At 48.6% G+C, this 69,661-nt stretch overlaps 4 protein-coding genes across 8 annotated transcripts in view; 3 read left to right on the top strand and 1 right to left on the bottom strand.

Annotated features, from left to right (window-relative positions):
• The window catches only part of sec14l8 (SEC14-like lipid binding 8), an 18,859-nt gene extending 3,598 nt beyond the window's left edge, over positions 1-15,261 (top strand). For 2 of the 4 annotated variants that reach the window (XM_064353440.1, XM_064353439.1), the window contains exons 4-13: positions 1,934-1,977; positions 3,394-3,456; positions 3,629-3,817; positions 4,184-4,279; positions 4,641-4,701; positions 4,956-5,039; positions 5,141-5,247; positions 9,800-9,939; positions 10,111-10,280; positions 10,552-15,261. In XM_064353440.1, coding sequence (XP_064209510.1) covers positions 1,934-1,977; positions 3,394-3,456; positions 3,629-3,817; positions 4,184-4,279; positions 4,641-4,701; positions 4,956-5,039; positions 5,141-5,247; positions 9,800-9,939; positions 10,111-10,280; positions 10,552-10,700 — 1,103 coding nt within the window. In that variant the 3' untranslated portion in view covers positions 10,701-15,261. Of the gene's footprint in view, positions 1-1,213; positions 1,483-1,520; positions 1,754-1,933; positions 1,978-3,393; positions 3,457-3,628; positions 3,818-4,183; positions 4,280-4,640; positions 4,702-4,955; positions 5,040-5,140; positions 5,248-9,799; positions 9,940-10,110; positions 10,281-10,551 lie in introns of those variants that run through there. The other 2 variants (XM_064353442.1, XM_064353441.1) reach the window with 2 other exon arrangements.
• Positions 15,262-19,458: 4,197 nt separating this feature from the next.
• Positions 19,459-51,893, top strand: LOC135264666 (metal transporter CNNM4). 2 transcript variants are annotated; one of them, XM_064353435.1, is made up of 8 exons: positions 19,459-20,883; positions 32,529-32,672; positions 33,149-33,283; positions 34,552-34,721; positions 42,401-42,497; positions 44,670-44,732; positions 46,854-47,029; positions 47,944-51,893. In XM_064353435.1, exons 1-8 carry the CDS (start codon positions 19,500-19,502, stop codon positions 48,163-48,165), a joined length of 2,391 nt encoding a protein of 796 aa, XP_064209505.1. In that variant the 5' UTR covers positions 19,459-19,499; the 3' UTR covers positions 48,166-51,893. The 2 variants fall into 2 exon arrangements, with proteins under 2 accessions (XP_064209505.1, XP_064209504.1); XM_064353434.1 differs by lacking the exon at positions 44,670-44,732 and having other exon boundaries at positions 19,461-20,883.
• A 7,056-nt stretch (positions 51,894-58,949) lies between these two features.
• Positions 58,950-62,546, top strand: LOC135264665 (interleukin-1 beta-like). The gene is made up of 6 exons (XM_064353433.1): positions 58,950-59,254; positions 59,417-59,471; positions 59,899-60,076; positions 60,295-60,471; positions 60,776-60,912; positions 61,844-62,546. Exons 2-6 carry the CDS (start codon positions 59,436-59,438, stop codon positions 62,063-62,065), a joined length of 750 nt encoding a protein of 249 aa, XP_064209503.1. The 5' UTR covers positions 58,950-59,254; positions 59,417-59,435; the 3' UTR covers positions 62,066-62,546.
• A 2,417-nt stretch (positions 62,547-64,963) lies between these two features.
• The window catches only part of LOC135233705 (WD repeat-containing protein on Y chromosome-like), a 12,915-nt gene continuing 8,217 nt past the window's right edge, over positions 64,964-69,661 (bottom strand). Inside the window, exons 16-23 of the mRNA XM_064297505.1 lie at positions 67,986-68,190; positions 67,529-67,588; positions 67,047-67,130; positions 66,696-66,809; positions 66,376-66,591; positions 65,986-66,150; positions 65,416-65,587; positions 64,964-65,097 (exon numbers count right to left, since the gene is read on the bottom strand). Coding sequence (XP_064153575.1) covers positions 64,964-65,097; positions 65,416-65,587; positions 65,986-66,150; positions 66,376-66,591; positions 66,696-66,809; positions 67,047-67,130; positions 67,529-67,588; positions 67,986-68,190 — 1,150 coding nt within the window. The remainder of the gene's footprint in view (positions 65,098-65,415; positions 65,588-65,985; positions 66,151-66,375; positions 66,592-66,695; positions 66,810-67,046; positions 67,131-67,528; positions 67,589-67,985; positions 68,191-69,661) is intronic.

Raw genomic sequence — 69,661 nt, 5'->3', positions numbered from 1 at the left:
GCAGAGAGAGAGAGAGAGAGAGAGAGAGGTGCAGCTGCTTTGCATCCTCGTCCGTACTTTGCCATGCTAATGTTTTCCTGCCAACGGAACATTTCTTCTGTAGGCCTCGTTTGCATCGAGACATCGAGGCATTTCTGTTGTTTGTCCTTGGGGGGGGGGGGGGGGGAGGCAGAAAGCAAATTAGCGCTTTGTTTCCTTCGAAACGGAAGGCAGATTTTTCAGTTTCATAACTCCTTACCCAACTGATCGTTTGATGGTCACAGCTAATGGATTACACACCCTGCTTTCACAAGAGCCAGCGTAAGCATGCACTCACTGCCGCACAATGAATGATTGTGTTTCAGGTTCCATGTTGTGCATATCCCCAAGCCCCCCATGTCATTTACATGTGTGTGCCAACCCATAGGATTATTGTTATTTATATTAGTTCTGAGGAAACAATACTCTCAGTCTTTAAAAGGGATTTTGCATCCTGGGAAAACGACTAAATGAGATGCATGAAAATACACTGAGCTATGTGAGATCTGAAATAAGTGTAACGTGGTAACAGAGTCACAGAGGCAACTTTCAAATGCGGTTGTGTTTCATTGAGTCAATGGCCGGCAGTCACCTTTCCTCTGATGGAGAGTCTGATCAAGACCTTGGAGTTCTGACTAAGATCCTAAACTCCATGACTGAGCACATCGTCGGGTTCTTTCATGAGTACTGTAGCATGTTGGGATATAGACTTTACCCCATATTAACGATGGGCTGGGACTGTGTAGAAGCTCATGCCCCAGGCCTTTTTCTGATAAGATTATCAAAGGGGGGAACATAAATGGGCGGGGCGGGGGTCAGTGGGTACAGGCGAAAAGGCAGGTGTTTGAGCGATATGTACTGTACTTCCCCCTGACCCAGAGACAGTCACATCAGCTGTGCACCTGCCAGTGGCTTGAAACGCTGTACTGAGCGAAGGCCAAGTTCTTGGGAGATCAGTGCCACCTAAATGATCTACTCTCACGCAGCCCATAGCCTGTCTACCTCCTGTTCTTTAAAGAAAATGTCCCCTTTTTTTGTTGTTGACATTTTCAAGGGTGCTGTCGCTGTGTGTATGTACTGTGGTGCTGAATGTTTGATTAGCATTCGATCTGTTAATCTGCCCTGTTTGTTTATTTAAAAACAAATCAGACCCAATGCTGAACGTGATTAATTTGCGGAGGACGCATGTACGCATGTAGAGATTTGGGGAACTGGAGTTAGTGAAGTGGACTTTCGCTTCACTTTGAGACACCTCCAGGGAAGCCGGGTCATGGGCCTGATCCCCTGTGCACCGGCGATTAGGCGGATTTGGCGGATTATATAACGCCACCGCAGTAGCCGCCGCGCAAAAGGAGAACCTGCCTTTCCTCTGCACTCGGATTCGGGGAGCTCTGCTCTGCTTGCATCACACTTGCTTGCATTGCGACAGTGCAACAGTACAATGACCGTTAAAACCACAGCTGGGTACTAATCACCTTCACTGCTCGTTAAACGCTCCACATGAGCCTGTGTCAGAATTCTGTGTGGAGGGAGGCGGTTCATATTTATGGTTCATGTTATCTGAGTGTGCACCAGTTAAATATTCCCCTGATTTCATTTGGATGTATATTTGAGCAGCAATCCGTGTTATAGTGGTGCCATGATACCCTGTTGAAGTGGCACTAATGCTTGCCTTTTCTGATTGAATGGAGAAACAGACCAGCACAGCCTGCACTGTATTGGTGAAAAGCACACTGTAATTTAGTTTTATTGATTTAATACTTGGTAAATGTGTGTATTTTCAACTTGGACTGCTTGAATTTGTATTCCGGTCTGTTTCAAATTTAAAACATAACAAACGTTCCAGCATTGAGTCCTTTTTTTTCATCTTTTATTTATTTTGCTTATTTTGTGTTTCATGCTTTTCTCTTTCCAGCCAGGAACTTCAATTTGGCGAAAGCTGAAGCAATGCTTCGCAAGGTACGGCGTCCTCTCCGTTTTATTGGCGTTGCGTCACCTGGGCGCCCTCCTTAATGACCACCGTACCTGGCAGCCCGATCCCTCTGTATATCTGTCATATCTCATATCCATATCAGCATATCAGCAACAAATCGTGCCTGAGGATACTGTAAATAATTTGTCATGTCAGCCTTTTTGGAGAAATTGTCTGTGTATATTGATCCCGATTTGTTGCACAAACACATACCCGGATGATGTTGCAGTAGAACCCACGCAGTGAAATGTCCGGTGTTCGTTCAACCTCCCAACAGGTCACATTTGGTCCCACAATTCCCACAGTGTTGAATTAATGCTCCCTGCGATAGACGCGGCCTGTCCAGGGTGTATTCCTGCCTCTCGCCCAATGCACCCTGGGATAGGCTCCAGCACCCCCCCCCCCCCCCAATCGTGCTCAGGATAAGCGGGTATAGATAATGGATGGATGGATGGATGGATGAATTAACACTGTCAAGAGGTTGAACTAACAACTGTTTAGAGTTGAATTAACACCGGACACTTTACTGTGCAGATGTTTCTGTACGTTTCCCGCTCAGCCTGTATAGACTGTTTGAGAAGCCTGTGCGGTCGCATTTTACAGGGGTTGACTTAACAGGAATGGAATGCTGGTGGCGCATCAGCGGCGTCGTCTTGGGGCCGTTCCCCGCTTCTCCCCCCGCCGGTCCCGCGCCCGTTCCTGTGCCTTTACCCGGGAGTGCGTTGGCATAGAGCGGTGGCAGAGCCAGCCCCTCCCCTCCCCTCCCTCCCCACTGCGTTCGTTTGCAGATCCACTATCCCCCCATTGCTGATTGGGCAGGTATTAATTCTCAGGCAGACTAAGCCTCCTGATCTCCTTTGACCCCTCTCCTGCTTCCTCCCCCTCCACCCCCCCTTCCGCTACCCCCCTCACCGACACACGTTCCTCATGCCCTGTGGGAGCGACTCTGAGTTTCATAATCACAAGACGGGACTTGTGTCAGTGACTCATACTGTCTGTGCCTGTAGAGACGAGCCCGTATGTCTACGTCATAAGCATTTTTAGCTATTGTAAAAAAAAGCGGGGAAAAAAGCTTTACTGTAATAAAAAAAAAGATCATCCTTTGTGTTTTTGTGTTTCTCACACAGATATGCTGAAACTTGCCAATAAATTGGCGGCAAAAATAATGAGACAAATTATAGCATTAGCACGGGCCTGTTTTTTTTTAAATCTCTCGCTGGTTACCATGGAAACGTCTGAATAATTGAGTGACACTGTTAGTTTCCAGAACCAGAGACTTGATTAAGTGAAGACTGCTTCACATATTGAGAGCGAGGTTTTATCGCGTGTGGTGACGCAGGCCATAATTTGATTCAGCTTTTCTGAAAGTAGTGTTTTAATATTTCCCACGACTTCGTTCTCAGCATCTGGAGTTCCGAAAACATGTGAAAGCCGACACGATAACCACCGACTGGAAGCTGCCGGAGGTACGCTAGCTTAGCCGCTGTATTTATGCTATTTAGCGTAAGCAGTAGAATTTTAGCATAAGAAAAAAAAATAGCGTGCTTTTAGGACTTGTTGGTATTTGATTCCACTTCCTGGTGGTGATGTCATACTTCAAGCCCATTGGCTCCTCCCTCCCTGTGTCTTCTGTGTCAGGTGATCGAGAAGCACCTCTCCGGGGGCATGTGCGGTTACGACCGAGAGGGCAGCCCCATTTGGTACGACGTGATTGGCCCGGTCGACCCCAAGGGGCTCATGCTGTCCGCCTCCAAGCAGGACTTCGTCAAGTCCAAGGTTCGAGACTGCGAGATGCTGCAGAAGGAGTGCGACCGTCAGTCTGAGAAGGTACGCCCAGCCCGTGCCACGCCCGCGCCATGCCTGTGCCACGCCCGTGCCACGTCCGGCGCCACACCCGTGCCACGCCCGGCGCCACGGGGAACGTCCGCTAATCTCCTGTAATCAGAACCCCAGGGGTTCCGTTTCCTGTCTGTACCTGCTGCCACGCAGGTGGAGTTTGAATCCACCCTTAGTGCTAGCGCTGTGTCACTGCTCACCTGTGCCTTTTGTGTTTTCCCTTCTTTCTCGCTCTCTCCTCTCCGTCTCTATTTATCTATCTTTCCCTCTCTATCGCTCTTTCTCTCTCTCTCTCTCCCTCTCTATTTATCTATCTCTCCCTCTCTATCGCTCTTTCTCTCTCTGTCTCTCTGTCAGTTGGGGAAGAATGTAGAGTCCATCACCATGATCTATGACTTGGAGGGACTTGGGATGAAGCACTTGTATAAGCCTGCCATCGAGACTTACGGAGAGGTATGAGCAGTATGGGGTGTGCCTCTCACTGTGGACACACCCTGCCCCACATTGGCAGATAATAGCTCGCCTGAGAGCGGGGGAATTTATCCTTTTCATCTCCGCAGTCACGCACAGAATGGATTTCAGCCTCGTTTGAAGTTCATATTCGGGCATTTTACGTCTGAGGAAATCTTTTAATTAAAGAGCGTCAAACTCCCAGAAGCAGCATGAACGTGGTCTTCGGGGATATGACTGATCTGAAGTGGTAGTCTTAGTCTGTTTACAGTAGATTTGTGTGGTGGGATTTTAGGCTTTGTGATGGTTCCGGATGTGAGCTGTGTCCCTTTTCTATCCTGTCCTCTCCAACGTGTCCCTGCAGGTACTTACCATGTTTGAGGAAAACTATCCAGAGGGACTGAAGAGACTGTTTGTCATTAAAGGCAAGTGCACTTTCTGCCTGACTAGGAGTGAATGTGCCATGTCTATCCTTGTGTGAAGAGTTCAATATGGGTTTGCTTTCATACAAGGAACCAGTTTAGTTGCCCGTCTTTGAACCTAATCAAGTCAATTGATTAGAATTGTGTCTGAGAATCCATAATGCTGTGTGAACTGAGGTTTCCAGGCAGCGTAGCTGGAATCGGGCTTGGGTTTGGGCGGACGCTTCCCCTCACACGTCACTATCTCTCCCTTCCAGCTCCCAAACTCTTCCCCGTGGCCTACAATCTTGTCAAGCACTTCCTGAGCGAGGTCACCCGCCACAAGATCAACGTCCTGGGAGGTAAGAGGCGGAGCTTCTGACCTCAAGCGCTGCGCAAGCAAACCAGCGCACAGAGATGCGCAGCGCGGCTGTGCTCATTGCTGCCCTCTGTCTGCCAATAGCCAACTGGCAGGAGGTGCTGCAGAAGTACATCGAGCCGGAGCAGTTGCCGGCGATCTATGGCGGTACCCTCACGGACCCGGACGGCGACCCTCGCTGCAAGACCAGGGTGAGTCCAGGAAATGGTCCGATGGGGCGAGGCCACGGCTGCAGGAAGTGCTGCGCTTTAAAAAAAAAAAAAAAAATTAATTTAAAAAATGCGCCGTTTGTGTAGCGGAAGTCGTAAAAAAAAGGCTGTTACAAAAAAAACTGCGCATACCAAAGCTAGCTACTCGCCTTAGTGCTGGTTAGAGCGTTTAGGTGCGGACCGTAGTGCGCTTGAAGCTTCTGGAAAATTCCATGTGCCCCAGCCCACCCCCCCCCCCCCACCCCCATGTCACAGTAGCACCGCTACAGACCGCCACGCTTCGTCGCATCACAGACAGACGCCCGCGAGCCACGTCTGTGATCAGTGGCGTCTGAAACGGGTGGGGTGTGGGGGGGGGGTCAGTGGACTGCTGGCTGACCGTAGTGTGAGCGTTACTTATCCGTACACAGGTGACTCTCTTCACCTCACCTAGGACAGGGTGCAGTGCAAGGGATTCTCTGTCAGCTTTTCACAGAACCGTTCTGTGGTTTCTTAAACTTGACAGAATCTGGGTTGATACAGTAATACAGTAAAAAAAAAAACATACTGTATTATTCAGTTAATGTCCAATTCTGAGAGTTGGAACAGATGATGTCTTACCAATTATGGCACAGAATCATTCAAACGCTTGTAAGCAAATGAGACTAGAAGCACTGGTTCTTCTCTGTGTCCTATTAGTCTAAGTGCAGTTTAGGCTCTAAAGAACGTCTGGTCTGACTGGTATTAGGAATGTCAGAATCTCCTTTGTGTTTACCTTAGCCAGAGACAGCCACTGTTGTTCCCATAATGCAGTGCGGGTGCTGACGTCAGTGTCCTTGTGTGTTGAGCGATCCTTACCGCCCTTAAAGACGCGGGCAGCGTTGCAGGTGCAGAATTTAAATTCCAGACCCACCCAGTTCTCCTCATTCATTCCTACCTGTGTGCTTACCTGCAAAAACGCCACTGCTTTAGAGAGCAAGTCAGGGCTGCCCAACCCTGTTCCCGGAGATCTGCCATTCCTGTTGGGTTTCACTCCAACCCTAACAAAGCACCCCTCATTCGACAGCTAGAGATCTTCCTTGAGCTGCTAAATAGTGGAATCGGGTGTGCAAAATGAGGGTTTTAATGAAAACCTACGGGATGGTAGATCTCCTGGAACAGGTTTGGGCAGCGCCCTGGTGTAGTTATATTCTACCTCCAAGCACTGAACCCGGATCAGCACAGTTTTTTTTTGTAATAATAGGGTTCAGGATACAGTTTGGGGAATATGACTGTGGTTCAGTGGCTGGGGGGGAGCAACTTTGCAAAATAGTCCTGAATTTTAGAAAGAAATTTTCCTGAATTTTGACTGGAGGGGGTGCATGTTCTCAAAATGCCTGCTACACTACAGCACCAACACGCTCCTTGGTCTTATTTATTGCAATGCAAGGAATGTCTCAACGGGTATAGCTACATTAGCCTACACCTGTAGTCCACCATCTCCAAGGAGATTCCAACGCATTAAATGCTCCTAGAAGGAGCTAGAAGCGGGGGGCAAGATGGCTCCCGAAGGATGCTTGAGCAAGGAAACACGAACGCATCCTTTGCGGAAACGCGTGACATATCCTGTGGATCCACCTCTCCACATCCGCCATGTCTGTAATTTATGTGACTTCAAACTGAGGCTCGACTGAACAAGGAGACGTTCCATTTGCCTAATGCACATTTTTCCTCGATTCCTCCATCCTCGTGTCCTTTCCTTGCTTCCTTTCCTTGCGTCCTCCGACGGGTTTGAGCTAGGAGCTAGCGAAGTATGCAAGGGAAGGAAACATGAAGGGAAAAAAAACTATTTGAATACATCCCTGGTGCTGTGGAGTGGAAGGCCCCCGCCCACCCCTACCCCACCCCCAGTGCCCCGTGCCCCCCCCCCCAACCCCAGTGCCCCTCCAACACCACCCCCAGTGCCCCATGCCCCCCCACCCCCACCACCTGTGGCCCGTGCCCCGTGCCCCCTGTGCCCCAGCCCAAGATGTTGTGAAGTGACCCCATGCCTGGTGTTTCTGCCCGTAGATACATAGGTAGAGGAGTCCCACCCGGAAGCGGAGGACTAGGGTTTGTCGTCCTTCGAGGCGAAGGAAAAAGCCGGCAGACATTTTCCCGACAGGAAGTGCGTCCTCCGGTGGAACCAAACGGGCGGGACCGTTACGTCTGACTTTAATCCCGTCGCTGAGCCGCACAAGCTCGACTCGCCCCGGCCGTGGCGTCCATCACACTTTTAGAAGTAGAATTAGATCGAGATTAATAAGCTTTGCCCTGACACGGAGAAAGAGACATTTAAGTTTTTTTTTTACTGCCCCCTAAAGGACTCATTTGTCTCGGGTCATGTGACTTGGGCCTTCATTCTCTCTCATCATGTCCTAAATCTGTACTTTTACTGCTGAAGGGCAGGGATTGGCTCCGCCACTGCTTCCTGCGCAACATGTTTTATCTCTTCCCACGTAGAAACGACTGCTTTTCGTGCAATATCAGATAAAGAAGTGTGAAAAACGATAAGAACTGGGGTACTTTTTTTTACATGTGTACGCTCTGTGAATTCAGTAGAGAACGTGTCTGTGAACACGGTGTTCGTCTGTGTGATTTACGGGGCCAAACGGACTACACTGGTTCAGTTTGGCCCCGTGGTTCAGTTTGGCCCTGTGGTGCAGTTTGGCCCTGTGGTTCTCATTACTGTGCTAAGAGAGTTTGGCCCTGTGGTTCTCGTTACTGTGCTAAGAGAGTTTGGCCCTGTGGTTCTCGTTACTGTGCTAAGAGAGTTTGGCCCTGTGGTTCTCGTTACTGTGCTAAGAGGGTTATTTTCCTCTTTTAGCACAGTGATTTGGCTCTCTGTGTGTCACACTAACAAGCAGAAAAACCTATAAACAGTAGCCAAGTGAGGGTCCATAATTATATGGTCTGTTGAGGTGTTTTATAATGATCTGAGGTGCTCTCCTGGGGTCAGGCTGTTGCAGCCACGCTGTGCGTTTCCAAAAATAAAGGACTGATGCTCAGGAGGGGTAATGGCACTGACAAACAGGAGAGCTTCTCAGTGTGTGTGTGCGTGTGTGTGTGTGTGTGTGTGTTGTGTGTGTGGCCAATGCCAGCCCTATGAGTCTTTTTCCTGGATGATCATAACATTAGTGTGTTTTGTCAGCCCCAGCTGGCTTTCATGCAAATAAAATGCAGAACAGACTTATAAACAGCCTGGGGCTATAAAAATGCAAATAGCAACAATGTTCTTTTTTTCCTGGGTAAAACTCTGAGTGTTTTGTTAGGACCAGCTGTAGAGTTACTCCGAGGATAGTCTCTTTTTTTTTTATCAATGAAAGGTGCAGCATTTGGGATACTGGTCTGAGAAACATGGTTTTAATCCAGCATCAATGGCCACAATATTATTTGAGTGCTTGGGAGCTTGCAGAATACTTTGGTATTTGTGGTATAGAACAAAAGAAAATTGCATATATGTGCTTAATACACCAAAATATTTTTCCAGCCAAAGTTTATGAAACTGAAACTTCTGTTAAAACAACCTTAAGTAGGGAAGTGGGACAGAGGCAGTACTAGACGGAGTTTGGAACCTGGAAGCTAGTTCCACTGAAGGCTGATAATTGAACCACCCAATCCTGTGAGAGGGCTGGCCCATGTCCAGCCACCGTGCTTCTACTGTCTAAATTCTGAAGGGTGGAAGGAGTGTGCCTGTGTTTCAGTGAGGGGGGCCCCTTCCGCCCCCCCCCCCCACCCCCCATTCATGAAGCCTTGTGGCCTTGTGCTCGCTTGTGGGCTGGTGTGTTTTTAAACTGTGCTCATCTCAGCAATGTGCTGTTTTGCTGGAAATTCTGAGTGACAAAGATAGTATCAAATCGTGACAAAGATAAGTGACAAAAAAAAATGTTTTACACTTGTGTGGGTCCACATTACATGAAATCGAATACACACTTGAAAGGTTTAAATTAATTTCCAACAGTGAGGATTCTGTTTAGCTCTTGGCAAGCCTCTGGTTCCCACCCTGTCGGGATCCATGAGTTGTGAATGGAACAGGAGGGTGTGAAAGGATCTAGTGCAGTCTCTGTTAAGCTCGTGAATTTGGACCCATGAAGGAAAATGCCTTGTTGCCAAAACCGCCAGTGCCTTAAGAAAAATAACATTAAATGTGAACTAGAGAAGTGCCTTAGCTCACCATCATGTGACCTGTCACATTACAGCCTGCAGTCAGACGTGAGTCCTGCTTTCCTTTTCTTCTTCCCCTTCAGCAGAACTGGGTCAAATGTTTTGGATTCAGATGCTTTTCTACGCTCTACTGATCTTGTCTGGTGTATTGGAACCAATTAAATACTCTCAAAAATTGCAAACCTGGTCATATTGACAGGCTCAATTGCACCAGGCAAGATCAACAGAGCACAGAAAAGTATTTGAATCCAAAAGAAATACGTGTTTGGCCCCGAAGGTCTGCCCCTTCCCTGTTCTCATTATTGTTTTGCGTGTGTGCGTGTGATGCGCCTTGCCCCGCCCCCAGGTGTGATTGGTTCATTTTCTGTGGCAGATACAGTACGGAGGCGTGGTTCCCAGGTCCTACTACGTGCGGGACACCATCACGGCGCAGTACGACCAGTGCATCTCCGTCAAGCCAGGCTCCTCCCACCAGCTGGAGTACGAGATCCTCTTCCCCGGCTGCGTGCTGCGGTGAGTGGCATTGTGGGTAATCTTTTCCATACCATTTTTGGATAGAAAACAGAGGAGGCTCTCGGGGGGGGGGGGGGGAACTAGCACTTCACCGTGACATCCCGCCGTGCAGCCCTGGACGGGTGAGTTGGCCCGGCTCCTGTTCCGTTCCCATGATCCTCCTCTTCCCAGGTGGCAGTTCGAGAGCAGCGGGGCCGACATAGGCTTCGGCGTCTTCATGAAGAAGAAGATGGGGGAGAGGAAGAGGGCGGGGGAGATGAGGGGGGTGCTGCTGAGCGAGCGGTACAATTCCCACCTGGTGCCAGAAGAGAACTCCATCACCTGCGTGGACCCGGGCGTCTGTGAGTGACCGATAGCCAATAAGCTGCACCCTGGTATCCAAAGGGTTAACGTATTTCAGATGAACAGTTGATGTGGGTCAGGTTTTTTTTCTCGATGTGGGATTTTACAGTGTAAAATGCTCAAGTGTTAAATCAACTGTGATTGAGTGCGGTCGGATGGAGTGCATGTGTTCCTTTTTGGACTCTGTTAGAGTTGAATTAACACTCAACACCTTAACTGTTGAGACTCATTAAATATCATTCAATAAGCTGCTCCCTTTCCTGCCTCCAGACGTGCTGCGATTCGACAACACCTACAGCGTGTTCCAGTCTAAAAGGATCAGCCTATCGGTGGAGGTGCTCCTGCCCGACAGCCTATTGCAGTCGCCCAGCAGGGGAGGGGACTTCCCTAAGCCCGCCCTTGGAGCGGTGGGCCAATAGCAATAGGTGGGAGAGGATCACATGCTGCTCCCACGAGCGTTGTGATTGGGCGGCGCCATCTCCCAGCTGTGTGAAGGTGGGTCTCGCCCCGAAGCCCCCTCATTCCGGATGCCGGCTCCCCAAAAGCCTACGGCACAGAGGTACTAAGAACCTTTTTAAATGCTGCTCACGAACAATGGAGGAACGACCAGACAGGAAGGCCAATTGTACGCAGAGCATAGACTCTTTTTATTAATTGTGGCCTCCTGTATCAACCACTTAGTAGTTTACTTGAAGGTTTGTAGAGTGCAGAAAAACTACTTGGAATTGATTGTTCACATCAGATTGCGCTTTTTCCAAATGAGTATTTATTTTAGTAAGTCCACAGATGCTCACTCTGATTATGAATCTATTTATTCTTGTACATGGCATCTGCCTGCAGTATTAAGTGGTGAAAGATGTCTTGTCACGTTAGAGTGACTTTTACATCAGGAAGTGTTCTGTTCAACACTGTATTATTAGTGAACACATCACGTTCTGTTTTATTCCATCACTCCATGCAGTGCCAGTGCCCACCCCCCCTCACACACACGCACACTCACACACACAGACTCACACACACACACACTCACACTCACACACACACACACACACGCACACTCACACACACACACACACAGACACACACACAGACACTCACACTCACACTCACACACACACACATACACACACGCACACTCACACACACACACGCACACTCACACACACACACACACACACTCACACACACACACACACACAGACACTCACACACACATACTCACACACACACACTCACACTCACACACACACACACACACACTCACACACACACACACACACACACACACAGACACTCACACACACATACTCACACACACACACTCACACACACACACACACACACACACACACACTCACACACACACACTCACACACACACACACACACACAGACACTCACACACACACACACACACACACACACACACTCACACTCACACACACACACAGACACTCACACACTCACACACACAGACAACAACAGAATTTTAAACTTGAAAGCATACGGACACAACTTCCTGTTTTTTTTCCTTGTGGGTTATATCAAAGAATGTATTATATTCCATTTGTATTATATCTGTACCATCCTTGCCTCCCTGTCAGTACTGCACTTTTTCTCACTGAGGTTTACAGAAGTGATTCACGGTGAACTATTCCAAAGTGTGTTATTTGTTAGATTTGTTTTTTTTTTTTCAATATTACACACTCAGTAAAAGGGTTCTTTTTGAGTTTTCATTGTAATGGTTGGCTGTCCGTGCCAGTATTCCAGACAGCCCTTTAGACCAGTTGTGTAATATTTACAATGGAAGCTCTTTACTCCAGAATGTCTTCCTGTGCTGAGTGGACATATTGCTTTTTTTTTTCCAAAAACAAGAGCACTGCATCCCTGTGCTTTCAAAACCTTTGCACTTCCACGGGAATCAGTGTCCAACAGTAACATTCCATCACCCTGTGTAATTGTGCTTGGTGTACTAAATGCGTTGTTGTAGCAACACATCTCAAGACTTATAACTACATTAATGTCTGAATGTTCTGGTGTATGTGCCTTGGTGATTTCTCTGTCTGAAACACATGAATCGTTTTTGAATGTACATTTAACTTTCCGGTTAACCTTTTGAATCGGTGTATATATAAACATTTTTAAATATAGTATACTGCAGAACTTCTGAGATATGAGTGCAGTGGGAATGAAGGTTATTCAGAAAACCATAAATGTTCTTAACTTGAAATTGAACCAGTTTTAGGAATTCCTATTACTTTCTTGGTTGAAAGTATATACTTGTTTTACTGTAGCCTACCATAACATTATTGTCTTTGTGTTGAATCTTGGTGATACACTTGGATCAGTTTGCACTCCAAAAACAACTCAAGGCAACACATTAATCGTGAATGCTTCATACTGCAGCTTTTGCTGACAGGCTCATTCAGTGTGGGCAGAATCCTTTAGTGCAGCGATACTCAAATCTGCCCCTAGAGGTCAGTAGTGCTGCTGGTTTTAAATTCCTCTAATCAGGGACTGATTTAAACCTGGGACACACCAGGTGAGTTCAACCTCTGGCCAATCAGTGGCGTTAATCAATCAATCAATCAATTAACTATCAGGTAAGAAAGAAAACCTGCGGGTGCGTCCCATTTTCACTCCTTCCCTCCTTTCAAGTGACAAATGGAGGAAAAGAGAGAACGAGGAAGCGTGAAGAAAATTAAGACGGCTGGAACTGCAACAGTTGAAATCTAATTTGTCGGTAATAAATAGGCTACGTCCTTTGGAAACGGTCGGTTGAATAAATTCCTTCATGTATATTTATGTTCTGAAATGCTGGTAGCTGCCATGCTTGTTTATGTGTAGAGTCATGTTTGTTTAAGCAGCGTTCGTGTACAGGCAAATAAATAATCCTGCTTCCGCGTCTTAGATTGCCAGATTTGTCTGTTGGATATGAGCCACAAAAAACGAACTGAAATTTTGTTATTTGTTGTAGGCGATCTAGCTTTCGGGTAGGATGCTGTGTGTGATAACCTACTGAACCATAAACATTTGGCGAAATATCTAGCGTAGTTGGGGAAATTCACATTCTCTGCCATCTCCGCTTTTCTAAAGATTAAATGTCAGATTCCGATTGGATGGTCTTTCAATCCCTGTGGGCGTGAGCATGATGATGTCACCAAAAAACGTGAAACGACTTCCACGGCAGCGTGCATCGATGTATCCTTCACCGGGAGGAGGGGGGGAGCCGAGTCTGAAGCCGCTTCGCACGTCTCCTCCAATACTGGGACCCCAGAGGGAGGGAGGACACAAAGATTTGTTTTCGGGGCGTGGGACGCACCCCAGCAGCACTACTGGTCCCGAGGGCCAGATTTGAGTAGCCCTGCTTTATTGCCTGGTGTTCTGGAGTACAGAAACCCTCATTATGTCTGTTTTTTTTGTTTTTTTTGCTTTAAAATGCATATTTTTTTGTGTGTGAAGTTATGAAAAGGACTTTAATTTGATGTTGTACATTTTGAATCACTCATTTGTGTATGTATGTAGGACGGAGTGTAGCACAGTGGGTAAGGAACTGGGCCTGTAACCGAAAGGTCGCAGGTTCGATTCCCGGGTAGGACACTGCCGTTGTACCCTTGAGCAAGGTACTTAACCTGCATTGCTTCAGTATATATCCAGCTGTATAAATGGATACAATGTAAAATGCTATGTAGAAGTTGTGTAAGTCGCTCTGGATAAGAGCGTCTGCTAAATGCCTGTAATGTAATGTAATGTATTGTCTGGGGCACCCAGTCTTGCAGGGCTGTGCTGTCTGTAGTGTCTGTCAGTGCGCTACAGAAGCAGTTACTCATCTCGAGCTTGGTTCACGCTTGGCGACCGTTCCGGTCGTTGAGGTCTGAGGCAGAATTACCGTCCGATCTTGACGATCGGTCTTGCCTTCACCGTCGTTGTGGTGCACACACAAGGTGGCTGGGACCTTGAGGATTTGGCACAAGAGGATTTACTGGCTCGATTCTTAATGTCTGGTCTCTGACTTTGCAGGAACTCATGAGATCATCACAGGCGAGTGGTGGTTGTTATTGAAGCGAGTTCTCTTTCTGCCGGTCCTCTTCGTCATCCTCTTGAGCTTAAATCCCATTGGCTGTTTGCCAGGGCTGGTCTCGGATTTCGGTCTGTGACCCAGTTCACACTGCGTGACTCAGTCTTTGAGTCAAGCGACAGAATCAAACTTGTTTGAAAACTCTGGCCTAACCCAACTGATCTCGAGTCGGCAAAATCTGAATCCTTAATCCCTTTTACATTAGAGGGTAATTAGGCCCAACCCTCAGCTCCACTGCAGTCAAGCTGAAAGTTGAGGTGCTGTTATCGCCAAGTGTGAACCAAGCTTAAGCTGTTGATTGGCTGAGGAGTCCACACTCCGTGTTCTCATTGGCTGTTGATGGAAAGGAAACAACAAAAGCCCAAATAACACGGCAGCCATCAAGGACTTTACTTTGACACCTCTGGTCTAGCTGACAGACGTCAGTGGGGCATTCTGGGCACCAGGAAGATGCCAGTTTAAGAACACGCAATGTGTGGGTAGTTGACAGTTGATCCTGTCATCTGCAAAATTAAATTTAAGATTGAACATGAGACTCTGGCATGTTTTCTGGTGCTTTGAATCCCACGGTTGCTTTTATCATTCGCAGGTAGAGCCGGTGTAAAAATACTGGCACTATGTGGTAACAGAAAGAAGTCAAATCCAAGTGTTAAGTGCATCATTGAACGTTTAGTCATTGTTTCTCTTGCGATTTTTGTAATTGCCTGATTGGTTATTATTTGAAGGCACAAGTCTATTAACGTAACCGCATGTCGTTAAACTGATACTTGAACGTTCGAGCGGGTGGGGCAGACAGAAGACTGTTCTTGAATTACGGGTCATAATGAGGACCAGGAAAAAAAACAAAATGAAAGCTTTGTGTCTGGAGCTTCTTCCAGTCACTGAATAAACATGAAAACACTGCCTGTGGTGTTCCTGTGTGTTTCCGTTACCATGTACTCCTGCCTTCGTGTCTCCACTGCATCCCATGGAATGGGTACGGCAGCAGTGTAGCGTAATGGGTAAAGGAGCTGGTCTCGTAACCTAAAAAGTCTCAGGTTCGATTCCTCGGCAGGACGCTGCTGTCGTAGCACCACGAGCGAGGTGCTTAACCTGCATCGCTTCAGTATATATCCAGCCGTATAAATGGATGCAATGTGCATGTAAAAAGTTGGGTAAGTCGCTCTGGATAAGAGCGTCTGCTAAATGCCTGTAATGTGATGGAAGTAATTCCCCTGGAAGTGTGAGGCTCCGAAGCTACCTTCCCTGCCCTGAAATCCACGCCCCGCGTGTCTGGAGGTCGAGGGAGGGAACAAAGTCACAGGGTGAGGTTACTCCGCCTCTGCAGCACACGCAGATGCGTAGCTCAGCGGCGACGCGAAGTTAGCGAAGCCGCGGGGAACCAGCTTGCTAACGGGCGGATTGAGCCTTTTGAGCAGTCAGGCCTGAGAGTTTTAGGAGCGTGTTTATACAAGCGAGCTGGCCTGCAGTGGCGGCCATTTTCAATCTGCCAGGGCTCCCTGCTGATGCGGGACGTTCGCTGTTCACGGGAGCGCAGCCAATGGGATTTAGGGACGTGCTCAGCTTAGGGACACAGAGCACTGTTCGTATTTTAAAGTCAAGCGCATTAGTAATAAGCAAACTTTCTTGACTTTGTATTGGAATGTGTGTTTGGTCAAAAGGGTTTTCCTTTGACCTAAATATGCTTTCACTCAGACTGGGTAAAATAAAAAGGTAATTTTCGAAGCAAGACACTTGAATTTAAATTTGAATATGCCATTAGAAAAAACATTTAGCTTCTTTTTTAATGGTATTTTAGCACCATGATTATTGCTACCAAAAAAGAAATTGGGATCACTGGAACTTAGCAACTTGTGCCTCTGGTGTACATGGATCTGTGACCTCTTGTAACCCTTGACCTTTGGATTTTAGCAATTAAGTGACATCATTCTTCTTCTCAGACCAGTTAATTTACAGCCAGTTCTGACCTGTACTACTTAAAACCAGCCTATACTGGTTTTAAGTAGTACATTCACCTGCACATGTGAGACAGGTTGCATAATATTTTAATGGCTGTTCAGTGCAGATGCCAAGCAGGTGTTTGCAGTACTCTGTGTTAGCTTCACCTGCAAAGGAAAGCCTGGTGTTTTGGTAAAGACCAGGAGAACCTTTTCATACGTACATCCACTGAAATCCAGTCAGTCCAGACTAAACTCCTGTTATGAATAACTGAAAGACATGTATTTTACAATCCAAGGTGAAAAGCCCACAGCAAAAAAACGAAACATTGGCCTCACTTCCTAATTAGCAGGCCTCACCTGACAGACCTGAATGGAAATTGGTCTCTCCCACTCTCATGTAATTTCCCCAAACTGACACCAGGTGGTGCAGGAGGCTAAAACTTGGCTGGACCATAATCATCTACCACCAGGGCCAGAATAATAAAGCCAAAAATAGGCCAATAAATGAAGACATGGGATCGCTCCAACACCTGGTTTGTTCAAGAACATGGTATCAGCCTTTGAAGAATTTCTCCTCTGCACCACCAACTTGTCTTTTATTGTCTCTACTGATGTCGCAAAGATAAAGAAACCAGGTGAGATGGTACAGGTACAGTAAATAAAGAGGTCAGATGACGTAGAAAGCCTAAGATCAGGTTAATAGTGGGAGGCACCAATGAGAGACACAACAGGGCAACAACCCTGGATTTTGAGAATACACAGAAGTTGGAAAAGCGCGAATTTACAAACCAAATTAACTGGCTGGTGTGACGTATAAATGATCTGAAATAAAGCAGGTAAGTCCTGATGTAGACACACGAGGGCGCTGCATGAGCGCTGAGCTGCATGGTGGGTGAAAAGAAGCAGCAAGCCAAAAATGACGACCGAAAACAAATCCTCCCTCCAGCCGATCGTGCTCAAGCCTGAACGGATCCAAGGTTGTTAGCACTCTGCAGTCTCAGTCAGAATAAATTTTATGCTATTCAAACAAACATCTTGAAATGCAAATACTATTACATGGGCAGACGTGTACGTTGATTTATTTAGCCTACGTTGTAGCTACACATTATCAATTCATACGGCTGCATTTTTATGAAACAATTCTGATGGTACTGCGCGTTGCTAAAGAGTAAAAATGCTCTGGGATTTGAACTGACAATTTAGGAGAATAATTTCAATACCACTTTTACGTGGGGGAGGGGGGGACACTTTGTCCCGTGTCACATCCCGAGGGGGGCCCAGACTACGGGGTGTAACTATTTTTAATTTGTTACAAAATATATTGGTGGGGGGCCTCCGTACATATTTCGTCCCGTATCCGAGAATTTGTTGCTGCGGCCCTGCCTGCTGAAGTACACGCCACAATGATTACGTGAATACGTCTAAATAATTTACAAATTTGGAAGAATAAGAATCTTAATAAGTACACGTTTAGGGGGGAACGATAGACAATCCGACCAAAGTGCTTAATCGTGACAATTTGAACAAATTTTTGTACTTATTTTGCCTCACGTGATTCCCATCTTATCGTTAATAATTATTTAACATTTTCTTAATTGGTGGTGTACTGTGAGGCTATACCATAAGTCGTTCTGTGTGCCATTCTGTGTATCACGCAATGCCATGCAGTTGCGTGTTCTATCTGTCAATTTATCTTAGTCTTCATCTGAGAACTAAACTCGACGAACCGGCCCTGGAACCAACGTCAAAAGATCCCACCCGTTGAGGTTGCATTACCGTGGTTTATGTGGCTGCATGCTTGGCATTGTGGTTTTATCTTCATCGGCGGCTCTGTTCCAGGAAGTCCCTTTTCAGCCTCCGCGGTGTCCTCGCGGGTCTCGGACGTAAGCGTTGGGGCGAAGGTGTCGCGCTTCATTTGGAATATCTGTACCACATACACGTGCAGTCAACTTGCAGTGTACAGTAGAAGCTATCAGTCTACAGTACAGTGAACTGAACTGCAAGAGGCAGTGCATGTGGGCCAAGTGTTGCACGTGGCGATTCAAGGTCGCCTCTGTCTGAAATAGGCCTACTCAATGTAAGTGATGCGAGGTCTGTCAGGCAGGAAGCGCCGGTGGTTAAATAATAATTCACTGCTAATACTTTCTGGCCAATGTTTGTATGTATTTGTAAAGCTTTTTGTATGAACCTGGGAAAAATGGTTCAATTGCACTAATGGATTTCTAAATAAACAAATTTGACAGATTTATGTGGGGATGGTAAAAAATAGTAACGGTTCACTTGAATCGACTGAATGAAGTTACTTTAACTTTAAGGAAAACCCATTAACAAGTTTAATGAAAGGCTGGGTTGCTTGAAATATTTTTGTGAAGCTCACGTCAACCCTTTCAGGCGGTAGCTGTCGCCCACCGGGTTCATTCCTTGGATCTACATCGCAGAACTACAATTATCTCATCGCCAACCAATCAGCGGGAGCTCGGCGTCTGATGATGTAATGTTTACCAACAAGGTCCGCAGGCCTGCAAAATGTTGTGCCAAAATTCGGAGCTGCATGGCGCAGACTCTGTACCGGCATGCCATCTGCTAAGATCGTGACAATGATGAGAGCCAAACCCATATATTTTGTCTAGGACCTAGTAGTAGGTCCAAGCTTGTTTTAAAAGTAAAATTAGACATATCAGAGATTGCCATAGCGTTGGCCCCGAGGGCCATTGAGTATGCTAGTTTTTCTTTTCACCTTTAACCAGTTGAGGGTAAGTGAACTGCGCACGCAACTGATTTTGAGCATCAACGGAGTGCGAAGTAAAACAACGAAAATCAGCATACCCAGTGACTCTAAACAAAGTTGGTTAACTCTGGCATGTATTCCTGTACACAAATACTGCTCTAAATACTTATAACCTCCATCTAAATAGCGTCTGTTTAATGACATCGTCTGCATAGCTATGATAACGTACTATCCACAGCAAATTTTTGGGATGCACTTCAATAAATGTATAACGTTGTAAATATTGTTGTATCTCCAAATCCACCTTAAGGCGAGTCACAGTCCTCCTTAAATTACAAGAAGCACCAAAGCGCTTCCTCATTAGTTGACGTTTCTGGTGGGCGTCCCAGAGGGAGGTATTATGTTAATGAGGGGGTGGCTATGTGCAATGAGTAGGTGACGTCAGCTCCCGTCTCGCTGAGAGTGAAACAAACATGGCGACAGACTGGAGTGGACAGGGGTATATTCTAACTTTAATCATTTTTATCTGGAGCGCAGTTGCTGGGCGAGCGGAGGCGGCGGGAGTGGAGGTCGGCAACAGCCGGATCATCGGCATGAGACTGGAAAAAAGCGACAAGGAAGCGACGACGACTGATGACGGGGTCATCCAGGTAACTGAGGAGAGCAAGATCCTGCTCAGGTTTTACGGGCTGCAGCTCAACTCAAACACCTCTTCACAGATCAGGTTCACGGAGCACGGTGACGAGGATAAGAATAATGACAATTTTAACAGGACTTGCGCCGACTTCACGAAAGACTTCGCAATCGGCCGTTACATGAACGTCAGCAACCAGGGCACTACGGGATTGCTGAGTGTAAACATTAAACCGCTCCGCAAGAGCGAGCCGCATAAGGAGTATGGCTTGTGCGTCAGGCAAAGCCCGGAAGACAAGTGGTACCTGCTGGGTGAGAGCGACGGCAAGCTGAGGGTGGTGGAGGAGAAGACGTCCCTGTTGCCGATGTGGCTGCAGATCATCCTCATCGCGTTTCTCTTGGTGCTGTCAGGCATGTTCAGCGGTCTCAATCTGGGTCTGATGGCCCTTGACCCGATGGAGCTCCGCATCGTTCAGAATTGTGGCACCGAGAAGGAGAAGAAGTACGCCCGCAAAATTGAGCCCATTCGCAGGAAAGGAAACTACCTGCTGTGTTCCCTTTTGCTCGGCAACGTGCTGGTGAATACCACGCTCACGATCCTGTTGGACGACCTCATCGGTTCCGGCCTCGGCGCAGTGGTCGCCTCCACTATTGGCATCGTTATCTTTGGGGAGATCGTACCCCAGGCACTGTGTTCCCGCCACGGTTTGGCGGTGGGGGCCAACACCATCCTTGTGACCAAGTTTTTCATGCTGGTCACCTTTCCACTATCGTACCCAATCAGCAGGCTCCTGGACTGTGTGTTAGGCCAGGAGATCGGCACCGTGTACAACCGGGAGAAGCTCGTGGAGATGCTGAAAGTGACAGAACCGTACAACGACTTGGTTAAAGAAGAACTCAACATGATCCAGGGGGCTCTGGAGCTCCGTACCAAGACCGTGGAGGACGTCATGACAACTCTGAACGACTGCTTCATGATCCACAGCGATGCGGTGCTCGACTTCAACACCATGTCCGAGATTATGGAGAGCGGCTACACGCGCATCCCCGTCTTCGAGGACGAACGTTCCAACATCGTGGATGTTCTCTTTGTGAAGGACCTGGCGTTCGTGGACCCGGACGACTGCACGACCCTAAAAACGATCACCAAGTTCTACAACCACCCGGTGCATTTTGTATTTCACGACACCAAGTTGGATTCCATGTTGGAAGAGTTTAAAAAAGGTTGGTACTTCGGTAGGAGAGTGACATGGGAATAAGTTGCACCACAGACACAAAAAGTTAGGCCGTTTGTGAACAGTGTCAGTTTTTCAACATTTTATTTCTAATCGAGACTAGAAGTAAATAATTGTAACGGTCCCGACTTTACAATCACGTATATGTCACTGATATTAATTTGATTTATTCGCAGACGTATACCCAAATGATCAACCATGAGAATCTCATCCAGGCTAACTTCATCTATCACACTTTTCTTTTGAATTGTCACAGTAAACACTGGGATGTGATCACAATGATTACATTTACTTTAAACGGCTGGTCGACTACTGATACAGTACAGGAAACAACAGGAAAGACTGGAAAACGGTCTCAGCGACGGTGATGCTTTGAGAAGGCATTGAATGTAGAAAAGCGGTGACTGCAATCAGAGGCTAATTACGGTAGTTGTGTCACAGAACAAACACGAAAGTTCACAGAGTCGCGGTGGAAAAACACTGTAACAGCAAACACAAAAAAAACCGAACGAAGAGTAAACTTCAGGCAATTGAACCAAAAATAGGGTACTGCTAACAGGGCGACAGGAAATGATGTAGTCAACAGTATCATCTCAGTTCGTAGATGGAACGATGAGTAAGTGGGGACAGATAGGCACCGTTGACATTGTTTTTGGGGGAAAGTGGTTCAATGAATAGGTTTCAGTCTGTGGGACAGAATAGAATAGTGGGATTCTGCCTATTAGAGTTGGGTGGCTGTTTATTGATCAGATGAGTTAATCAAGCAGAATCTTTAATTTAAGAAAAAGCTTTAATATGTAGTGGCATGGGGAGGGCTCTTTAAAACAGGCTGTGGGACAAACGGCGTGCAATCAATGGAGCTGAAACGCCGTGGGTTTTCAGACAGTTGGGTGTTGATGGTGGTTGAATACCTAGCATGTGTGCCGAGCATTGTGAACCAATGAATCGATAGACCAGTCCAACTGCACCGGAATATAAAAAATTGGCACCTTGCCAACGCCTAGTTGTTTATTACCATAGTGATGATTAATATGGAATGGTGGTTTATAGCCCCTGTATCACGAGAGGATGATAGTGATCCATGCGTTGTTCTCCATATAAACAGTAGTATGTCTGTAGCTACTGCCTGTAGGGCTTGTTTTGAAACGGGGCTATAGCGTTAGAAACGTCAGTGACGTTTGTGCTTCCACGTACGCCGTGCATCGAGCCAGTGCTTGAAACTGGATAGACCTGGCGGTGATGCTTGAAACTGGATAGACCTGGCGGTTCATCTTTCATTATGCGGTTTGTTGAATGTCTGTTTAATGGTTTATATGGTTGTCATGGGTGTGCTGGATGGATCCTTCTTATCTGTTTGCACGTGTTTGGACGCAGTAGCGGAAAGCTCGTTCTGTAATCATCTGCTATAGCGCCGTAAAGATACGCCTCCATGTTCCCTACACATTTATTGTCGCGCGCATACAAACACACGCACGCATCAACAGCCTCGGCAATGCATCCTTACGCGAGAGACCGAGAAGGAGCTGTCTTGTCCTTGCCACGGTACGAGGTGGAGTTGGTCCCATCTTCAGCCCTTTCTCTCCGGAAATACAGTGGTCTTTATTGCTGGTCCTGGAAGCCCACGGATCGCGCTAGTTGTTGTCCCTCAGAACTTCATCAATAGAATCAGTTTATTACGCAATTTGTCTGCCTCATCTGGTGTCTTGGTCTGAGCTGCTTGTGGGATTTCTGGTGCTAACCAAACTGCAGAGCCTGCTTCTCTTCAGGGCCAGGATGGAAGACCAGTGCTCTAGCAACTACTCATATGGGGGGTCGGGGGGGGGGGGCAAGGGGGGGCTGTTCTCTACTGCCCGTACAGCACTTTTCTGAATACCACTTCCTCCTTGTAATAATTTGAAGTCATCAGCTCTGTGTCGCGGAGCAGTGTGCTGAGGCTGGTGTTGTGGCTGGCGTGGGGGGTTGGGGGTGGAGGATGTGGGTGCGGCTCGTGACCTTGACTGTGTGAAAGGTGAATCCCCGGGAGGTCGTTTCACACCTGTCTGCCCGCTGTAGCTCCCAGTGGCCACACTCGTCCAGTCCACCTGCACATTTGAATACAGGGCGTGGCCCGGGAAAGGTGTTCTCTCTCTCTCTCTCTCTGGGGGTGCTGGACTGTAGAGTTGGGGAGCCCACCTCAGCCCTGTTCACGAGAGTTCAGGTTGATTTTCTGCAGCGTTTGCTGTCAACAGTCTTCCCGCTAAGTGGACCCATTCCTGGATTGGGTGCAGTTGAAAAATTGCTTAAATTGTTTAAAATCACAGACCCCTGTGGTTGACCAGTATCCCCTGGTGGTGGGGGTGGGGGGGGTTGTCATTTTCAGCTGACTCCCAGGGCACATATGGTCATGTGTTACCTGTATTGATCTGTATCAACAGTTTATATAGGTTCCCATTCACATTTTTTACATTGGTGTGAAAACATGCTGCCTTGTGATCATTTGAATCCCATATCTTTCACACACAGCAAAGAGTAGAGTCACTGAAAACAAAATTTTGAACGCAGAATTAGAGGCGACGATGACCCAAATCTGTACTACACACAAGTGAAGATACAGGCAATCTTAACAGCCCTGACCCTCTCCTTCGGGCTGAGAAGTCTGTGCACTGTGTTGCTGTAGGTCATTTCAAAGGGAGTAGCATTTGAATGAAGGCAAATCCAGTTTGGATGAGCCCTGCAGCCCTTTTATCTGAACCAGTATTTCACACGAACACGATAAAAGTTGGCTTGCTTTGAATTTTTATTATTTTTTTGGTCACAACATTCATGAAGTCTCATGATGCAGGTCCCACACACACACACACAGTCACACAGATGCACAGACACAGTCACACAGACAGACAGACACAGTCACAGTCACACTGTGCTGCAGGTCCCACACACACACAGCTGCTCTGTGTCAGTACCAGTGCAGTCGCAGATGGAGATGGCTCCATGGTGCGTATTGACTTCCTGATGCCTGGGTCGGCCATGTCCCCGAGCGCTAACACACATGACCCCCCCGCCCCCCGAACACTCTCCCCCGCCCCTCACCACTCCCTGCACCCTGCCTGGGTTGTCACGTGGCCATGTGGCGCTGGCTGCCCGTGATGTCACACGCATTCTGTCACTCTTCGTTAAGATTCCCTTTTTCGACCTTGTCCCAAGGGGGTGGGGGGGGTGGGGAGGGGGGGGGAGAAGTCTATTTAATAAATGAGACATTAGTAAGCTGCAGCAGTCTGCCAGCGAAGTTCATTTGGCTCCTGGTGCTGTTCTCTCTCTCTCTCTCTCTCTCTCTCCGCCCCGCACCCCCCCCCCCGGGCGGCTCCTGTGCCAGATCTCTCATAGCAGGGGTGATGAAAGAACACGGTGTCCGGCGCGGCTGCCAGGCGCTCAGGTGGGTGCTGGGGTTGTGGGCGTGGTGCTGATCGGTCGCGCCGATAGGCGCTGGGCTCGTGAGCGTCAGGATTGCTGAAGTGTGATTGGCCGGACTGTCGGCTGCGCCGGCGCGGCGCGGTGCGGTGTTTGCGAGCGGCTCACGCACCGGCTGCCCTCTCTATGCGGAGAGTGAGGGAGCTCCGGGGTTCCGTGGCCTGTTCCGATTGGCCGTGGCACGCCAGCTGTCAGTGACTTGCGTAAGGGGCGGCTTCCCATCTTTCATGTGGGGGGTGTGCGTGCGTGTGTGTGTGTCTGTCTGTCTGTGTGTGTGTGTGTGTCTGTCTGTCTGTCTGTGTGTGTGCGTGTGTGTGTGTGTCTGTCTGTCTGTCTGTGTGTGTGCGTGTGTGTGTGTGTGTCTGTCTGTCTGTCTGTGTGTGTGTGTGTGTGTGTGTGTGTGTGTGTGTCTGTCTGTCTGTCTGTGTGTGTGTGTGTGTGTGTGCGTGTGTCTGTCTCTGTCTGTGTGTGTGTGTGTGTGTGTGTGCGCGTGTGTCTGTCTCTCTGTCTGTGTGTGTGTGTGTGTGTGTGTCGTGTCTGTTGTTGTGTGTGTGTGTGTGTGGTGTGTGTTGTCGTGTCCTGTCTGTGCGTGTCTGTGTGTTTGCGTGCTGTGTGTGTGGTTGTGCGTGTCTGTCTGTGTGTGGTTGCGGTGTCGCTGTGTGCTGTGTTGTGCGTGTGCTGTTGTGTGCTGCTGTCTGGTTCGTGTGCTTGTGTGTTGCGTGCGTTGTGTGTTGCTGTCGTGTGTGTTGCAGTGTGTGTGTCTGTTCTTCTGTTTGCTGTGTGTGCTGTTGTGTGTGTGCTGTTGTGTGCTGTCTGTTACTGTCCCTGTGTGTGTGCGTGTGTTGTGTGTTGTCTGGTCTGTGTCTGTGTGTGTGCTGTGTGGTGTCGTGTGTCTGTTTTGCGTGTCGCTGTGTGTGGTGCAGTGTGTGTGTGTGGTTTGGTCTGTCTGTTTCGGCTGTGTGCGTTTTGTGCGTGCTCGCGTGTGTGTTGCGTGTGTGTGTGCTGTTTCTGTCTGTCGTGTGTGTGTTTTGGCGTGCTGTGTGTGCTGGTTTGGCTGTCTGTGCTGTTTTGTGTGTGTGTGTGTGTTTTGGTGTCGTGTGCTGTTTGACTGTCTGCTGTGTGTGTGTTCGTGTGTGTGTCTGTTGGCTGTCGCTGTGTGTGTTGGTGCTGTGTGTGCTGTTGAGTGTCTGCTGTGCTGGTTGCTGTCGCTGTGTGCTGGTGTTGTCTGTGCTGTGTGTGGTTGCGTGTGCTGTGTGTGGTTGTTGCGTGTCTGTGTGCTGTTTTGTGCAGTGTGCTGTGTGCGTTTGACGTGTGCTGTGTGTGGTTTTGTGGTGCTGCTCTGTTGCATGTCCTGTGTGGGTTTTGCGTGTCGTGGTGTCGTGTTGAGCGTCTGTCTGTCTGTGTGTTTGAGCGTGTGTGTGTGCGTTTTGGCGTGGCAGGTGTGGTTTGAGATGATCCGCTGTTGAGGAGCGACTGTGCTTTGACATGTCTGTCGTGTGTGCCTTGGAGTTTTTGAGCAGTGCTCCGCCTGTGTGCTGGTTTTTGAGCAGTGCTCCGCCTGTGTGCTGGTTTTTGAGCAGTGCTCCGCCTGTGTGCTGGTTTGTGAGCAGTGCTCCCCTGTGTGCTGGTTTTTGAGCAGTGCTCCCCTGTGTGCTGGTTTTTGAGCAGTGCTCCGCCTGTGTGCTGGTTTTTGAGCAGTGCTCCGCCTGTGTGCTGGTTTTTGAGCAGTGCTCCGCCTGTGTGCTGGTTTTTGAGCAGTGCTCCGCCTGTGTGCTGGTTTTTGAGCAGTGCTCCGCCTGTGTGCTGGTTTTTGAGCAGTGCTCCCCTGTGTGCTGGTTTTTGAGCAGTGCTCCGCCTGTGTGCTGGTTTTTGAGCAGTGCTCCGCCTGTGTGCTGGTTTTTCCAGCGTTCTCTCATTGCTCAGTCTTTGACCTTTGGTGAGCCCTTGACACCCACCTTGACACCCAGCCTTCGTTTGAGCTGCTGCAGTGGACTGGGCACCCTCTGAGTGCGTGGCAGTCCGCCTGTGGGTAGCACCCCCTCTTTTCAGCGCTCACGTCATCTACCACACCCACACACACCCACCACCAACACACGACCACTCACTACAGCACCAACACACTCAACACCATTACACACACACACACACACACACACACCCGGCTTGCCAGGGAAACAGACTCTCTCCTCTGTCGTGTTTTTCAGTCCATCTTCTCTTCCTCTTTCTCTCTTCCTGCCTTCCGCTCCCATGTGTGGGGGCCTGCTGACTGCGCAGCTACACTCTGTTCCTCTCTTCCTCTCCGTTCCTCTCTTCCTCAGCAGCGACGGTGCGGGACGGGGCCTTACTGTGCCGTCCGGCCGGTATCTTTCGCTCTCAGTGACGGTCTCTATCGGTGTGATCCGGACCTGGAAACTGACTTTTTCATCCACTGGCCTCCGTGCCTCCCAAAACTCACCAGCTATGCCTGACAGCCCGATGTTTAGAATAGAACAGGACCTCCAAGAGACGGCCCGGGTGGTTACCTCCCGAGTGGCTGGTTGAATAGTCGCACTCACCAGCCACAGATTAAATTTCCCCGCGTTTGGCCAGCAGCCGGTGGCCGGTGTTAGTTTTCCCACCCAGGTAATTAATCGCCACACGGTGCATCCGATCGCCGGGTCTAGATTTTCATGAATGGCGTCGGTTGCTCTGTTGGAGCTGCTGGAGGGCTGGTGTTTATTAGTCTGGGAGTTCTCGGCAGAAGCCCGTTTCTCTTGAGCTGCTGCGTGTGGGACGGAGAGCAGCCGCCGGTCAGCAGGCCTGTGGCCAAACTCCGCTGCGACTGCCAGGCGTTTTTTTTTCTGTGTGTTTTTTTTTTTCGTTTTTCGTTGTTGTTGTTGTCTCCACATTTTCCAAAACAGCGCATTTCGGAATGTTGAGTGCGTGTGGGACGCTCTGTGCGTTTCGTTCACAAGGACCGGGACTGTGGCTTCAGTTCACAAGGACTGGGACTGTGCGTTTAGTTCACAAGGACTGTGCATTTAGTTCACAAGGACTGGGACTTGTCTGTGTGTAACGTGCAGTCATGAACAGGGGCGGACTGAAAATAATCTGCATTTAGGGTGAACACTTAGGGTAAGTTGCTAATGTGAACATGAGATTGCGGCTTTGTGGTCGAAAGACCGTGATTGGTTGTTGACACCGAGCACCGATTGGTGGTGAGCCGTGTGATGTGACGGTGGAGTGTTTAGGCAAAGGCGATCTTGGGGATAGTGTGGGTGGGGGGTTGTTGGTGGGGGGGGGGGGGGGCGGGGTCTTGTCCTTCAATCAATCCCTTGACCGAAATGTGACGTGCTTGGTGAGGAATGTTGTGTAGGGGTGAGAACACTGTGACGGACGCTGGAATGCCATTAGTCAGCGCTCGCGTTCCCATTTCCTGTTCCCCCCGGCCCGAGTCAATGCATCTCCTTTTTGGGCTCTTCTGCCCGGGTCCGCTGCCTGCATGACATCACTGAGAAATTAGCAGATTTTTTCAGGGGATGTGAGGCTCTGGCCGCATAACTTAAATCTGAGTAAAGGGCTATTTAGACCGCTGCAGAGGGCAGGGAAACAGCACCGCGTTTAGGAAACGAGCAGATGACTAAGCAGAGCCATTCTGCTCAGATACTGAGCTTCTGTGTACGTAGTTTTCCTGTGTGTGTGTGTGTGTGTGTGTGTGTGTGTGGGTGGTTGTGTCTCTGTGTGCAGCGTGTACGTGTCTGTGTACACGTGTGTGTGTGTGTGTGTGTGTGTGTGTGAGGTTGTGTCTCTGTGTGCAGTGCGTACGTGTCTGTGTACACGTGTGTGTGTGTGTGTGTGTGTGTGTAAAATCAAATCATCACATGACTGTGACATCACCTTACGGCTGCCGACTCCTTTAAAACAGCAGCTTTAGCACTTTTGCAGTCTTCAGTGAACCTGCAGGAAGACTGAAATTCTGAATCTTTTCATTCTGTTTTAAATATATTAGCAGCTTGTGTTCTTGTATTTGTGACTGACTGACTGACCGACTGACCGACTGACCGACTGACTGACTGAGTTCGCACATTGGGCCTCATTCAGAGAACGATCCATAAATTATTCTTACTTTTGTTCTTAAAAATGTTCCTGTGAAAAAACAGTATGAGGTTCATGATGCATGTGCAGACCTTTTGTTTTTGTGCATATCCCAGGTGTATGAGATGATGAATGCTGTCTGTCTGCAAATTGTACGTGATTTGCGTAAGGAAACGGCCACGAACAAATACAAGGAAGGAAAAAAACGAGGAATGCCGATGACGTGCTCTTGGAAACGTTCTCACGCGCAGTTTACGCACAGATGCGATCGTACGCAGTACGTAACAGGACGGAGTGTAGCACAGTGGGTAAGGAACTGGGCTTGTAACCGAAAGGTCACAGGTTCGATTCCCGGGTAAGGACACTGCCGTTGTACCCTTGAGCAAAGGTACTTGACCTGCACTGCTTCAGTATATATCCAGCTGTATAAATGGATACAATGTAAAATGCTATGTAAAAGTTGTGTAAGTCGCTCTGGATAAGAGCGTCTGCTAAATGCCTGTAATGTAATGTAACGTACGCGTGTTCTGCGAATGAGGCCCGTTGTGCGTATTTGTACGGCCGCTCGGCCTGTCTTCTGTGTGTTTTCGGTCAAACCCGTCACCTGTTTACCCACAACAGCGGAGGTCCGTGGGGAAGAGACGCTCGGCTCTTTTAATAATTTCCTCCGCCTCAGCCAGCGCGGCTTCGGTTATTGCTTCCTGTTATTGATTGTTGGTTTTTCCCTTGGTCGGCGGTGGAGTAAAGATGGTAAGATAATAAACAGGATCGCACGCTCCCTGCCCTGGTGTGCGTAGCGCTCACTCCTCCTTCCTATAGGGCTAGGAAATGTCTGCCAGGTCTGCTGCATTGGCTGATGTGGAATTTTTTTAACGTAAAATTTGTGAAATAATGCAAGTGCATATTAGCATTTGCACAGGCTTTGGACATGAATTAAGATCGGCTGACGGCAGCAGCGGTGGCTCCTTCTGTTAGCCTGTTGCTGCGTGTGTGTGTGTGTGTGCGTGTGTGCGCATGTGTATGCGTGTGTGTGTGTGCGCTAGCACAGGGAAGTGAAATCCAGGGTATGCCTGATGACAATGGAGGCAACCTCTGATCTTATGACTGGGCTGAGATGACCTTGTGACTGTAGGTCATCTATGCCTGAGGGGGACCAGGAGTGTTAATGCAGCAGCTTGGCCTGGTTTGGAATGGAATAGAATAGAATAGAATAGAATAGAATAGAATAGAATAGAATAGAATAGCTTAATTTTTTCCAGAGAGTGCGTCATTGAATTACCTTAAGAAATAAAATTACATTTAATGACTCATAAATTCATGAACTATTATTGCAAATTAGTAATTAATTAACAGGAGTCTTGGGCAGAAATAAGCATATTAATCCTGGGTAATATGTTATGGTCAGTAAGACCCAGGCACTAAAGCTTTGTCAAAGTGTCGTCAGTAGTTTGTGTTGGAAATAATACACTAAATAATTCAGCTTCACCTCGCCCCTACCCCCGCCCCCACCCCCACAGCGCAAGATCCTCATTTCGTCGACTCCGTCTTTCTGTTGTGGTCCCTAAAGCAGGAACTGCAGAAAGCCCGATGGTCTGAATCTCCCACTCTGTCCTAACGCTGTTGGCCAATCGCACGTGCCGTTTGGCTGGCTGCTGCACTTCTTTTTCTTTTTTTTTCTTTTTTTTTTTTGTTGTTTGTTATGCAAGCAGCGGAGAAAATGTAGGCTGCTTTTAAAGATTTTTCCAAGGTCGTGTTTCAAGATGGTCCAAGGTCACATGAAGTACTTGCACCCCGTGTTTAATCACAGGCGCCCTTCATTGGTGGGTCAGTGGAAAGCTGGGGTTGGGGCTGGGGTTGGGGTTGGGTTGGGGTAGTGCAGGGTGGGATTTTTGGTTGGTAGCGTTAGTCAGCAGTCATTGAACCAATGATTTGGTGACACTGAAGGGAAAAGAGGTTGTGCTTGCACAGGTTGGTAGTCACCACATTGGAGGTGTCAGAAGGGTCCATTGATGGCCTGCATATCTGATGTTTGAAAACAGGGGCCCTTTAGTCAAAGCTAAAACGACAGTGGGCCAAGGACTGAGCCCAGTGGTACACCAGTTGGGTTAGCGGGTAGCATTGGAACAGGGCTGAGAGACTAGGCAGCACTTCCAGGAAGGTGTAATTCATGATGTAGGCTAATTCAGCAAGAGCCCCAATCCTGTTCTGTACTGCTGCCTTGGAGACCCATGTACACAGACTCTTCCATTTTTACCATCTTTAGGGATTAAGTTACTCTCTTTCTCGCCTCAGACCAGCCAGAGTGCACCACTTTACTGCATCAAATTCAAATTTCAAATTTTAATGTGCTTAATTGCCATGACCACCCATCAGCATTGTATTGCCAAAGCGATCGTTTACATAAAACAACAGTAACACCAACAACTAAATGAACAATAATAAGGTAAACAACAGGGTGATTGTACCCTCAGTAGTGGGGGGTGGGGTGGGGTGGGGTGGGCTTTGTATAAACAAGTGCTGATGTTGGCTGACTGCCGCTGATGTACTTCGAGAACACTCATGTGAGTTGAATGTGTTTGTGTAGGCCTAGCCCCTAAGTTCAAGTCAAGTCCCAAGTCTGTTGCTTTTCATTCATTGTTTTCTGTGCCATAAAAACTGATGGATCGTGGTCATATAGCTCCGGCATTCAGACACGCCTCTGTTTGTGCTCAGCCGGGAGATAAGGGGGATGAAGTACAGTCCCGATCGATGGAAAGGCACTCAAATTCTAATCCTCTCCCGGAGTATCGGATTGACAGGGCGATTCAGTCTGGCTGAAGTGCTGACGACAGCTGACGAGCTCTATTTGAGATCTAATAACGGTCTCTCAAAAAAACATTCTGCTGCATAACAACCCCCCCCTCCCCCCCCCGCCCCATTTTCCCTTTCCCCGAGGCCAGTCTCTTACTGGTAAGCATGCAAATGTTTGTGTCCAGAAAGATCCCGCCAGTTGTCGAATCCTTGCGTGACATGCGTTTGGCTGTTTTTTTATATGCTAATCGACAGTTGAAAGACCCATTCCCGCCATGGTGGCAGTATGGGGGGTGTGTATGGGGGGGGGCGGGGTTATAGTCCACAGCCGCCATCCGTCTCTCTCTCTCTCTCTCTCTCTCTCTCTCTCTCTCTCTCTCTCTCTCTCTCTGTCTCTCCTCTTCCGCTCTGTCTGCTGTCTCCTGTCTCGTTCTCTCTCTCTCTCTCTCTCTCTCTCTCTCTCTCTCTCTCTCTCTCTCTGTCTCTCTCTCTCTCTCTCTCTCTTCTGAGCGCCCGTAACAATGCCCGCGTGCCGCTAAGAGAGGATTCTGTTTCCCCTTCTATATTTAGGAAGTTCAGCGGTGCCCCCTCCCCCTCCTCCCCCCCCCCACCCCCGACCACCGCTGTGTAAACATCAATAGGCGAGCGCTGCAGTGAAGGACGGGGGACGGGGTGTCCTTGGGCGGATAGAGCTGCGTCTGTCACCGTTACCGTGGGCGGAGTCTCCCCCCGGCAGCCAGCGGCTAACGCGCGCGTCTCATTCCGGCGGCTAACGCGCGCACGTCTCATTGGAGCAGCTAACGCGCGCGCGTCTCATTGGAGCAGCTAACGCGCGCGTCTCATTCCGGCGGCTAACGCGCGCGCGTCTCATTCCGGCGGCTAACGCGCGCGCGTCTCATTCCGGCGGCTAACGCGCGCGCGTCTCATTCCGGCGGCTAACGCGCGCGCGTCTCATTCCGGCGGCTAACGCGCGCGCGCGTCTCATTGGAGCAGCTAACGCGCGCGCGTCTCATTCCAGCAGCTAACGCGCGCGTCTCATTGGAGCAGCTAACGCGCGCGTCTCATTCCGGCGGCTAACGCGCGCGCGTCTCATTCCGGCGGCTAACGCGCGCGCGTCTCATTCCAGCGGCTGTGTTACAGATCGCTGTGCGGCGCCGATTATTCACAGCTGTTGCCCCCGTCCTGGGGGACGTCGAGCGAGGCTCGGAGCGGATCGAGGCGTCGCGGTGATGGGGGGGTGGGGGTGGGGGGCGTTAGCGCGGTGCGACTGACCGGCGCGTGCATCCGGGGACCCCTGCTGACGTCTGTGTCCGTGTCGCGCAGGTAAATCGCACTTGGCCATCGTGCAGAAGGTCAACAACGAGGGCGAGGGCGACCCCTTCTACGAGGTGCTGGGCCTGGTCACGCTGGAGGACGTCATCGAGGAGATCATCAAGTCCGAGATCCTGGACGAGTCCGACCTCTACAGTGAGTCGCCACGCCGACGCGCCCGACGTACACGTGCCGTTCGGCCCGCCCCCTCTGGCCTGTGATTGGTCACATCATCAGAGGCAGAAGTAGCGGTTTGAAGTAGCAGTTGGCTATTGTTCTCTGATTATTTTATGATTGAACGATCAGTTAAATAAACAAGTGAAGCTGTGGACGCGTCTGGAGGGGGGAGAAGATGGCGGTTAGACCGCGGATTTTGCGCCTTACCTGGAAAGCGTTCCAGGTGGGCAGGTGCCTGACTGTAGGTGAAGTGCTGAGTCAGCGTACCCATAAACACGCTGTCACACGCTCGATGTCAGCCCTGTTTTATTGCTGTACCTGAGTGTCTCCCTGATCACCTGACTCCTGTGCATGTGCGTGTGTGTGTGTGTGTGTGTGTGTGTGTGTGTGTGTGTGTGTGTGTGTGTGTGTTTGTGTGTGTGTGTGTGTGTGTGTGCGCGTGCGTGTCTCTCCAGCTGACAACCGCAACAGGAAGAAAGTGTTCCCGAACAAGAACAAGCGCGACTTCTCCGCCTTCAAACACGAGAGCGAATCGAAAGTCAAGATCTCGCCCCAGCTGCTGCTGGCCGCTCACCGCTTCCTGGCGACAGGTGGGAGAGCGACACCCCCCCCCTTCTGCTGCAACCCCCCCCCCACCCAGAGCACCACAACCTGCCAAAATACTGCACAGCCCACGGCCCTGCATCACCTGTTTCCCTCCCTTTAATTGTGCGTTACGTTACTGTAACATCTTATTGCATGACATCACATCCTGTTCCGGGGCATCTTTGCCCCCTTGCATTACATCACAGCCCACTGCATCACCTCTCAACTCCCTGCATTACATCTCATCTTATTGGATGACAGCACATCCTGCTCCGTGACATCATTTCCCCTTTCATTACACCACAGCCCAACATAGTACATCACATGCCATCTTGGTTTCCTGCAGTAAACGTGGACTTGTGTAGCATAATTAATAAGTTTGTCATGTGTGGCGTGTAAAATTTGGAGGAACGAAAGTTTCAAGCAAAGACAAAGACAAAGACAAAAAAATGGAGAAAAATGTTTAAAACTGAGCTGCAGTGATGGACGTTAGTTCTGATGTCAGAAGTGTAATCATGTAATTATGTGAAAGATGTAATGATAGCGCGGGGCAGGAAATGGGTGTCCTGTCTGCAATCACAGAGGATGAAAGTGGCCTGTGGCGTGGGATTGGCTGGTTCCCAGAGTCCCTGGGCGCGGGATTGGCTGGTTCCCAGAGTCCCCGAGCGGATGGCTGCACCTGCATGCGTACGCATGCTTCCCCTGTCTGTCGCATGCACGCATGCACGGCTGGGGTGCAGGTGGCCTGATGCTGCCAGCCTGAATAAAGCCTAATTTTAGGCCTCCTCTCCTCCGCATATTTGGTTTCTTGGGAAAACATTCCTGAGCGCTGAGTGTGGAGCAGTGAGCAGAGCGGGGCCCTGATACGGGCAGGGCGGGGCCGGCTTTCAGTCAGTGCGGGGCGGGGGTAGGGGGGGGAGGGGGAGTGCTACAGGTCAGCGCTGCCTGGGCGAGCACGTAGGTCCACCGGGGGGGGGTAGTGAGGGTTACTGATAGGGATGGGATCACAGTACTGTGCGGGAATCGAGCCTGTGGCTGTATGTGGGTGGTGGGGTGGGGAGGGGAGGGTTTGTATGTGGCCATTCGCCACACTGTCTACCTGCCGCCGTGTGTCAGCTTGAGTCTGTTCAAGCTGCCGTTTATGCAAACGAGTGACTGATGGTCCCTGTCTCCCAACCCCCCACCCTGTACCCCCTCTGCCCCCCTATCTACCAACCCCCCTCCACCTTGTCTCCTGACCCCCCTGCCTTGCCCCCCCCCATCCCCCCCTTAGAGGTGAGCCTGTTCAGCCCGTCTCTGATCTCTGAGAAGGTTCTGCTGCGGATCCTGAGGCACCCCGACGTCATCCTGGAGATCAAGTTCAACGAGAGCGACAAGCGCTCGCCGCTGCACTACGTGTACCAGCGCGGGAAACCCGTCGACTACTTCGTCCTCATACTGCAGGTGAGCCCCTCGGCCCGTCAGCGCCGCTTCCTGTACCCGCGCGTGTCACTTCCTGTACCTGCGCGTGTCACTTCCTGTACCTGCGCGTGTCACTTCCTGTACCTGCGCATGTGACTTCCTGAGCCTGTGCATGTCACTTCTTGAACCTGTGCGTGTCAGTTCCTGTACCTGTGTGTGCCACTTCCTGTGCCTGTGCGTGCCACTTCCTGTCCGGCGGGGTTAGGGTCTCGCCTGGCTCTAACGCCAGTGTTTGAGCATGCCCAGTTCGCTCTGATGTAGACCACGCTGAGCGCGCTCACTGTCAGGAGCATTGGCTAGCCGGCTGTTCAGTGTGCTGCAGTGGGGAATGCTGAAAGCTTGTATTGACTGGAGTGCGTTTGAATGCGAGAGAGAGAGAGAGGGAGAGTACACCCCCAGCCCCATTCCATTAAGACTGAAAGGCCATTTTAAAAGCCATCAGCATGTTCTGCCTGACCTGGGCTGCAGTATAGCTGGGTGTGATGTGGGCTTAGCGGTAGAACAACAGATTAATTAGCATTGGCGGTTCTCAGGATTACAGTTTTTGTGTTTACACACTGAAGGACACTGCGCCTGTAGTTACCTGGCTTAGATTAGATAGTCAGTCGGCTGAAGAGGGGCTGTTTTAAAACCTGCGTCTAAGAAAAGCAGCCGCGTCAATTTAGCAAAACGATTCCAAAGACTCCTGGTGTCAGAAGTCAGGGAGGGGGTAAGGAGGGTTTATGGACCGCAGGGGTCGGGGGGGGAGGGTGGGGCGTTATCCGGGCAGGTTCAGGACAGTTAGCCATGTGATCGGGGGTTAACCCCGCTGACCTTAGCTCGCCGCGCTACGGGGGATTTAGCGATCATCGCCGGTCTCATCCGCCTTCGCCGTGTTCTAATGCGCGTGACCTCTCGTGACCACGCCCCCCGCCCGTGCCTTCGCCGGGTCACCCGAGACCTCACCGCTTTCCCGCCGCGGGGCGTTGTTCCGTCCAAGCGCAGGCCGTCTGCCTGACTGAGCCGGCCTATGAGGTGGTTTGGCCAGCAGAGCCGAGGCTCATGGGAAACGTAGTTCATGTGGCAGTAGTAGGCCTATGAGGTGGTTCGGCCAGCGGAGCCGAGGCTCATGGGAAACGTAGTTCATGTGGCAGTAGCAGGCGCTGGGCGGTGAGCGGGTAGCACTGGCGGGTGGCGTTTGGCTTCTCACCAGAGCCCCCCGTCAGCGGACAGGGGAGGGGGGGGGAGCGTGGTGTCACCTGAGGCTGTGCTTAAGAGCCCCCCCCAGCTGGGCCCAGCACGCCTGCCCTTCACTAATTGATCCCGCTTATATAAGAGGGGCAGACGCCACACCGCCACTGAGCTGTGAGCTTCCTCCCTGGGGAAAGCCCACAGCTAATACTGATACACACACACACTAACATACACACACACGCACACATACACACACTAACACTCACACACACATACACTAACACACACACACATACACACGCACACTAACGCACACACACATATACATGCATACACACATACACACAGCCCATCACTTTGGCCTGTCCTAAGGCCCTGTCCCACCCCATCTGCAGATTCACATGCAGTGTAGTGCTCACTCTGCTCTGTGCTGCTCACTCTGCTCACTCTGCTCAGGCTGCTCTGTGCTGCTCTGTGCTGCTCAGGCTGCTCTGTGCTGCTCTGTGCTGCTCAGTCTGCTCAGAGCTCACTCTGATCTGTGCTCTGTGCTGCTCTGTGCTGCTCAGGCTGCTCTGTGCTGCTCTGTGCTGCTCAGGCTGCTCTGTGCTGCTCTGTGCTCAGGCTGCTCAGTGAGTTTCCCAGCGTCTCTCTGTCAGGGACGGGATGTGAGAGCGCGGCGTTGTGTCTGTTTAATGTCCCCCCATGTCTGCTCTGTAATTCTGCTCCCCCCTAAACAGTAATTAGACAGTCGCAGGCCCAGGCTCATTAAACGTGATCTCAGCCCCCCCCCCCCACCTATTCTCCTCTCCCACGTTCAGTTACCCCCCCCCCCCCCCCGGCTCATCTCACGGCGGTCCGCTTGGTGGGAGGCAGGATGTGGGTAACGGCACATCTGCTCCGCCCACTGGGAGCCGGGCATGGGGTGGGGGGGGGTCGCGGTTGGTGGGAGGGGGGGTCCTGGCAGGGGCTCTGTGGGGGGTGAGAATGCCATGGCGAGGTGTGGGGGGGCTGGTAGGGGGCCGGAGGGGGGGGAACACAGCGGGGGTGGGGGTGGCATGGCGAGGGATGGGTGGGGGCGGGGGGGCACAGCGTGGTGTTGGGGTGGCAAGTGGGGCAGGGGCTCCTTCCAAGCTTCTTTGTCTCTGGAGAAAGTTTAAATTTCCTCGTGTTGCATCAGTCCCACTTCTACGTTGATGACTCCTCCCGAAATTCGTCCCAAAAGTTTAATTTGTAACTCGATAAGCTTATTCATAATAGCGCGTTGTGTTCGACTGCCAAGATAGGGCTTTGCTCCAGGAAGCCAGTGTGTGTGTGTTTCTTTACATGCTTTATCTCGGGGATGAATGTTAAGACAAAAAGAGAGTTGTTATACTTGTGCGAGGGACGGAGAGTTGGAATGTGATGTTTTTGCTGTTGCCTGTGTGTGGTATCTAGTGTGGTTATGTGTGTGTGTGTGGGGGGCGGGGGGTTGTGTGTGGGGTTGTGTGTGCGTGCGTGTGTGTGTTTGTGAGGTATTGTGTGGGTGCGTGTGTGTGTGTGTGGTTGTGTGTGTGGGGCGAGGGGGGTTGTGTATGTGCATGTGTGCGTGTGTGTGTTTGGTTTTATGTGTGTGTGTGTGTTTGTGTGTTTGGTTTTATGTGTGTATGTGTGTGTGTGTGTGTGTGTGCGTGTGTGTGTTTGGTTTTATGTTGTGTGTGTGTGTGTGTGTGTGTGTGTATGTGCGTGTATGTGTGTGTGTGTGTGTGGCGTGTGTTTGGTTTTATGTGTCTGTGTGTGTGTGTGTGTGTGTTTGGTTTTATGTGTGTGTGCGTGTATGTGTGTGTGTGTGTGTGTGTATGTGTGTGTGTGTGTTTGGTTTTATGTGTGTGTGTGTGTGTGTGTGTGTGTGTGTGTGTGTGGTTGGTTTATGTGTGTGTGTGTGTGTGTGGTGCGTGCGTGCGTGCGTGCGTGCGTGTTGTGTGTGTGTGTGGTGTTTGTGTGTGTGTGTGTGTTTGGTTTTATGTGTGTATGTGTGTGTGTGTGTGTGTGTGTGTGTGTGTGTGTGAACACGCAGGCGTGGGAGGATTAGAGGGAGTTTGGAGGGGTTAGGGTTTATCCTGATAATGCATCGTCTGCCCCAGTCTGTCTTTCTCCGGTTATGGCAACACGTCCCGCTGGCCTGTAATTGGCGGTATTGTTAGCCGGTGTTTATTTGTCTGTCTTACGTATTCCGACGGAAAAATGCGGGATAATGACCCGGCGCTCGGAGGAGGCATGTGCATTAGCCGTAATCGCCCGCGCCCAAACACTGTCATCATTAGACAAATATTTGTGCTTCCGTTGGGCCGGTCGGGAGGGGGGTTGGGGGGGTTGGGGGGGTGGGGGGGGGGGGTGTGGAATGCGTCGTCGTTCGGGACAGAGTGGCCTGACAGTGAGGCTCGACCGCGCTGCTCAGCGGAGCGAGCCGGGCCCTTGCCAAAATCCCAAAGCACAGCCCCCACGGGTGGGGGGGGGTCGAGGGGCGGGGCGGGGAGCGGACCACAGCCAGGTCTCCGAATGCATGGGTCCCCCAGGGGGTGGGAGTTCGAGGGACAGGCGCGGGGGGGGGGGGGGGCGTTCGCCACGCCAGTTCTTTGTGCTGTCTGTCAGGTTCTCTGGTCTGTTGAGTACATGCGTGGGCAGTGGCTGCTGTACACACACACACACAATGGCTACAGTCACAAATACACAATCAGTGCATTGTGCGCACACACACACACACAAACGCACACAGAACACTCCCAGTGGAGACAGAGTCACAGACACTTAGAGAAGTACTGTGAGTGTCTGTGCTTCTCTATCTACTGTGAATGTCTGTGACTCTGTGTGTGCTGTGAGTGTCTGTGTCTCTGTGTGTGCTGTGAGTGTCTGTGACTGTGAGTGTCTGTGACTCTGTGTGGACTGTGGAAGCTCAGCAGGTACAGTGGGGCTGCAGGTACTTTCTCCTGTGAGTCGTAGTGAGTTATTAAGGAGCAGGTGTAAGGTCCAATGGGACTGCCCCCCCCCCCCCCCAGTCAAGCAGCTCACCTGCCGGACCTGAAACGAGTGCGCTGCATTGTGGGTAACGGGGACGTTGGGGGCGGCCATACTGCCCTGTTCTCCTGGACGTGGGATGTGCGTCAGGGATGTGCGTCAGAACTTTCCACTGCGTCCTCGTGCACATCTGCAGCATCATACGTCCCATTACTGACTGGATGATAAATAACAGCTATGCGTATTTTAATGCCATATTCACAAAATATGTTACAAATAGTATATGAGAAATGTTTTTCCTGTACACACCGTGTTCAAATCAAATCTGCTCCCCCAGGAGAAATAGGTGAGGGGCCCTGTTGTACAGTGTGTGCCTGCTCTCGACCTTCACCTGCCCGGTCTTCAGGTGTGTCGGGGGGGGGAGTGGGCGTGGCCGTGGTTCGGGGCCCTGTCATTGGGTTCAGCGGAGGGGACGCACGCGCCTCCTTAACGTCCGCGGAAACGCGTGATCTCTCCCCGTCGATGATTGTTAGACGCGAACTTTGACCTCCGTCCACGGCGAGCGAATCGTCAGGTGGCCATGGAACTCCGGAATGTTTTCAAACACAACTTTATGGCTTTTGTCCTCTGGACCTCGGTTTTACTCGTATCATAGCAACACTGTGGAGTGGGGTGGGGGGGTGGGGGGTGGGGGGGGTCACCTTCATTGGATAGCACATAACTGTACATATCAGTGTTCAAAAGTATGTATATGTATATATATATTAGTTTGGCTGCAGCTGAAATTCCTTTAAAGGAGTACCATGGTGGTTGAACGTGACACTTCCCAGTTGTCTTCAGGCAACAACAAAACAAATGTGCATAATTTTTTCATTCTTCAGTCATTTCAATGCACTTTAAAACGTATTTTTCTAAGCCTAAATTTCCCACGATAAAAATTCACCCGAACCGTCTGGGCGTGGTAATGAGAACTGTCAGTTAGCTATGATTGACAGACCGTGCCCCGTTTCCATAGCTACCCCCATGATACGCGCTCTCTTTGGGAGACTGAATTTTCACAAGCTAGCTAGCTTAGTAGGGCTAGTATATCAAGTATCGGTAGATAGCTAAGGTAAGGACGTTGACTTATATCCAATTATAATTTTTGATATCTAGCTAGCCAAGTTAAGATAAAAGCACAACTATAGCGTCCTCATAAAAGCAAACTAGCAAGCTAACGTTATCGATAACATTGTCTTATGAAAGCAAACCTCCTAGCTAGCTAACGTTAGCTAGCTAGCTAAATGAATATAACCAGAAATAATCTAAAGGCACTCTAATTTAAGTGAACCTAACGTTAGTCAAATATTTGCATTGTCTGAACAGCAGGAAGGTGTGTGCTGTCAGATTTCTTTACGGGGCGTGGAAATGGGAGTAGTTACTGTATTAGTGACGTAGCAAAATGACAACTTTCTCAACCGGTTGAAAATAGGACGATGAATTTAAAACGCATATTTCTCCAAAAATACAGAACGGACATATTTAATACTTTGCTCATTGTGTTTCTTCAATGCCTCTAGTGCAAATAGCACATAAAACCGAGAAAGTGTGAAAATCACCATGGTACTCCTTTAAGAGATGGACGCTTGGACGCTCGCGGTTGTGAGTGTGAGTCTCTCAGTGGATGGCGGTGGAGAGGTGAAAGTGAGCGATACACTGCAGTGAACCCGTTATGACCGGTGGTCGATGTTCACGCGCGCGCGCGTGTGTGTGTGTTTGCGGCCTAGTTTTCACCCGCCCGCAACACCAGAAACACGCACGCGGAGTCCCCTGCAGCCGGGGGCGTGCCGTGTTGACACTGTTGGCAATCGAAATAGGTGACTGATGTGCAGAATAAAAGAAGAACAGGTTTGACCAGAGTAACTCCTCTCTTTCCCAATTCCCTTCTCTCTATTCATTCTCTCTCTCTCTCTCCCCTGACCTCTCTCGGTCGTTGTCTGCCCTCTCTTTTCTCCTTTCCTCTTTCCGTTTCCCTCACCCCCTCCTCTTTATCGGGTGTGTAGCGCTCAAGGTTAAAGGGATCTGTGGTGAAGTGTGGGCTTGGTGGGGGCAGTCCTGCTTGGTCGGGTTACTCTGTTTGGTTTGGGTTGGATACCAGGTCAAAATACTGGGTGAAAGAAGGTGTGTGTGTGTGTATGTGTGTGCATGTGTGTGTGTGTGTGTGTGTGTGTGTGTGTGTGGTGTGTGGGGTGAGAGAGTGTGAGTGTGTGTGTGTGTGTGTGTGTGTGTGTGTGTGTGTGTGTGAGAGAGAGTGTGAGTGTGAGTGTGTGTGTGTGAGAGTGTGAGAGTGTGAGAGAGAGTGTGAGTGTGTGTGTGTGCATGTATATGTGTGTGTGTGTGTGTGAGAGAGAGTGTGTTTGTGTACACCGCTGAGATTCCCGGAGTTCCTGACTAGAGCTGGGATTAACTGTCCTGTGTTGTTGCTGCAGCTCACACATTCCTGACCAACAGAACGAAAAGAACCCCCGTCCTGCCTCTCCCCGCCCCGCCCCGCCCCTCCCCGCCCCGCCCTGTCCTGCCCTGCTCCGCCCCGCCCCGCCCTGTCCATCCCTTTGTCCGTCTGTCCATCTGTGTGTCCTCCTGTCCCTGCGGCAGAGCCCTGCTCCTCATAGTACCTGTGGGAAGCCCCCTACAGCCCAGCAGGAGAACTACACCCTCAGTCTCACTCATTACAAAATCCACAACCTCACAATTCGCCAGCTTCAGTCAGTCAAAAACCAGGGTTTCCACGTGTGAACGTTCCACACCACAGAGCCTGATCAAACCTAGGTGCCTTTCATTCCCCTGGCCCTGGTACATTTTTTAAAATATTCCCCCTGACACAGTGACTCTGGTCAATACACGTAATTTCATTCGTTGGAGCCCTCCAATTCAGCTTTGGCCTGAAAAAACCACGCACAGGCGAACTGAAGCTCTCTGATCAAAACTCTGATGGGAAAGAATGCGACCTGACCCGGTAATAACCCTCATAAACAGGGAACAGCTAATGAAATGAGCAGCGTGCTGTGTCCTGGGGACAGGCGCAGTGCTGGGACTGGCGGTGACTCACTGGAGCTGTTGGCTTGAGGCTGGATCGGTTCGGTCAGGCTGACTGCGGCAGTGGGAAGACAAGCCCACGCCACCAACAGAGCCTCCCCTAATCTCTGCGCCTACATGTGTGTGAAAGGTTAACCGAGGAGTGGAGCAATAACCTGCAGTCTCTGCTCTTTGTTCTGAAGGGTGCCTAACCCGTGTTGTGTGCGTGCGTGTGTGTGGGTGTGGGTGTGTGTGTGTGTTGTTGTGGTGTGTGAGGGGGTGTGTGAATGTGTGTGTGGTGAGTGAGTGTGGGTGAGTGATGTGTGTGTAGTGAGTGATGTGAGTGGAGTGGTGAGTGAGTGAGTGATGTGAGTGTGAGTGAGGTGGTGAGTGAGTGAGTGAGCGAGTGAGTGAGTGACACTAACCCTGCTTGTGATCCACAGGGCCGAGTTGAGGTGGAGGCGGGGAATGAGAACATGAAGTTTGAGACGGGACCCTTCTCCTTCTACGGAGTCATGGCTCTCAATACGCCGTCACTGGGTGAGTGAGCTCCCGGGTCAGACCCCCGTCCCGTCCGTCCGCCCCCCCCCCCCATCCCATCCCGTCCGTCCGTCCGTCCGTCCGTCCCCTCTCCCCGTGCAGAACCACACACTGCTCACTTAGCGCTTCTGTTCCTCAGTGATCCAGTCTGTTTTCCAGTGCCACAGGAGCCAGTGTGTTCACACTCGCTGGTCTGCGTTTCTTACACACGAGTGTGTGTCACACGGAAAGAGCCAAAGGGCGCATCGCTGTCCTCTGAGGAGTTACTGGTTTACAGGACGCGTGTAATTGAATTATTTACCACCGTCTCTCCAAGTCTCATTGTCTCCTGGCTTCCGAACCTGAACGCATGCTTTTTTTTTCGCAAGGTCACCTGGGTAATTTAGAGAACTGGCAAGTGCTCCTGGCAATAATTTGCAAGTTTCTATTCCAGTCATTTCTAGAATGATTTTTAATCAGAGTTCACATGTAATCAATTTCTCTCAGAAATGAAGACTTAAACGACCACTACAAAATTGCAATTATTAATTTGTTTTAGGTATTTGTATTTTGTCATTTTTGTTGATCCTTCTAGACATATTTGAGCAAAGTGTGGAGTGTGTCAAATTATAGACATCGGACGTCAAATTAATTTTGTTTGTGTAATTAAGGAACTCCACTACCCTTGTATATGGTGAAATGCTTTTTTTTTTTGCTGCTAAGGTAAGGAAGAAACTTAAGGCACTGCACTGCTGACACCTAGTGGTCACAGTTCAGTATTGCAATGTCCCCTGGCGCCTTTATAGTATGATGACAGGGGTAGAACAAATTTTTCATTAAATGTGCTGAACCTGCATTAATGTTCTACTTGGACACTTCTTATGCTGCATTTTCAGTGTTATGGTAACTGTACGGGTACGATGGGAAGTGTTGTAACAGGTCGTATAGGCGTAAGAAACGTGTACGCTGGACTCTTAACCACTACAATCCCTGTGTTTTTCTGTCTCCTTAAAGAAAACTGTCTCTGGCTCACTCCTGTTTTCTCTTCCTGATTGGCAGTGATGTCATGTCTTGGTCCCCCCCCCCCCTCTTTATCCCCCACCCCACCCCCCCACCCCCTCCTACAGCAGGACACAGAGACAGCACGTTCTCTGGCAGTGAGCCACATCTTTTTTTCTCTCTCCTCTAGCACCTCCTCTTATTTCAAGTGGCTGTTTCTGTTTTTTTTTTTTAAGTGGACGGTCTGCTGTTTTCTCCGGTTCATTAAATTTTGACCACATTATACACACAGTGTCTGCCAAGCTGCAGTATCTGAAAACACACATACACACACGCAGGCACACACAGACACACATACACACAGACACAGACACACACACACACACACACAGACAAAGACACACACACACACACACACACAGGCACACACAGACAAAGACACACACGCACATACACACAGACACAGACACACACACACACACACATACACAGACACACACACACACACACACACATATGTATATATAGGAACCCATCTGGAGCAAATGTTCCCATCAGTTCCTGTTATGCCATTATTAAAATATGGGCTTGCTTATGAACTGCAAGCTGCCCCGATTGCATAAAAAGCTAATGCATGTGAAGCACTGGGCTGTGTGTGTGTGTGTGTGTGTGTGTGTGTGTGTGTGCGTGTGCGCGTGTGTGCGTGCGTGCGTGTGTGTGCGTGCATGTGCGTGCATGCGTGTGTGTGCGTGCGTGTGCGTGTGCGTGCGTGCGTGTGTGTGTGTGCGTGTGTGCGTGTGTGTGTGTGTGCGTGTGTGCGTGTGTGTGTGTGTGTGTGTGTGTGTGTGCATGTGCGTGTGTGTGCGTGCATGTGTGTGTCTGCGTGTGCGTGTGCGTGCGTGCGTGTGCGTGTGCGTGCGTGCGTGCGTGTGTGTGTGTGTGCGTGTGTGTGACCTTTCTTACCACAACTTCAATCAATTGAGGTAACATTGCAAAAATTGTAGTTTTTGTGTTGATTCTGTCGATTCATGGTCGTATTTGTCTGTGTAAAACCTTCATGTCCGGTGGGTTGATGAGATCGTGTCGGGAGTGCCTGTTCCCTCCTTTCCCGTTTTCTCTTTTTTTTAAATCTTGCCCCGAGCTCCCCCTTTTGTTTTTAGCCCTCTCTCTCTCTCTCTCTCTTCCCCCCCTCAGTGACGACGTGTCGTCCTCGTCACCTCTCTCTAAAAAGGTGTTCTCTGTTCTCTCGTTTTCCAGGTAATCTCCGGCATGTCGGGGCTTGGGGGGGGCTAACCCGGGATGGGAAGGGGGGGGGGGAGGGGCGCTAACATGGGGACCAGGGGGACTGGGAGGGGCTAGTCGCTGTCTCCGTTTACTTCTGCTAAAAGAGCACCAATCCAGTGAGCAGGCTCCGGTTCAGGTGCTCCTGCGGAAAACAGAGGGAGGTGCTGGACTGGGGCTCTTGGTGAAAGGAATTGTGGGTACAGCCTTAGGTAGAGTCAGTAGCTCTAACTCTAGGGGGCACTCCGTCCCAAAAAATTAAACTCCTGCATCATCGCCTCTTAACCCCCTCATGGCGCTAGCTCGCTCCCTCTGACCCATGGGTGGTCCCAGACTCGACCCGCGGGAAATACGACTGCCCCGCCCCACCCCGTCCTGCCCCGCCCTGGGGCATAGCCAGTCTGAATGGGGCGGACTGGGGTGGAATTCGGATAGAAAATTGTGTCATTCCCAGCGATGCTGTGGAGTACTGATGTTGTTTCACGTCTTCTGTGGACCGGGCACCCGGGAGTGGGAGGTTGTGGTAGCAGCAGGCAGGAAGTGCAACACAGGAAGTGGTACACAGGAAGTAGACAGTGTGAAAGCTGGGCAGTCTGGGAGCTTCCTGTCATGGTGCCCAGTCTTGTGCCAAAATATTTTCCACCATAAGAGCGGAATCGCGTTTGAGAATGTATGGCATGTGCGTGCAATTTAGCCGCTACGTCCATATCCTTCCAGTAGGGGCAGACCTGAGAAGATTTCAAATGCTAGTTGAAATCTTGTCACCAATGGCTGCAATTTGCATTTGAATTTTGTCACACTGGCAAGGCAGTAAGCTTGCTCTTACCCCCGTCTGTCATTAATAGCCCGTCCTAGTGCTTACTTACCCCTGTTGGAAAGAGGAACAGGGGGAGGGGTGGGAGGGAGGTAATGTAGAGGAGCTTGCCATCGTAGTACGAGCTGCGCTGCACCTGTTCGTGTTACCTGTCAGACAACCTGGGCGTCTTAATTTCCACAGCCTGTTCATCTCTGCTGTGCATAACCGTTTAACCTCATTGCAACTTCAACTGACAGCATATCCGTTTTAAAAGGGAGGGACTCTGTCGTATCCACAATCTTCCTGGTGATTCCAGTATTCCACTGGCTATGTGATTAGTACCTGTGTGTGTAGCATATTTCCAGTTAACTCCTCAATATACTGCTGGCCTGTGCTGTAACTAGCTAGCAGGAGAAAGGCGTAGCATGCCTGTGGAGATACGTAGCATGCTAGCTAACACAGTGCACACAACATGTGTCGGGGAAGGTCATAGGTCGGGAATATTGTGGATACTGTTGTACATGCTCCCTGTACACACACGTACACGTATATGCGCATGACATGCACACACTAGTGTCATATTCACACGTACAGTTTAAGTTTGAGTGTAGGCAAAGTTCACATATACTTAACAGTAATAAAGGTGACAAACCAAAACATTGCACATTGCACGTCTTTATGGGAAATCTTCTCAAGGAGCGTGTGAATTATAATATTCACAGGTGCAATCCTAGACCGTCAAGTAAACCATTAGGTATGTGTTTGCCTATCTGTATGTTGTAGTTCTCATTAACCTTTTTTTCTTAACCACTTGTTAGCACTACAGGACTCTAATCATGGATTTAATTGCATTTGTTAATCTCGATGTAATCCAGAATCTTACCCTGTGTCAACATCCCGATCTAATCTGAAATCACTTCCCATTTCTGTCCCTTCACTGTTTTGATGACTTCTCTCTGCTCTCTTTTAAGGTTATGTTCTTCCTACTTTTCTTTATTGCACCATCACTGTGTTATTTTGTGTGTGCGTGTGTGCGTGTGTGAATATGGTCTCTTCTCTCTCCCTCTCTGGTATTGTGTGTGTGTATGTGTGCGTGCCTGTGTTTTGTGGTATTACAGTATGTGTGTGTGTGAGTGTAAGCGTTTTGTGGTATTGCAGTGCGTATGCGTGTGTGCGCGTGAATGGTCTCTCCTCTCTGGTTTTGCCTGCATGTGCGTGTGTATATGTATGCGCCTGCGTGTGCGCAGTCGTTCATGTTCTCTGTGCCGCTGGTTCTCTGACGCTGGCGTCCTGTGTTTCAGAGTTCCGCTCCCCCTCCCACATCAGCGGGCTGAACCGCTCCGCCTCCCTCAGCTGCACGGACCGCACCGACACCCTGTCCGTCAGCGGCAGCAACAGCCAGCTCAACAGCGCCCCCTCGCCGCAGTACACCCCCGACTTCTACGTGCGCGCGCTGTCCGATCTCCAGTACGTCAAGGTAAAGACCGCCGATCACAGAAAGCGCGGGAGTCACTCGCTCAGTACAACACGCCCTCGAACAGTACTTAATCTACAGCGGTATGTTAGGAGTAATCCACAATGATTTATTCGTTAAAAGGGGAAAAATGTCCGCGCACGGAAATTTAAAGCTCCCAAGAATTTATTGAGTTAACAACGCAACCGAAACGAATCTTTGAATTTCGGTGTGTGGATATTTTTTTCCATTTCAGAGTTGACGTTTTATTTTTATTTTTATCCTGCATCTGAACTCAATTTGGGCTGGATGTGCACTATATTATCTCTCTTTTGCGTGCGTTAAAACCCTTTAACGCACACCCGGAGTGGATTATTCCTCTTGGTCATTGCCAAAATATTAATATTTTGGGGCAACTCATCCTTAAAATATAAACGATTTTGCTGGGGTTCACTGCGTACAAATTGTTTGCTGGGCTCACTACTGTTTCGGCATGTTACTATGGTTACATGAGTTGGTTATCTGGCCGGGCAGTGAATGAATTTAGAATGGTGATTAAACTTGAGGTGAAATACGCGTGCGTTAAACGGTTTTAACGGTTTTTAACGGTCTTTATATAATTGTTGTTGTCTTGTCCGTGTCCTTTAATCATCTGCATTTGATTTCAATTTTTTGTCTTAAATTAAAAAATTTAAGAAAAATCACTGTTTAAATTGTTTATCTTTGTAACTTGCTTGGATATGTGCTATACAAATAAAGATTAATTAATGAATTTATTTATTTATTATTATTATTATTAATAATAATATTATTAATAATAATATTAATAATAATATTAATAATGTATTGCATTTCTGTAGTGTTTTTATACTTTCACAGTATTTGACTGTTAATGTGGGAAATTTAACTTGACACCCCACCCCCCACCCCCCACCCAGATTACGCGCTCGCAGTACCAGAACGGGCTGGTGGCGTCCCGCATGGACAGCACCCCCCAGTCCCCGGAGAGCGGGCACACGCGGCTGGACCTGCCCCTCACCCAGGCCCCCCCGGAGGTGGCCGAGAATGGGTCGGACGAGACCACGTCCCTCCTCAACGAGCAGAACTGCCAGTCCTCCCATCAATCAAACCACAACACCCATACAGAGAGCACCATCTGACAGGAGTGGGCGGGACCTAGCGGACCATGCGCAGATAAACACACACAGAGACACGGACACGGACACGCACACACACACACACACGCTCACACACACACACACGCATTTGGGAGGGCTATGGAGCTCCTCCCACCTCCTCCTCCTCCTCACCTCCTGTCTTCTACTTGAACCTGTGACACTCCACACCCTGTGGGGCCCAGGGCCTGAATTTGAGGCGTGGCCCTCAAAGAGGTGAAGCATCCTGGGTCTCACAGTCTCACCTGTCCCCTGGCCCTCACCTGGCAAAGGGACAGAAACTCCAGAGATGTGTGTGTGTGTGTGTGTGTGTTTGTGTGTAAAGTTATGCATGGTAGGTTCTGCTGTTAGCCCAGTGTGTATGGGAGAAGGGACCATTAAGTGGAACAAGAGTTATGGTGAAAGTGTGAGTGTGTGAATGTGTGTGTGTGTGTGTGTGTGAGTGTGAGAGCATAGCAGGGTAAGGGGGGAAGTGGGTGGGGCAGTCTGACGTGTTATTCTTGCCCCACACCTTGACCATTTTTTTAGGCAGAACAATTTGTGGTTTTTTATAAACACATAGAAGTTTATTTTTCTCACTTTTTGTACAAAAAGGCACCTCAGAAGTCAGCTTCCCGTTCAAGAGGGAAGCGGCGAATGCCTTTTCAGCCAGTTCCCCTTTGACAGCGCCTTCGTTTTTTTTCACGTCGGATACGCTTCGTTAGAGACCGGTCTTCGTTTATATTGTCGGATTTTCGTGTGTGTTTGTTCCCTCCAACCTGCTATCTCCTCCTCGCTCTTGTCTGTCGTCATGGCAACTCACACCGCTCAGGGAGACCAAAGAGGTGACACGCATCACACACCCCATAATAATCTGCGTTACCGCCTTTTCCGCTTTGCGACTATGGGTGCACGTGCCGTAAGGCTGAGGGACAGACGACATGATGCCGAATGTTAAAGTAGAAGCATGTAAAGTAAATCTGAAGTATATGATAATGTTGACTAATACAGTATCCACATGTATATATGTACGCAGTGCCTTGCAATAGTGTTCACCCTCTTCAGACGTTTCACAGTTTGTTGCCGTGGGAGTTTGCCACCCTGAAACAATAATGGCATTCTTTGGAGTATACAAAATCTGCTCAAAACCAATAATATTTTTTAAAAATGCTAATATTCTGTAAATAAATGAGATTGATAATGAAAATGAGAGTATGAATGTAAGTGTTCAGCAATTGCTATGACAACTGTAAATCTACCTTTGCGCTCGAATCCTAAATTTTTGGTGCAGTATGATAGGTCACAAGAGTAGGTGTTAAAACCTCTCTGTGTGCAACCAAAGAAGTTTCAATTTTACAATAATTAAATGTGTTTATCTCTGTAGGAGTTGAATGTCAGTGATAACTCTGATAGTGATACAACAAACCAACCACAAAGACCAAAGAGAAAGTGCGGGGAATGTCCAAAAAACATCCATTCAAAATCTCAGCCTTGGTTGCTGCCAAAGATTCTTTTACCTGAGTACTGTTTTAGGCAACTGTGTTTTATTTCCGGTTTTCCCTGACATTCAACTTCCAGTGCGCAAAAGTTTGATCGTTGTTAATAAAAAATAAGGTTTTAATAAAATTGTTTACATTATTTGTACTTCATCAAAATGTGACTACAATATTGGTAGGAGTTGGATACTTCTGCAAGGCACTATATATATACATATATATCTAAGACAGAGAGAAATATATTTATTGATTCCTTGATTCCATGTATGTTGTAAGTTTCAAAAAACCACCTATTGTGAATCTCCGTGGCAACATGTTTGAATGCCTGGGTCTGTTTGTTTGTGACGTTTCTATGGAAAGTGGTCGCTAAGGCGCCTGCTGCCTGTTTGTGGTGAGGGTAGTTAAGGGGGCCTGATTGTCCCCAGAGCTGGCTAAGGATATGCCCGCAGCAGAGTGGCAGGTCGCTGCAGTTGGCTGCTCCTTAGGCGACGTTGATTTGGAGAACCTGTGGGTGCTTTTATTATTTTTTTAAAACTGATCCCGGCTGAGCAGTGAGCCCTGTCCTGATGGGGAGACGGGCGGCCTTGGGTGCGATTCGGGTGGAAAAGCTTTAGGAGCGCGTTGGTCGCTGGCCGTCGAGCCCGCAGAATGCATCCGGAACTATACACACGTGTACGTGTGTGTGTGTGTATGTGTGCAGATACAGTATGTATACGTGTGTGTGTGTGCGTGCATGTACGTATGCTTGTGTGTGCATGCGTGTGTGTGTATATTTTAATATATACGCATATACACACACACTCACATACACACAAATATAATAAAGATTTACTGTATTTATTTTTCATAAGATTTAAGTTGTATATTTTTGTGATTTTTTTTTTTTTGCATTGTAAATTCTGTCTGTATTTTATAATCTTCCGTTTTATCAACAATATTCTTCTTCCTTTGTGACACGATGAGTTTTCACTGATATGAAATTCCCTGCATCTCGTGTAAACTGAGCAGCTGTGTAGCTCCAAGTCGGACCCACTCCAGTGCAAAGATGACTCCCACCTGGACCGACCAGCTCCCTCATGCCTGGCTCCTTCACAGCCAATCGCGATCAGAGGGCGGTGCTCAGTTAAACCGCTCTTTGATGTGATTGGTGGATCCGCCCAGCAAACGTGATGGAAGTCAGATTTGACTCACCACTGTGATTTTTTTGACGTTGGTGACCACCATTTTGTCCTGAGATCCCAGTCTTTGTAGCGGGCACGGATTCGGAGAGAAACTGGCGTTTTAAATTCCGTTTGAGTGGAGAAGGGCGGAGTTTACTCCGCTCCTCTGGCGTGGGCCGGGTGCTTCACGAGCTCCCTGTCTGTTCTGGCCCTCGCTGAGATCATGAAACTGAACTGGACTGTTGCTTTCCTGGTGGGGAAATGACTAAGCACTTTTTCTTTCTTTTTCTTTTTTTTTTTCCAAAATCCATACCGATTTTATGTTCTTCTGTTCTCTCGTTAAGCTTTTATTTGAGATTTGGGGGCTGAGGGTGGGGATTGAGGAGTCCTGTTTATGGACAGATTTTTTTTCAATTTGGACACATTTCTTTCCACATCTTGTTACAGAAACTTTTGCTAGTCTTACGCTTTGAGTAAGTTGGACTCATCCGGACAACTGAACACTAGACCTTGTGTATCCCAAAGACCTGCCAGTCATTACAGAGTTCAGCTGGGACAAGGCATGGCAGAACTCATCAGTAACTGAGCATAGTATACTCCCACATGCCGCATTTGTGTGCCTCTGGTGTGACTGACAGGATCCAGCCTGCTTTGGACCTCTGGCTTTGGTTAACCGTCTCTGTTGTTGTAGTGACTCTGACTGTCCACAGGGTGGTGCTCCTTCCCAGCTCTGAGGTGTAGAGAATTCCAGTGCAGTGTGCCATTCCATTAAGAATGTGTTGACCATACTGTGTGATGTGGGGGTAGTTTTTTTTTTTGTTCGTTTTGTTTTTTTTGGCGGGGGGAGGCGGGGTTACACTTGATGATTTCCTTTTAACGGGCTTCAACTTGCCTGTAGTTATTCTTTGCCAGACTTTTTTCTAACCACTGTTGGGTTTGGTTCACCCACGTCTTCACAAACTGGTTCTATTTTTTTTTTTGTTTTTCTTCTTTTTGATTGGTTGTATAATGACAGGAGCTCCATTAAAATGTAGTCCTTGTGAGAGGTGGACATTCATTCAAAAAAAAAAAAAAACAATGTGCAATGGGTGTCTTTCTCATGCAGAAACTAGTTCAAGTGTAAACTGAGAAAGGTGTGAACACAAAGAATGAGGTATATCACTCTCTGATATACTTTTACAATAAAATATCTCCCGTAACCAGATAGCCTCTTTTTCGAGGAATACGAAGGAAGGTGAACTGGCACGGCTGCCGTCTGTCTTAAATAACACTGAAATCGGGACGCTTCTCTCAGTCCGTTAATCGCAGTCTCTCGTCTCGTCCCTGCACCCCCGCGCCGAACGAGTTTACCCTCCTAATGCACGCGGGCGTGACCCTGGCCAGCGCGGGCGCGCGAAGCTGCCGGGGTCTGCCAGTCTTAAGCACGAAAGGGTCCTGCCCAAGTCGAAGCCACCGCCGATGATGATGATGATGATGATGACGATGATGATGGTGTTCTCGTCACGTCCGGTCGTCTTCAAAGACGCCGCTTGCGGGCGCAGAGGGGGGCGTGTCGGGCGCCAGTCCAGAACGGGAAGTCCTGTCTGTCGTGTTTGGGTGCGTTTCCTCACTTTAAGTGGTTGAGTCAGTGACGGGCTAAATCGGGAGGGGGAGGGGGGGGCGCAGCGTCTGCGGCGGGTTCTTCTGGTTTCCTGTCAGACGGCTGCCAGTTAAAGGCCTTGAGAGCAAGGAGGTGTGTGGATTCCTCAGCCAATCAAGTGGCTTAAATGAAACAGTTGACATGAGGACACCTCAAAAAACCAGCAGGCTCTGCGGCCCCCCCCGGGACTGGAGTTTGACACCTGTGGGCCAAGGTGTCCGCCTGCGCTCTCTTTCCAGGGCCTAAAGCGGTCACTGTAAACGGACTGCATTTATATAGCGCTTTTATCCAAAGCGCTTTACAATTGATGCCTCTCATTCGCCAGAGCAGTTAGGGGTTAGGTGTCTTGCTCAAGGACACTTCGACATGCCCAGGGCGGGGTTTGAACCGGCAGCCCTCCGACTGCCAGACAATCGGTCTTACCTCCTGAGCTATGTCGCCCCACTGTACTGTTAGTATGAACCGCGAAACCCTGCAGGCCTGGAGAACTGGTGGTCTGAAGCTCTGGTTTAGTGCAGCACGCGTGAGAACTGTGCCCTGCTGCAGAAGGCCGGGGCTGTGGGCTCCTGCCTCCTCTCAGGTGACGTTTGGGCCCGATGCCTTTCACACAATGTACTTGCAAAACTGAAACCTGCACCCTTTTCGGATAAGACTGGGGACCCCTGTCCTGAGGGGAAATTAAAAGCCCCCCCACCCCTCACAGTGCGTTTCGGTGGTGGGGTGGGGGGGTGCTGGGGTGGTGGGGGGGTTAGGGTAATGATCTAATGGATAAATGCGCTTTCCTTTATATTCCCTCATGACTAAATTAATGTGTAAATACTGTTTTGTAATTACGGTCTTGAGTTTTGACGGAGAGAGAAGTTATTAATAAACCCAAGATATATTTCTCTATTTAAATTAATGCCTTGTCTTGTTTTATTTGTAGACGTTAGACCATGGATACTGAAGTCTGGACCTCAAATCCAAATCCGGCCCTGGTTTTCTTTTCTCCCAGGTAATTAACTGAACAACTGGTGCTACTGATTGGCCAGGCTGGATTCACACCTGACTCACAGGTAAAGGGAGGGTGGAAAACCAGCAGTTATTGGACCTTAAGGGCCATGATTTGAGTAACAGGGTGTTCGACACTAAGACCCAGTCCCAATTCATCTCCTAAGCACTCCACCTACAGGCTAACACTCATTTAGCACGTTCACAAGAATGTCCATCTTGTACAAGGGTTGTCCCAGAACCGCCAAATTTCCGCGAGGGGTCAGCTTGTGGCGGTTTGGTTCTCTGATCTCCTCAGACCTGGGTCAAATACTTTTCTACGCTTTACTGACCTTTACTGTCTGGTGTATTGGAACCAATTAAATCCTCTCAATAAGCGCAAACCCTACCTTCCGGTCATATCGGCAGGCTCAATAGAGCACAGAAAAGCGTTTGAATCCACGACAACATGCGCACTTGACCCATGTCTGGATTTTCTCAACGAGGAAATGAAAGTGCTGACTCAGCAGGCGTTGGGTTGCATAATGCCCTTGCCAGAGTCGTAACTGCATGGCAGAGCGTAACCACATCTAAATGCAATTTGACTGCCATGCATTTCTAAGAAATGCCAATGATCATGGTAATTGAGGTATTGTCTTGTTTGCGTGTTGTCTCAGAAGATGCGAATTTCGTCCGTTGAAGTGTACCGGTATCATAACACCAATCTAAGTTGCACTAATCATTCATTATTTGTAAAGCAAATGTGGTGGTTCAAGGTTCTGGTTCGTCAGAGCAGACCGAAAGTGCGTCCCACACACCTGCTACCGTCGCATGTATTTGATCAGTTTTTTAAGCCGTGCTGTTCTTGAACGGCTTGGTATGCTCCAGGGTTTACGGGGAATGGTGCGATAAACGAAACAAAAAAAAAACCTCCAGGCAGCGGCAGTTCTGGGCCCAAAAAACACCTCGTTAATGAGCGAGGTCAGAGGAGAATGGGCAAACTTGTTTGAGCAAACAACAAAAAAACGTCACAAATGCTCCTTTGGCATGAGGTGGAACGGGAGTTTCACAGATGAACGAGATAGCATCTGTAGGAACTGCATGATGCTGGTGATTTGGCATAAGCCAAAGTCCCTGAGGACTTCCCTCCAGCACCTTGTTGAATCCGTGCCGTGAAGATTCCAGTCTGTTCTGGAAGCAGAAGTGGGTCCTACCTGGTACTATATACTCACCAACCACTTAATTAGATACACCTATCTGGCACAGGCATACGAGAGAAAATACATGCGTTACACGGGTATATACCTGTATCTCAATCCATATCCGTATACTTTAGGAGTTTTCATTCAGGACTTTAATAGCCGGGTGAACGAGAATCAATACAACTGCAAGAAATTACCAAAATGATTGCGACAGAACAGAAGCCACGTCCGGTGAAACGTGAGAACTGAAAAAGAACTGGAGCGAACCGCATCCTCCCTAAAATTTACGTTTACGAAACATCCTGTTACGCACTCTCTTGGACGCGTTTCAGCGTATTATATATTCTCCTCAATATTCGCCGCTTCCTCTTTCGCCCCCAGGATGTGGCGCGATGTCACGTAACTCCTCTTTGTTTCTCACACAAAAGCCCAAACAATACCTGCGTGTACCCTGCTTGGACTGGGTACGTGCAGTAGGATTGCTTCGGACGGTTGGGGGATAGGTGGATATCCTAACTTGGGATGGGAATTGGACAAATACAAGTCCCTTGTTGGGTGCCAATTTTTTTTTTTTTTTTCTAAGCACAGACGCCTTTTTACTTCATAATTTAAAAGAATTCCACCGCACACACGTTCACTACATGTTGTGGAATTAGAAAATTTTCCACGGTACACCTGGTCTGTACACCGGTTTAAAAACAATAATATAGGGGCGACATAGCTCAGGAGGTAAGACCAATTGTCTGGCAGTCGGAGGGTTGCCGGTTCAAACCCCGCCCTGGGCATGTCGAAGTGTCCTTGAGCAAGTCACCTAACCCCTAACCCCTAACTGCTCTGGCGAATGAGAGGCATCAATTGTAAAGCGCTTTGGATAAAAGCGCTATATAAATGCAGTCCATTTACCATTTACCATTTACCAATAAAAACTGGCACCGGACTGGGGCAGCCCCCTCCCATGCCGAAACTCTGGGAACGGTTTATGCCAGTCGCTCAATGTCTTCAAAATACGGGCGCTGATTCATTGAAAAGGCGCTGACGAAACTGCCGAATTACTCGCGCCGTCGGGCGCGTGCATGCCACGCAGCTCCGGGGCATCGAACATGAGAAATCCTTACTCCGTTTCCTCCATAAACCACACCTGGTCTGGTTGCATCACAGCATTTCACAACATCCTAGTTTATAAAATTGTATTAAGTGGACATAAATATACAACACATAGTGTCAACTTTGTCATAATAAATATTAGGGAGAGCAATTGGAAATGTGGACAAACTGAGTTAATGTTACTAGATACTGGCTAATTAAAGAGTATCTAAAAATACTGATTAAAATGCTTAGAGGGCTTAAATTGTATCCAAATGTCTAAGTATAAAAGAAAAAAACTATGTAATTACATAATAATGTAATTGTAATAAATCATACAAAATTTATATAAAACAATTTGGTCACCATACTTAAAATGTTTGCCTGCATCTTGGACATCTTGTTTTTATTTATTTATTTATTTATTTATTTATTTATTTATTTATTTATTTATTTATTATTCACATATTCTGTATTCAAGTTATCCAGGTAAATCTCTTCAAATTAACATCTGGCATATTAACCTGACATTTGCATTGTGCACTGAAACTGGATTTGCCACAAATCCGGGTGGAGCAGGAAGCAAGCGCAGCGGAAATCCTGGAGTTTCCTATTGTTGTAATGACATAGGAGAAGATTTAACTTCTGTAAACTGAATAAAAGCAAGATAGAGAAATTACAGAAGAACCCATAAAAACATTTTACCCCCAATTTCGCAAATACTGTCACAAATAAACAACTGAGCTCATTCTTTGTTTGATCCAAATGATGAGAAATGTACTTTTATGACAGGCAAATTTTTAAAAAATCCAATATTCTCCAGTCTTAACAAATGTGTTTGGTCACAACATTTGTAATGAGTGCTTGTTTTTGAGTTTTGCACGCTTAATCTACAAATCACAAATGACCGTGACATTTTGCGCACGTAAAGCACGCAAACCCGTGAACGTCCTTTAATAATCTTTAAATTCTGGTTTACTATGGCGCATTTTCTCAAATAAATCGTTCAGCAAGGCACGGCAGCGGCTACAACTGAAAATGGCAGGCAAGCGAAACAGTAAAAACATTACACGTCTAATACAGCTGACTAGACAGGCGATCGGTCGTATAGGCATGGTGTAGAGGTAAGCATATTCTCACGTGAAGTTCGTGCTTAAATCACCACGCTGACAACGTACATTCAATTTACTATCAAATATGCGCGTGCGAACGTTTTAGACGAGGCGCATCTCAAAAGGAAGCGGAAAAAAATATATATTAGAAGACAGAAGTACACAGTCATGCCTTGCACTAACCCAAGGACGGAAAGGAGGTCAATCAAACAAAGAACCGAATAAATTGATAAATAATATTTCCAATATTGCATCTGGACATTAATGGCAAAGCGTTATTACCTGGTTCATCATCGCCATAATAATAATAATAATAATAATAATGTTATTATTATCATTATTAGTGATTGTAGTAGTAGTGGTGGTGTGTTGATGAACAGATTAATAATACTCTGGTATTAATGTACAAGCGTAGTAATAGAAACATCACTGTTCCCCATAATTTTTTTTAGTATTTTAGCATTAAAAAAAAAATATTATCAGTTATTTGTCCATATCAGTGCCACCTAGCAAATTAACTCAAATGACTGGGAAGAACCCAGGGAGCGATTCAGACTGTTTGCTCTATGCAGTCAGAACACAACTACAGTGGAATTTTACTGGAGAAAGTGCAGCTTGTCACTGTGTTAAAACCTGTAGTTTCCCAATTAAAAAATATGGTTTGTCAATAATGAAATGTTGGTGCCACACCAAGCCTTAAGGGGCCTGACCGCGTATTCGAGCTGAGCCGACGTAATATAGAATGTTAGTCAGAGGTATCGTCATCGGACGTAGTTTACTATGAGAGCGGTTTCCAGAGTGTGTTTATATGTGTATGCATTTCATTGGGTTTCTTTATAAGGTCAGATTGCAACGGCTAAGCTCGAAAAACCACAGATTTTACAGAGAAGGCATCAAAAAAAAAACAAAACAAAAAAAAAAAAACACTACTTTTCTATTTACTGCTGTGTCTTAACGCTCTCAATAATGAGAGACTAACAATCTTCATTGATATCAAAACTTTACTTGTGCCCAACTTTACTTGTGCCCATATATATATATATATATATATATATATATATATATATATATATATATATATATATATATTCTGAACAGTGTAATTGAGGCCTCTTCTCTGTGTTGAGAATACACGTTGGGAAAAGGGAAGTGTAGAAACAGACGGAAGCCCTTTCTTTCCAAATATAAGATATTTCATTTATCATTTTTTTTTTCATTTTGTAAATTTGTAAAATTCCTCTACTGCGATTCCTTCCTTAAAGAATTTCCTCCACTGCATTTTGGAGTAGATTAAGAAATAATCAAACATTTCTGCTTTAATTTTGCAAAACAATTTTTTGTAATGACCTCTCGGTGTGAACAGATGTTTTCAACTGACTACTTTTTTTACTCTACAACACCTTACCAAGTATTAATTTTTATTTCCTAACTTAGAGATCACAGCCTTTTTCAACATTTGCACGTATGAGACTGTTGAGCAGCGCGTGAAATAAAAGCAGAAATCGCGCCCTGCTTGTTGAGGGTCATTGACCCACAGCCTATTGTCTGACATTTCTGACGAGGGTGTGGATGTTTGTACGGCCAGATCTGATACGGTCCTGTATCCTCCTTGTAGACCTCGGCCAATGTCCATGAATGTGACCGTGACCACTATACCAACCCTGATCTTCAATTTCTTATTTTCACGTAAAGCCACTGCTGCTTCTATTTCTCGCGAGACTGGCCTTAACGCAGGCATATCGGGTGTATAGGCCACTTAGATATACGGAAGTGATTATGAGTTTTGTATTTTTATATTTACATGGAAAATTGGCCGTAAGATTTTAATTTTACAGCTAAGTGTGCCGTACTGCGGTGAGACTCCCCTTCCTTTTTCCACCTCAAAAACCTTCTCAAAAAAAGCTGTTAAAACTCACTTGAAAATAACATTCAACGCGTAATTTACCTGCCACCTTTATTACCTGTGTTTTTTGTTACTCAATTATGTTGTCCTCTTGTTTGCTTTTCTCACGTTTGCTTGATTTTATTGTTTAAAGACTGTTGTTTTCTGTCTTTATCTGCTTTGATTTTGAACTTTTTTAATTACGTCGCAAGGCAATAATAAATACATAAAACGTATCATAATGATCGTTCGAATGGTCAGTGTGACTGAACTATGAAATGAACTTTTCCATTTGGGAGGAACGTGCATTTAATCCGATTTGACATCTATGCTACTGGAATGGTCTTTCCGCAGAACGCTCAAACGATCTGCTGTTGTGATCCGTGCATTGTTGGCGCGTTGGGAAATCACGTGGGGAAATTCCCTGTCCGCAGTAAGCTCAATAAATACCGCGAGGAGCCATCCTTCAGTCAGATTGCTCTAGTAGCTCGACTGAACTACACAGCTCTACATCGAAGCTGAGGATTTAACCACACTTCTCTACGATTACAAGTATGTACTCGACAATTGGGATCTTTTTCAACTGACTGTCATGGCTTCTATCGTTTTTACTTCGTTTGTTAAATCGATCATAGTTTTCTTACCATATAGCCTATTTTGCGAAGTTTTTAAATGAGTGACGAACAAAAACATTGCTTTGTATTGTTCTTGCAGATTTCCCAAAACCTGCAACATGGAATTCAACACTGTTTGCATTGACTTTAAAAAGGTGAGACCATATATCTAAACTAACCGGCAACCGATAACACTATAATGAAATATTCTTAAGTTAAAATATGTTAACCAAAAGAGCATTACCGCAACACTTTGTTTAGCATCATGGGAGAAATACACGCATAAATGTGTTGATACGTTCCTCTTATTCTTGGAGTGTAAACGGATTTTTTTGATCCGCGGTAGCGGTTATATTAGTGTTGATGTACAGCATCCAGGGTTCGAGTTATAAACTAATCTGAGTTTTGTGGGGGTCTCTTTTACTGCTTTCATGGGAGCTCAGCTCCCACTGGCTCCCACAGAACTCGAACCCTGAGACAGCATCCATGTACACGTTTGGAGAAAGGCCGGAACACTCACGCATCATAAATGCATCAAAATAAATCTTTTTTTTTGTGTTTTGTTTTGCCTTCCTCTAAAAGACCCCAGGCTACGACCACGAAGGGATGCAGCTGGAGGTGTCCCAGCACTCGCACGGTTTTCGCCGTTTCGCCAACATCGTCGTCGCCGTGCAGCGAATGAAGCACAGCCACGCTCCCCGCGGCACGGAGTTCAGCGACGACGAGCTGATCAGCATCCTGCTGGAGAACGTGATTGAAGGTAGGCTTTACCCGCCGGACCAAGCCCGGGTCGAGAGTGTCGCGCAGGCGTAGAAACGGGATGCGCTTGCCCACTTCGCTCCAGCGCCGTAAAGTCCACGAGACTTCGCCCGCCCCAAAAAGTAGTACAGTAGGAAATTGCAGCGGTGGGATTGTTTTGTGTTTTGTTAATCGGCCTGCCCTTCTGCACCCCCCCCCCCCCGCCCCCCCCCCTTACAGAGCGCGTGACGCCAGTGGTGCTGGTGGACACTATAGAGAGCAGGCCCAGTGTGTTCAGGAGCACCGAGGTAGTAACGCACAGCGTATGCGACCGCGATCAGAAGAGCTTCATGCTGAAGCAGGCTCCCCTGGAGCTGCAGGCGGTGGTGCTGCAGGGCGGCAACATGGATCTCAAAGGTAAGCCTTCACAAAAGCACACGCAGCCCCCTCCCGATGGCTTGGAGGGGGGCACGGAGTCATGTAGAGTTCGGCTTCAATTATTACCTCTTTTCTAAACGGCAACATTTTATAGCAGTTAACACTCAGCAAAATGTTAGTGTCAAACGACTGTTATAGTACACTTTTAAACCTTGTGCACTCATAAGAACACTTGAATTAACACCGAACAGTTTACTGTGCAATTGCATAGTCGATGCACTCAGAAATATGTCATGTTGATTATGGATTGATGGGCGTGTTTGTCTCTGCTTTTTTTTTTCAGTGAATTTGAACCTGTCGACCTACGTGTCCCGCAGCTTCACTGACAGCCAGAGACGACCTGTTGCTTTGGGGATCGCAGGATGCAATCTCTATCTGTCCTGCTCGGAGGCTGGGGGAGACCCCATCCTGCAGCTGGAGGTAAACGCATTCTGTCATTTTAAAAAAATCTACGTTAGTCTGACTGCACTCCACTGAGATGGTGTTTTAGAGACGCTTGGGTTTTCCATCTCTTGAGACAAAGCTGCAGATCCACTTAATTCAAGTGACTGTATCTATCTATCCATCTATCTATCTATCTGTCTATCTGTCTATCTGTCTATCTGTCTATCTGTCTATCTGTCTATCTGTCTATCTATCTGTCTATCTATCTGTCTATCTATCTATCTATCTGTCTATCTATCTATCTATATGTCTATCTGTCTATCTATCTGTCTATCTGTCTATCTATCTGTCTATCTATCTGTCTATCTATCTATCTATCTATCTATTCTATGCAATCTATCCACAGTAAGTCTTGAGTCACTCATTTTTTAACTTTAACATGACAAGCATCAAAATGGCGCCAAACCATTAAATTCCTATGGAGGGAGCGTTGATGCCCGACGTGGCAGAAACATTAAGCCCGGTGTACTGCACAGTGCCAAGTTGGTGTTCCTCAAAGTTCGAATCGTTTGAACTTTGAGCTTGTTTGAACCTGACATTTTTCGTAGCACGTCCAATCACATCACAGCTTTGTATGAAGCTGGCGAAAGTAAACGTGGAAGATTAAAAAAATAAATAAAATTTTAAAAAGTAGCCTTACACCGCAGACAACCTACGACTATCACCGCTTGTTACAGCAGCCTTCCTGGATGGATGATGTCATGTTTCGACAGCGTGGCGGCACTCGAGACTTCTCATCGCCTAGTCACCGCCTTGCTTGCCGTTAAAGGCAGCGTTCGACGCTTCGATGCTTGTCGTGCGAACGCGGCATTGGGTGGCGATCTGTCGCTGAGAACGTGCTCAAAGACACGAGTTCCTGTCGCGAGTCTGTGCTGACAAAGCCCGCGTGTTCCGTGTCCTTCCTCAGGAGGTCACCGACGCGGACGTGCTGAAGACCATCGACGCGCAGGGGGAGATGGCTCGCTTCCTCTTCCTGAAGAGGGACGAGGGCTTCGGCGCCACCACCCTGGAGTCGCTGAAGTTCCGCGACTGGTTCATCAGCACGGCGGTGGAGGACAGGAGGCCCGTGGAGATGAGCAAGGAGGAGGCGCCCGCGCGCCTCACCACCTTCGCCGTCAAACCGCTCTGATCTCCTACGAGGATAACAAGCCTCCGCAGAGACACGGGCCGTGCCACGTGCTCTCACAACCGGTCAAAAAAAACAAAACAATTCCCCAACCCCGTTCTTCGTATGTACTAAGTACAGCCATCGCTGGGGGCGTTTATTTAATATTTATATTTAAGTATTTATTTGATACTTTTTGAGTCTGTCTCAAAGGAGGTTCAGCCACTAGGTGGTGCTGTCTGGTCTTTACTGGCCAGCCTGTTTGTGTGAAATTGGCTTGTGTTCCAAGATCTTCACATTCCACATGGAAATGGCCTTTTGTAAAAATTTATATTTATTTATTATTTATATTGCGCATTTATTTATTATTATTTACTAATTATTTGTGAATTATGAACTGTAATTTAAGCATTTTAAATTATTTATCGGACAGGTCAGCTTTAATGCACATGGTGTATGTAGTAATGTGTCATTTTGTAATAATAAATTTTTTTATGATTCCTAATTGTGTGTTGATATTGTTACTTTATACATTGTGAATACCATATTAGATGCATATTTCAGTGGTGTCCCTTGCAAGTTGTCAGTTTGGCCTCCATATGGGGGGGGTGGTTTTTCAAAACCTTAAATCTGGATGGAAATCCGGAATCATCCATGTAATGGAATGATTGTTATTCTGATCCAGTATCATTTCTGCTGGGATTATTGATTATTTTCTGGTCTTTGAAAAAAAAAAAAAAAGAATAACGTTCGATCATTCTGGTCGATCATTCTATAAAACGGTGAAGATCCAGATCCTGGTTTGAATAAACACCCGCCATCTGCTGGGCAGGTAATGTAACTACAATTCATTATCCAAGTGGGTGATGATAATTTTGGAAATGGGCAGGGATATTGTTAAGTGTCATTAATGGTTTAAAGATTTATTAAGATGAGCATCTTTAGTTTAATACACGTTTGTTTCAGGGTAAAGAGCGTTTCGTATTGCTGTCAGTTCACTCTGATTTCTTTAAATTCACTTTCTCCCAGCGAATGGTCACTGCAGATGGGTTGGACCCAGGTTATTTCAAATGTTAATTTAATATTTTGCTATATTATTAATCACAGGAGAAAATGTGTGTGGGTGAATATAAACAGGAAGGGCTGGGGAGAAATGGAGAGATGTAGAGAGAGAGAGAGGTCAGAAGATGGATAGATGTAGAGAGAGAGAGGTTTGGAGATGGGTAGATGTGAGAGAGAGGCCAGGAGATGGAGCGATGTAGAGAGTGAGAGAGTCCCGGAGATGGATAGATGGATAGATGTAGAGAGAGAGGTCTAGGCCTGGAGATGGATAGATGTAGAGGGAGGTCTAGGCCTGGAGATGGATAGATGTAGAGGGAGGTCTAGGCCTGGAGATGGATAGATGTAGAGAAAGAGGTCTAGGCCGGGCCGGGGTCGCTGTCCTTGGGCTGCGGCTTGGTGGGACAGGGCTTCTTGCGGCATTTCTGTTTGCTGAGCGCCTCGCTGTCCTCCTGGGCCTTGTGCTGCTTCTTCAGCGTGTCGGGCATGGTGACCAGCGGCACGGGCAGCAGGGGCGAGCAGGGCAGGAACTTGCTGACCCTCGTCTGCAGCGCAAACGCAAACGCAAACGCGCGTCAGGTAAAGGCTTGTGTAATTCCCGCCTCCCCAGCCCCTGGCCCCACCCCCAGCCCCGCCTCACAGTCCCTGGCCCCAACTCCCAGCCCCTGGCCCCACCCCCAGCCCCGCCCCCCAGACCACGCGCCACAAACCCCACCACCTGGCCCCACCCCCAGCCCCGCCCCCCAAGTCCCTGGCCCCACCCCCACCCCCACCATTTTGTCATGCCTGCTAATATGGTAATGTTGTGTAAAAGGCGCAGATACGAGCCTTGGTCACCCCGCAGGAAATGACTGTGTGAGAAACGGCAGCGTACAGATAGTGATGTCATCAGAGTTGCCTGGAAACGGCGCACTCACCACTTCGTGGCAGCTGCTGGACGTCGGGAGGTCGAGGTGACCGGGGAGTCTGAGGTGCGTCACTTTCGGCTTGTAGGCTTGACCCAGAATTTTGCTTTCCTGGATGAAACATGACGTACATTTCACACATTACCTATTTTCATCCAAAAAACCAGAGGAGGTGTGTGCTCCTGCTCTCCTCTCTCCAGGCTCAGAGGAGGTGCGTGTTCCCGCTCACCTTCCCCTTCTCCTGCCACTCTCTCCAGGTCTCCTCCACCTTCTTGCTGCAGTACTGGGTGATGCACAGGTCCGGCAGCACGTCCGTGGACTTCAGGTCATGGTCCTCGCCTGGCTGACCGTCTGCTGCTGCGGCTGGGGCAGGAGGAGCCACAGCAGGAGCTGCAGCAGGAGGTGCACCAGGCGCAGGAGGACCAGGAGGAGGTGCGCCAGCCGCAGGAGGAGCAGGAGGAGGTGCACCAGCAGCCCCAGGAGCTGGAGCACCTTCATAACTGAGCGTTCGGTGGAGGAGCAGAGACAACCAGCATTAATGAGAGAACAGCATTTAGCTGAGGAAAGAGGAAACACTTGGCACAAAAAAATAAGTAAAAGAACTGGAAGCTTGGCCTGAAATCCCTTTGTGTACTTCACTGGAATACAGCCCCCAGCCCCCCGCCCGCCCCAGCCCGCCCCAGCCCCCAGCCCCCAGCCCCCAGCCCCCCAGCCCCCAGCCCCCGCCCCGCCCCCGCCCCCGCCCCCAGCCCCCAGCCCCCAGCCCCCAGCCCCTCGCCCCAGCCCCCCCAGCCCTCCAGTCCCAGCCCCCCAGCCCCCCAGCCCCCCAGCCCCCAGGCCCCAGCCCCCAGCCCCCAGCCCCCAGCCCCGCCCCCGCGCCCCCGCCCCCAGCCCCCAGCCCCCAGCACCCAGCCCCCCGCCTCCCGCCCCCAGCCCCCCAGCCCCCCAGCCCCCAGACTCACGGCTCCTCCGGATTGCCATCCTCGTCCAGCTCCTTGGACTGGGCGGCTCCCAGCCTCTTCAGGTCTGCCGGCAGCTCCGCGGGGAAGGTTTCGGGGTCTTCCACGCGCCACCGCACCTGGCCAAATGTCCCTGGAAACAGAGGGGCACAGGTACGGGGGTTACCTGGGGTCCCGGCAAAATTCCCAAACCGGCTCTCTGAGCCTAACCCACCTAACCGCCCCCCAGCTTCACCGCCTCGTTAACACCCAGCCTCAGCTCACACCGCGTGTTCTGCTCCAAAATGGCCGCCGTGCCTCGCCCAGGTAGGGCGTTCGGAAAACCACAAACTCGACAGTGGAAAGGAATATTTTCCATTTCACTCTTTTTTTTCAGACGTTAACAGTCCTCGGGGGCTCGCTGAAACAGAAGTACCCAAAAGGCGACAGTTCTGATGCCCTCCGGTCTGACCTATGTACGTGCCGGAGACCGTCCACAGGCGCACGTTGCAGTCCAGGCTGGCCGTGATGATCAGGTCCAGGTGCTCCACGTACTCCAGGTGTATGACCCTCCTCAGGTGGCACTGCCAGGAGGTGAGCAGCTTCGGGGGGGCGACGCGGATCCCCAGTCCGTCCCACTCCTGCTACGGACAACCACACTGTCTGAGATTCATTAATTACGTCTGAAAAAATAATCATATGACTGGGCTCCAGCCTTTGTTCTCAGTGTTGTTGTCAGTGTTTCCAGTGTCTTCGATTGGCAGAAAACAAGGACAACATAAATACAAACCTGACAAATTTAGAACTTGCTTTCAATATGTTACATGGAATAATATTCCATAGACTAAGAGGGCTCATTCAGGCTTTTGACATTAGGACAATTTTTTTCTCGCAGAGAGTAGTCAATGTGTGGAATAGCCTGCCAGGTCATGTCGTAGAGGCAGAAACTCTGGGGCTTTTCAAGACCAGGCTTGATACAGTGTTAGATACTGTCTAATCTGTAGGTAATCAGAGCACTAGGTACAACTTAGTCTGGAATGTTATGACTCTTCACCTCTGTCTCCCCCTCCTCCATCATCACATTCATCAACATCCTTAGCCCCTCCTCCTGGCTGTCATTGGGCAAGAGGCTGGGCGCGCCCCCTGTCTCCTTGGTGACCATCTTTTCGTCGGCCATGCTGCAGCAGTAGTCCTCGATGTCCCACAGCTGGTGGAGGACAGAGTGCACACTGTTCAGCTGTGCTATATAAATGCGGTCCATTTACCATTAAACAACAGCAATGACAGTGCATCCATAATCGGAAATATACACGCTGTCCCCCTGCAGTTTTGTTTAGTGAACACCCGTGTCCCGTTTGGATTTAGAGCGAAAGACCCTGACAGCCCAAAGTGCCCCCGATCCGGACTGAAAGCCCCCCCCCCGAAGGCTCACCGCGATGAAGCCGTGGCTGTCCCCGGTGAGCAGTATCCGGTCCGCGGGGTCGGTGGACATAGCGCTGATGGTGGCGTCGTATCCTCGGGTGGGTTTGAACTTCCCCAGCAGCCCCCCCTGGTCGCAGACGGACCACGCGTACACGTAGCCGTCCACCGTGGTGGTCAGCAGGATCGCCGTGTCGGCGCCGGGGGTTCGCGTGCCCAGGAACAGTGCCTGGGGTGGTGGAGGGGTTAAGAGTGGAGCATCATGGGTACTGTAGTGTGCTCGTTTGTAGTCCCGTTCGGGCCTGGGAAAGTGGGCGGTGCCTGCCCCCGTACCTTCTCCACGGCCATGGTGGGTTTGGCCAGCTCCTCCGGGCTGAGGAGATTGAGCGGCTCCTCCTCCACCTCCTCCTGGCCTCCTTCCCTCCCCTCAGCATCCATGCCCTCGTCCTGCAGCAACGCGAGTATGATGTCATCAAGGTCGGAGTTCAACAGGAAGGTCAAAGGGTCTAAGCCGTACATTTGGAAGTGGGACTTTATCCCGTTATGTCTAATGGCACAATCTGCTACAGTACAGTCGACGGCTTGAACAAATACCCATTTGAACCAGCAGAGGGCGCTTTCTGAATTACACCAACAGGATCTGGTGGCCTAATTTTTGGAGGGCGGTGTTTGGGGGTGCCATACCTGCACCACCGGCTCTATCTGACCGCTGCTGGCCCGTGATCCTGACCGTTTTGGGGTCCCTCGTCTCTGTGGACTAGCTCTCTCCTTCATCGGAATCAGTTAAAGGAAAAGCAGACAAAAGGAGGAATATTTACTCTCAGGACTGGAAAAAATGGCTGTCCAATGCACTGGGTAAGTGCACTAAACTGCCACCATTTCACTGCATGCATGAGCGAAGCAATGTTGGGACAGTGTGTGAATGAATGAATGAATGAATGAATGAATGGATGAATTTATTTATTTATAAGACAATTTAAATAAGAAATTTCATAGCACTGCATCATCACAGCAGTCCTTCAAAAATTGTTAAAGACAGAAGCACAAAAAAAGTCAACAGGCTTATTTCCATTGTGGTAATCTAACCTTCAAACACAGACATGACAAAACAACAACAGCCAATCCAAGACAATATAGGTAATCCAAGATAATACAGTTTACTGAACCTGGGCCTGCTCCACCTGCTTCGGGGTCCCCCTCCTCGGCTCGGTGGTTTTGTCCTTTAACTGGATCGCCGGGTGGACAGCAGATGGGAGGGAAAGGAAATATTAAACGTTTTTAGCACCGGGAAAAAAAACACAGAGGGTCCCAGTGTATGTGTGCTGGTGCCTCTGGGCACTCATAGTCAGACTGTTTAGAAAATGGCCGGCCAAAAGTGACTTCATACCTTAATAAAAGATGCAGAGGCAAGAACAGATGAATAGATTACAATTATGATTGGTGGATTGGTGGGCAGTGTCATTATTGATAATAAGAATAATAATAATGATGAAGCACCTTTCATACAAGGATACGGGCAGGTCAAGGTGCTTCACTGTTGAATAAAATAAGGGTGAAATCTGCTGTTGAACAAATGGATGTAAAGGTTGGGGGGGGGGGGAGGTGGGGGGGGGGCTCTCTCACGGAATCGAGCAGCAGGGGCCGCGGACTCTGGCTGGCGTTGAACCAGCACAGCGGCTCCTCCGTCCCCGTGTTCCACACGATGATGTCACCGTTGTGGGAGGCGGTCACCAGCATCTTGTTGCCGTAGGCGTCCATGGAGTACACGTCCTCGGTGTGGTAGCGCTTCCACAAGCTGTACTCCATCTTAACCTCCTTCTGGATATTTCTGCATCACCATGGGAACGGGGGGGGGGGTGGGTCGTTATGGCGATTGTGCCCCGCAAAGGTTAAGACCTTAATTATTAGGAAAAGCTTGAGTTCATTCCAGTCAATTCAGTTATTTAAATTCAAGAAAAGTAGAGAAATTCAGTTCATGAAATAAATTTTAAAAATATCATAACTTCAATGACAATTCAGTTCAACTGAATTTCAACTAAAGCCGCGTTTCCACCAAAATTACCCCGAACTTTCAGTCCCAGGAACTACTTTACCAGGAACTAAAAGGTTCCTTCAGCCAATGGTTGTCTGCGTTTCCACCGGGGTCTAAAGTACCGCGAAGATTAGGCAAATTAGCCCACTGACGTTGTCGTCGGTCCATCTGTCATATGATTTTTTCTGTAACCCCATACTACCACCGAAGTAGCCTACATTATTTTCTAATAACCGGGACAGCCCGGAGGGGTTTATTCCACTTATATACAACGGGTTACCAACAATGACTATATATGGTTACTTTTGTATTTATTGATTTTCATATATCCTCTCAAACACATTCATTAACAGCAGAAAACATGCACACGTTGTAAACAATTTGCTGTTTTATTACTTTCTCGTCGTCAATTCCATATAGGCTAATCGCAAAATGACAAGAATAGAACGAAAACTCGGACTTGCGTGAAAATGTAAATTAGTAGTGGTACAGCCACCGTTTGCTTTCCTTCGAAGTTAGGCTACTGCTAGCCGAGCAGCGAAGTGTGCCCTCCAGATGCGAACCATGCACCATAAATGAGTCCATAGTCTTCCTGGTCTTTTCGTGGAATTGAAAAATGGCAGTAAAATTGAGTAAAACTACGACAGTCTGAAAAAGCTAAAGGGAAGATTACTAGAATTAACCTGTTATTTTACCCGGATAAAAAGTGCGGAAGGTGATTTCCAGTTTGCTTGTACTGTATCACCAATGTTAATTATGCAGAACTACCGCATACCTCACATAACTGTATCAAACGTTTTGAGTCAATTACAACGGGCTAACAAAGAAAATCCGGAAGAAAATATTCAGCAACCGAATTAATCCGTTTGAATGTTTTGGTAGCCTACGTAATATGCTGTCCCAGCACGAATTCTTAGCATTTTATAAAACGAATACTAAAGCAAGAAAAGAACAGAAGAGCACACGTTATAATTCCAAGACGTTGACAGGCTATAACCAAAAGTAGGCTACTGCGCCGCATAACATACAAGTTTGATTTGAAGTTATTATGAAAATAAATTGGTTTGCCGCTGCATATTTGGGAACATGGCGGGTAATGGCGGAAAATAAATACAACACAAATGCTACGAGTACTCGACCAATCAGAAATGTCCAGCGCTGAAAGCTCCACCCAAAAGGTTCCTGTACTTTCGGAAAGTACTACCCCCCGAGCAGGAACGTTTTGGGGGGTAAAACAAAGCCCCCAGAACTAAATTTAGACCCTAGT

This window comes from Anguilla rostrata, chromosome 10 (genome assembly GCF_018555375.3).
Source record: "Anguilla rostrata isolate EN2019 chromosome 10, ASM1855537v3, whole genome shotgun sequence".
Classification (NCBI taxonomy): domain Eukaryota; kingdom Metazoa; phylum Chordata; class Actinopteri; order Anguilliformes; family Anguillidae; genus Anguilla; species Anguilla rostrata.
The sequence above is the reverse complement of the archived record's forward strand: the minus strand, read 5'-3'. Positions and strand labels throughout refer to the sequence as shown.

Excerpts from the sequence above, each read along its gene's own strand:
- LOC135264666 (XM_064353435.1), top strand. The coding sequence starts at position 19,500 with ATGGCGACAGACTGGAGTGGACAGGGGTATATTCTAACTTTAATCATT. Across the intron at positions 32,673-33,148 it reads GGACGAGTCCGACCTCTACA|CTGACAACCGCAACAGGAAG; the intron begins GTGAGTCGCCAC and ends GTGTCTCTCCAG. Across the intron at positions 44,733-46,853 it reads TCTGTTCTCTCGTTTTCCAG|AGTTCCGCTCCCCCTCCCAC; the intron begins GTAATCTCCGGC and ends CCTGTGTTTCAG.
- LOC135264665 (XM_064353433.1), top strand. The coding sequence starts at position 59,436 with ATGGAATTCAACACTGTTTGCATTGACTTTAAAAAG. Across the intron at positions 60,077-60,294 it reads GCTGGAGAACGTGATTGAAG|AGCGCGTGACGCCAGTGGTG; the intron begins GTAGGCTTTACC and ends CCCCCCTTACAG. Across the intron at positions 60,472-60,775 it reads CGGCAACATGGATCTCAAAG|TGAATTTGAACCTGTCGACC; the intron begins GTAAGCCTTCAC and ends TTTTTTTTTCAG.